General features: G+C 43.1%; 4 protein-coding genes across 7 annotated transcripts; 1 reads left to right on the top strand and 3 right to left on the bottom strand.

Moving 5' to 3' along the window:
* Positions 1–1,702: 1,702 nt before the first annotated feature.
* Positions 1,703–23,831, top strand: DAPP1 (dual adaptor of phosphotyrosine and 3-phosphoinositides 1). Its single transcript, XM_041484270.1, has 9 exons — positions 1,703–1,779; positions 10,318–10,440; positions 13,660–13,793; positions 16,467–16,597; positions 17,886–17,933; positions 18,175–18,237; positions 20,187–20,272; positions 20,780–20,867; positions 21,841–23,831. The coding sequence occupies exons 1-9, from the start codon at positions 1,718–1,720 to the stop codon at positions 21,889–21,891; spliced, it is 786 nt and encodes a 261-aa protein (XP_041340204.1). The 5' UTR covers positions 1,703–1,717; the 3' UTR covers positions 21,892–23,831.
* Positions 23,832–23,986: 155 nt separating this feature from the next.
* Positions 23,987–28,881, bottom strand: LAMTOR3 (late endosomal/lysosomal adaptor, MAPK and MTOR activator 3). The gene is made up of 7 exons (XM_041484271.1): positions 28,794–28,881; positions 28,521–28,574; positions 28,311–28,345; positions 27,645–27,703; positions 26,687–26,820; positions 25,550–25,613; positions 23,987–24,843 (listed from the first exon to the last, which is right to left on the bottom strand). The coding sequence occupies exons 2-7, from the start codon at positions 28,527–28,529 to the stop codon at positions 24,770–24,772; spliced, it is 375 nt and encodes a 124-aa protein (XP_041340205.1). The 5' UTR covers positions 28,530–28,574; positions 28,794–28,881; the 3' UTR covers positions 23,987–24,769.
* A 1,518-nt stretch (positions 28,882–30,399) lies between these two features.
* DNAJB14 (DnaJ heat shock protein family (Hsp40) member B14) lies at positions 30,400–57,778 on the bottom strand. Of its 4 annotated transcripts, XM_041484228.1 has the most exons (8): positions 57,480–57,778; positions 51,654–51,828; positions 42,609–42,754; positions 39,452–39,637; positions 38,987–39,081; positions 38,222–38,331; positions 36,827–36,999; positions 30,400–35,144 (listed from the first exon to the last, which is right to left on the bottom strand). In XM_041484228.1, exons 1-8 carry the CDS (start codon positions 57,610–57,612, stop codon positions 35,020–35,022), a joined length of 1,143 nt encoding a protein of 380 aa, XP_041340162.1. In that variant the 5' UTR covers positions 57,613–57,778; the 3' UTR covers positions 30,400–35,019. The 4 variants fall into 4 exon arrangements, 3 of the variants coding, with proteins under 3 accessions (XP_041340162.1, XP_041340161.1, XP_041340163.1); XM_041484227.1 differs by lacking the exon at positions 36,827–36,999; XR_005956541.1 differs by lacking the exons at positions 30,400–35,144; positions 36,827–36,999; positions 38,222–38,331; positions 38,987–39,081 and adding an exon at positions 41,786–41,894 and having other exon boundaries at positions 39,511–39,637.
* A 1,106-nt stretch (positions 57,779–58,884) lies between these two features.
* Positions 58,885–60,636, bottom strand: LOC121362634 (histone H2A.Z). The gene is given in 4 exon segments (XM_041484292.1): positions 58,885–59,278; positions 59,421–59,550; positions 60,008–60,121; positions 60,511–60,636. Coding segments are annotated over 4 exon segments (432 nt in total). The 3' UTR covers positions 58,885–59,216.
* Positions 60,637–70,466: the final 9,830 nt, after the last annotated feature.

The following is a 70,466-nucleotide window of genomic DNA, read 5'->3' on the forward strand; positions in this document are numbered from 1 at the left end:
TTACTAGAATTTAGTTGTGGCTCTTTGTTGCTTGGAATTCAATTAATTTTTCCTTCTGTGCCTTTTCCTCTGTAACCCAGAAATTTTCATAGGTGCTTTGCTGCCTCTATCAGTAAGACAGACAAGATAACCTGGAATGGGTTCATCACTGCTGGAATCAAACACAGCAGCTTGCAGAACAGGAGAGCAATAATAAATAAGTCTATCCAGCAAATACAAGCAAACAGTGTAGACATCAAAGCATCTATTTAACTAAATGTTGTGGATTTCAGAGTCAGGTTACCAAAGAGAGTATCAGATCACAAGCTTTCAACAAGCAATAGAGGAAGGGGAAAACTCAGAAAAAGGAAAAAAAGTATTTTTCCCCACAAAAAATTTACATTTTTCCCAGTAAGGAAAAAACTCCCAGCTTATTTGCAAAATCTTTATCTACAACTGAATGTCTGCCTGTTGCCATGAACAGGTAAGTACAGAAGCAGAGCACCTTGCAGCCACAATTAGAAACTCAAAGGACAGTCTGGTCTGACACATGGAACCTCTCTGAAGATTTTCCCATTTGGGAGGCTAGAAAAGCTCTTTCAAAAATGATTTCACAAGACCACCAGGATCTGCAGGCTAAAAAATCCTGTTCCAAATGACTCTTAGCTCCACACTGAGCATGCAGTTCATGACTGCTTGTGGGAAAATAAGTATCTGTTCTATCCTCTCTAAATACCAGTTTTTCTGGAAACAGCTGATTTTTAGTCCTGGATACCGGGTGAAAACCCTCAGCATGACTGGAAAGGAGCATTCTGTCATTTCCCTTTTTTTTTTTTTTTTTTTTTTTTTGTGTGTGTGTGTGTGTGTGTGTGTGTGTGTGTGTGTAGTCCTGTCCTTTTTTCAAAAAAGATTAGTAAGGAATCTGCCACACCTACAATAATTACTGTCTATGAAGTATTGGGGAATACAAATAACCTCTAATATTGCCGGGGATTGTTTAAGCATTAGAAAGAACAGACACCAGATAATGCTCAGAAATTTCTCATCCACAAAGCTCAGTGCTCTTGATACTTCCAAAGAGGGAATGAAGCTGTACATTTCTAGCAGTTTACGTTCTTATTCCTGTTTCAGAAAGACAGCGTGACCCCTTCACAGCCCGCACGGAGGATCAGCAGGGAACCAGCGGCTCGGGGCGCCTGGGCAAGCAGCATCCCCCTTCCCTGGCAATCCAGCGGCACGGCCATGGAAAGCTGCGCTCGGAGGGGCAAGCCACAGCCCCCCTGGGCTCTGGGGGCTGGCTGGGGACAGGATTGAACATCTGACACTTACAGAAAAATCCACAAATTTCACCTCCACAGATTTCCTCCTGAGCACTTTGGCGGACACAGAAGAGGCGAGGGGCGTTCACTGATGGAGTGCGGGAGGAAAACGCGCGGACAGCGAAACGCTTTGGAATACCAACTTCTGGGAGGGACAGGTTAAAGCGACGGGAGGTACGAATTATTCAGGCGATAAACCACGGCGCTGGCAGTGTGGGAGGCACACCGGGCACCGCCGGGAGCCGGGGGCTCTGGCCGCTGCTGCCGAGGGCGGGGGTCTCACCTCGGGCCGGGCGCTCCGGGGCGGCGGGGGCCGGGCCGGGAGGGGCCGGGAGGGGCCGGGCCGCGCCCGGGGAGCGGGGGAGGTGCCGGCCCGCACTTCCTCAGCCCCGCCGAGGCGGCGGAGCAGCCGCGGGACCATGGCCCAGCTCCGGGAGCCGCGTCCCGCCGCGCCGCTGGATCGGGAGCTGATGGCGCTCGGGTAAGCGGCGCCACGGGCATCCTGGGTGTCAGCCCTGGGCCTGCCGGGACACCCCAGGGGCTGGCGGGGAGGGAGCTGCTGGGTGTCGGTGGTGAAGGCAGGGATGAGGATGTCTGAGCCAGCCCGCCGAGGCGCTCCGTGCGTGCTGTGCGCCCTCAGAGGCCCAGCGCCTCGTCCCGGGGGCGGGCGTGAGGGGCTGGCACAGGGCAGCGGCAGAAATAAAGAATAGTCAGAAAACCGAGAGCGCAGGCACACGGTTCCAATGTAGCGGGGAGCTGGTGGCAGGGGTGCGCCTTCCCTCGGGGAACCTCTGTGGCCTTGAAGCCATCGCCATGGGATAGAGCCCAGGGTGTGCTGTGCCGCTTCCCTGCTTTTTCAGGGAGCACCAAACCCACACCTGCCCTCAGATCCCTGCCCTCAGATCCCTGCCCTGCCCGTGCCATCCCTTCAGCTGCCTCCCTGTAGCTTGGCCTGGGCTCTGGTCTGGAGAGCTGCTGTCCTTGCCTGGCGGCAGCAGGATTCCCAAAGGTGCCTGGGGCTTCAGGAGGGACAGCGGCGGACAATTCACAGCCACTGCGAGGAGGACATCGTGCTCACCGAAAAGCCAAAGCCCGGGAGCAAAAAGGAAGGCTGAAGGTTGCAACAGACCTTGTTCCCGGTCTTATGCGACTCGCCCATTTTTTCTGCCAGTTAGTTTTGGTTTTTGCAGGAGGAAAGCTTGGGTCACTCTGTCACCGGCAGCATTGCCGTGGGCAGGGAGAAACACGGGCTGGAGGAGCAGAATGGGAGGGCACGGGCAGGGTGGGATCAGTGGCGGCAGTGCAAAGGCGAGGCAGAGCAGAGGAAAGGCCAGTGATCATTCTGACAAAGCAGAAAGGCTCTGGTGTCAGCTCTGCACTCAAAAAGGACTGATGAGAAAAGTACAGGTGTTTTGCTTCCCGAGTGCTTGTGGATTCAGACCAATTCATTGCTTGTTTTTGCAATTTGTTCACTTAATGAACAAACTGGAGTGCAACAAAGTAGCTTGGAAATTCTAGCTCCACACTGGTGCCACTTTCCCATATTTAAAAGAACCTTTTAATGAAATGCCTGGTAACTGAAGCACCTAACAGGTGTGAAATTCAGTAAAGTCACTTTGCAGTGGTACCCAGAGTAGCCATTTTATACTTTTTCTTTACATCTGTAAGATTAGGCTCATCCTAAAACACAGTATACAGGGAAGAAGGAAAGAAAAATTCGTTGCAGCTGTTGTGGGAAGCATGATTCCCAATTACCAGACTTTTACTGATTTCCACAATGTGGTCTGAGTTAATATATGCCAGAAACATGTGCCTATAAACAGCAAGGAGTTCATCCTCATAAATAGTCTTGTAGAAATACAGCTTGATGTGGTACTTAATATGGTATCCGGAAGAAGGAAAGAGTAGGAATTAGAGGGCTACAAATATGCATTTTTAAAGCTGTACCTTCTTTATTTTACCTCCACTTCAATGGAAAACCTAAATTTTTCACCCTTCCACAGAACACTCAGCATCTCCTTCAGGGAAGTGTGTTGAGTTAAATGCATTAAAGTTGAATAAGCAATGCCAGGTAAAGAATCCCTTCAAATGATTAAACAAGGCCCTTTCTTTTCAGCTAGTACTGAAGCCACTTTTCTCCTCCTTTTTTTTGCCTAAAGATGCAAAAGAACTCCTCATGCAGCAGACATTCTTGTAGCATAATCTGAAAGATCTCTTAATGTAAGTGCTTTTTCAGCTGTCACAAGTAAGTGTATCACTCTCCAGACCATGCAATGAAATTTTCAGTCATCACAAGGGTTTTCCATCCTAAACTTAGTCCCCTCCTCTCACAGTGCAGAGTTCCCTTGACAGCTGATGCAGTATCCAGCACAACTGAGACCCAGTTCTGGTGAGGAGCGTGTGTCCAACAGAGACAATGGTCATTCAAATGAGAAGCAGCTTCAACATTCACATATCTTTGGGGTGGAATTTGAAGCAGTTTCTTTTAACGCTTCTGCTTTCTGGTACAAAAATCAAAGAAGTTGGATAAGGTTTAAAGAAGTGTGAAATGGGAAGGACTTTACTCTTAAGAGAAAAGGCTGAGTACTGGGATGTGCTCGTAGTTTACCAGGTTAGCTGCTCAGCAGAATAGAAACTTGTCAGCAATGTAGGGAAAATTCAGATTACTGTCAGCTTCGTTGTGTTGACATGTGTATAGGTGGACCTAATGCTTAACGAAAAGGAAGACCAAATGCAGAACATGTTGTTAAAAACTTGTTGCCTCACCCATTAGCTTTGTCCCTAAATCTACCAAAATGTTTAAAAGGAACCACTGAAGTTCACCAAAAGAGACATAAGCACCTTGGCTTAAAAGGAAAAGGAAGCTGACAATGGGATTCTTCTCTGAAGGCCACTTTGGTTATTGCAGAAGTCAGTCCATTTTCCAGTTGCCTTTGTTGCTGTTAGAGCTGAAGCACAGCCAGAAACTGCAGCGTGGAGCTCCTGTGGCTGAGCACGTACTGCGCGGGGCTGGGGAATCCCGCTGCGCGGCTCTTTGCGCAAGAGGCGAGAATGTGGAGTATCCCGTCATCCCAGTAACTGCAGGCGCGTCTGGAAGCACAGTTTGCATCCCAGTACAGCATAGTCTGGGTGACACTGTTTGTCTGTTGAAAGTGAAAGGCGCAGGGCAAGAGGAAACAAATTTTTGTATCTTTGTCACGCCTTGCAGCAGAACTTTTATGCCCTTTCAGGTCTGACAGCACCATGACAGATGATATTTGTAAGGCTGGTCAATACATTCCATACTTAGTTTTAGTGACAGAAGATAAATTAAGCCACAGGCCTAAATCAGGTGATAATAAAATTGTGAAACTGAGGAACATGTTTCACTGGAAGAGGGTAAATGGTCATAAGAATTTTTTCATCTCTGTTTTCTAATTTAAGGAAGATAAAAATTAAAGTGACTAGAAAGTGGGCCAAATAATGGGTGAAAATCAGAATGAATGCAGATGAAAGAAGGGGGAGAGAAGATGGAAGTGAAAAGCAGAAGCTGAACTAGTGAAAGTCTACAGTTAGAAGACAAACCTTAAGACTGGATACAATGATGTTATTTCCTCTTATTTCTATTTTAAAATTATTTCCCCCCCATATAATGGCCTCCTTGTATTCCAGCAAAGTACTTTACACAGCTTTGTGAATTTCAGTGTAACACCTTGAAAGGATGTCCTACAAATACCAACCAGTTTCGTTGCCTGACACTGTAACTTCTGTCTTAGCATTCTTGCCCTTTTGGAGATTCTCTAGAGCTCTGTCAACTCATGCACCATTGAAAACATGACCAAAACTCCACTTTTAGTGATGTGAGGTGCAGAAAACCCTTTTGCAATTTTCATTTGATGGGCAATGCTTCTAGGGTGTGATATTAGGAAAAAAAAAAAATTAAAAATCCCAGACTACTAAACTTGACAGATAAGAGCTGGAAGTTGCTGAAATACAGAGTGCCAAAAACAGAGAGCTAGTGTGTCAGTTTTACAGTCATTTTTGGAGCACAGGCATGTGAAGAGCATTGCATCCAGCCAGAGGAGATAAGTCAGTGCTTTCCCATGCACTTCATCGAGCAGAACTGTGGACTACTGCTTCAACCTAAGAGAGGGAATACATCTTTGAGGATGGAATATTGTTTCAAGGTGTAAGCAAATTCAACTCCTCGTGGTAGAAGATATATTTAATTAAAAACAAACAAACAAAATGATAAAACACAAAACTTGCCAATGTCTACCACCACAAAAAAACCCCCCACAAACAAACAACAAAAAATCCAGTCAACCAACTGAGGGTAAATAACTGCTGTGAGCACTATGGGAGTGAAGTCCTACTGGGAGCACATGTGGCCCATCTTCCCTGTAATCTGGGTCGTTGCTACCTTTCAGAGGTGGACAAGAGATGACTTAGACTTGCTGTGTTCCTGCTTGGCTCCTGCAGCTCAGAGAGCCGAGTGCCTTCCACCCACCCCATGGCACCAGCACTATTGCCCCTGCTGCAGCAGGGGAGGGAGCTTCTGGGAAGAGAGCACAGCTCTCCCAGCGGCACACCAAGAATCTCCTTCTTGCTTCACAGAAAGAACTTAAAACTGCCTGACTTTTTCATAAAAGCAAGCCAAACATGCACAAGGTTTCTAGTTCTGTCCAGGCTACACCTGTCTGAGAACATCTGATAAGGACACAAAAACCAAGTGTGACCTCTGCCTACTGCATTTATCTGGTAGCTCGGCATACTGCAGAGTTATCACTCCAAACACGCCGAATAGCAGCCAGAACTTCCAGCTGTGCTCTCTTCTGGTGCTACTGTCTTTCATTTTTGTGAGGAAGAAAAGCAAGTGTTCCTACTGGATGTTACACAGTTTGCACATAAAAATGGCTCAGAAGAGAATTATGCAAGTCACTCAGCATTCACCCTTTCACGGATGAGTGTTTGTGTTGCTTGTGTATTCTGTTATTGTTAAAGTTTATCCACCTGATGCCAGCTACAAGTTTATTCAGCAGCTCCTATTTCACAGGCAGATTTTTTTGCAAAATATCCATGTGATTTATTTGAAAACAGCATTATCAGAAATTACAGATGCCATACCTAAGGGTACTCATCTTCAGGGGACACAGAAATGAAGTTTCATTGACATTTTTCATTGGAACAGCTTGGGTTGCTAAAGAATGAATGAACATTTTGAGGATGATGTTCTAACCTGAAGAGGGAGTTTCCCACCGCAGACTTTGCTCTAGGTTATTCCTGATCTTCACCATGGTGTAGGTAGCTCTAGTTGCTGCATTAACTACAAAGAGATGTTCCCAAGAAGAGATTTTAATGTGAGTGCATCCTGTTCTGGAGTTGTGATGACTGGCACAGCTGCAGGAGCATAGCTGGCCAGCACAGTCACAGCTTGCACTACAGCAGCCACCAGCTCAATCCACGGGGAAACACCGCTGGTGACTGGAGGGGCAGATCTTCAGGGCAAGGCTGTGTGCTCTGATGAGTTTGGGCATTCTGGGGCACTGGGTGTCTCATCTCCTTCCTCTAAAAGCCAACAGTGAAGTCCTTCCTCTGTGCCATCACCGATGCACTGGTACCTAAAGAACAGGCTGATGTCTGAAAATGGTTTCTTTTTCAAAGGGTAGCAAAAGTGATCTCACTGGCTGTGCTTGTCCATCCTAAGACATGCCTTCACTGGCCATTCCAAAGAGCAGGAAGGATGGCATGGCCATTCAACCACACTGACAACACAAGCATGCTTACATGGATGGGATAAAGAGATTTAATGTCAATTAGGACGAGGTTAAGGTAATAAGAATGGATAAATGACAGCAGCTGTAAACTCTGAGCATGAGATTGCTAGTCAGATTGTAGAAAGGGAACCCCAAAAAGTTGACCACACTTTTTTTTTTTTAATAGAAGAAATGAAATAATTAGAAAAGAGAAACCTCCCAGAAGTATGTATACATACTGGGAGGGTGTACAAGGCCAAGGACAGCCAGAAGTGAGCTTGAAGCAAGGAAGGAATTTCATCTGTCTTTCTTCTTGGGTTTCTCAGAGAAATCTCAGTCAAGAACCTGAGGCAATTTTTACACTACTGATGGTTTGCAGTCTGAAAGGTGTCAAAGTACTCTGGACTTGTTTTGTAGTGAATACAAGACTCTATAAAGATGAGTTTTGGAGGGACCTTCAGAAACATTCTGATTATCCAACATTATCCACTATGTTCAAAACAGAAGACTTAAGACAATTCAGCTTTATGAAGGACTTTCTAGGGGCTTCAGTGAGATGGGTGTTTGTAAAGCATTTTAATTTCCTTAATGTCTCATTTTAAGATGGCATGAAAGTAGATACAGTATTGTGTTTTGTATCAACAATTTCCTGCCCCAGGTGTAATTCAGAAGACAATCTAAACTTCAGCTGAAGGTGGACTGCCTTTTACAGTTTTGCCAAATAAGCCATAACTCCCATCTTGATTTGCCTGCCAATTTCAAAGAACTGCTTAAAAGTCTTTTCCTGAGACAGATAAATAGAAGGATTTTCCCTCTGAAAAACACTTAAATTTACCTGAAGTATACCTAGTAGTGCCTAACCACGGGACTGTTTGGGTTTATTTTTAGTCCTGGTGATTTCTATGTGTACTGTCAGCTCAGGCTTGATTGTGAGAGCAGACTGCATAGGTGTGTATTTGTTTACCTTCCTGGTGGTCTGTGATGCAAATTCTAAATTTTCTTCAGCATTTTAATATTTTACCTGTGTTTATGCAATTGAAACAAAGTTTTTGTGACCATTTTCACAGTGGAATATCAAAGTAACCTGATCAAACCATCTATCATGGTCAGGAAGAGAAAAAACCCCAAACTACGTGTAACAGTCCCTTTGACACCAAGATCTGCATTACTGTCTCCCATCCACTTCTATTTTTTTGAGCTGAACAAGAGGAACATAGTAACATTTCAGGGATTTTTGTCTGAGACAGCATATTTAGGCAAGAAACTGGTACAGCCTTGTCAGCAAAGTTTTAGAAGTGCACTTTCAAACAACATTATTTTCCCAATTAAGGGTTTTGTTGTTGGTTTCTGGCTGGCTTATCTATTTTTTTTTTTTTTTTTTTTTTTTTTTTTTTTTTTTTTTTTTGTGTAGTAGTAACATTTCATTAGCCACAGGTCTTTTATGTGTAAAGAGTGTGGATTTAAACACAGCATTTCTTAAACTTCATTGACTTCTCTTTCAAAAGTTTAGTGAAAGAGTTTTTTTGGGAAATAAGGTAACAACACAGTTGTTGCGAGCAACCTCAAACTAAATCTGCCTCCTTCATGACAATGACCACTCACAGATTTTCTCAACATGTGCTTCTTTTGCACAGAAGTGAGCCAAACAGTGTTACAAAATCCCCCCCAAAACACAGTGCTGCACTCTCAGCTGCAGGTCTGCCCATGCTGGTTCCATCCTCCCCACATCGGGAATGATCTGACCTTTGCCTGTTCCTTACTTGGGCAGTTAATCCCAAAGCGGATTTTGGCTAACAGGTGTTCCAGAGGATGACACTTTGACTCTTTAAATATTCATTATTTTATTCTACAGTGTAGATGGACCATATTCTAGAGCCAAAACAGCAATGCCCTGCCTGTATTGAGTTTCACATGGATCTTCTCTTCCTCTGGGTTAACAGTCTGGAGTCTCTCATAAAGCAATTCATCAGCCAGCTGGCCTTTCAAATAGGCAGCCGTCCAAATTCAGAGTTAAAGCTTTGTGTGAGGTGCCAAGTTTGGTGGAAACTTGGGATGAACAGCTAAGGAGAGAGAGGATACAATTACACCTGGTTTCATTTCGAAGACTGCGGCGATACAAGTTGTGGAAAGTGCTGCCCTGGCATTTCTGCTTTCAGTGAAACTGTGTTTCTCTGGCTGAAGCAGTGACCGGCTTTGCTCCCAATGCTACAGGCATTTAAAAGGGAGGGAAAGGTGACCTAGCACCACTCCACATACAGAAGGTTGCTCCCAGCAGAGCTTTGGGTGTAGTATCCCTCCCTCTTTCTGCTCCAGAGCCTTGTGTGTGTGTGTGTGCATGGCTGTGGTAATTATCATGTGCCTTGCAGGATTTCAGCTCCAACCTTTTACAGCTCCAGCTTTTTGTGTTCAGTCTCAGGCTCATTTCTAGTGAGATCCCTGTCTCTTGTAAAAAATTGGGTGTTTCCATTGTGGAACATTCTGAATGGAAACAAACCCATAAACTACACTTCCTGGACTTCTTTGCAGAGTTTTTTTTTTTTGTTTGTTTGGTTTTTTTTTTTTGTTTTTTTGTTTTTTTTTTTTCCTTTAAAGTCCTTGCAAAACTTGTTCATAAAAATGAAGTTAATTTTCACTGAAGATAAACTGAAACCATGTTTAGATGTTTATGTTTTCCTTTGTTGCTCAGATCATACCTGGCCAAGAGAAAACAATAGCAAGCTATCTTAATTTCCACTGAAACTTTGTCAGTTAATTTTGATCCCTTTAGTTCTAAGCTTAGGAAGCATGTTTAATTGAAGATCTTGGCAGTGAAGATGCATTGAGGGAAATTCAAAGTTTATGAGGAGTTTCAGCGCTGCCTGTTTGCCCAGAAGAGGATGTGTACCAAAGAACACACATATGTCAGGAAGTGCAGCTTCTGAAAATAGACAAAGGAGTCTGTATAACCCCCAAAACTGCTCTCACCTTGTCAGCACAGACCTGGCTAATTTGTTGCTCATGCAAGCAGAATTAGCAGTGTTTTTAGATCCAGCAAAACAGTCAGCTGTTCGTGCACAGCTTTGTGTTAACAAGAAATAGTTTTTTGACCGTGTCAAAAGGTTTTGCAGGCCACTGCAAGGGACACAGGTCTGTGTAAACTGTGAGTGCCTGTGAGGAGGGTGGTGACTCAAAATTGTAGAGGAAGGACTGCAACTAGCACTGCTTTTTCTAACCCTGCTCCAAAAAGCAGCATCAGCCAGTCAAGAGCGGAGTGAAGGATGCTTTAACCCCTTGTGTCTCCCCAGGTGGTACCATGACAACCTCACCCGGCACGCAGCGGAAGCGCTGCTGCTCTCCAACGGGCAGGACGGGAGCTATCTTTTGAGGAAGAGTAATGAAAGGGAAGATTTGTACTCCCTCTCTGTAAGGTAGGCTATGGACAGGGTGAACTAATCTAATGCTGCACTTACTTCCATGTTTGAATGTCCCATGCATTACAGGTATTTTTGGGTTTTTTCCCCTAGGGCTTAAACTATTTTGAATTATATTTCTATTGGTGTAATCCTACTGAATGACATTTTGCTAGAGGAAAAGAAAAATGATTGGATTTGACAACTGCTCTCATTTTTCCAAATTATTGATTAATCTTATTTGTTGGAGACATAATTCTTTAGAATGGCTGTAAATTTTCAGTCTGCATGATAAAAAATCTGCATGTCAGTTAAAAGAGCTTAAGAAACAGCTGGTGGGAGTAGAAAGGTTTTATGATGAGGACAGTAGCAAAGATTTAACGGGCGCTAATCTTACTAGTTTCTGAATCCCTGTATAGGAACGACCGCCTCTGAAGGATGATCCAGTGTTTGGCTGGTTTTACTCCTCCGTTCTGTGCTAAGGTTCAGTCTTAGCCAGGTCTCCGTGACTAAATTGAAAAGCACCTTGTGAGTGATCAGTGCCAGGGCCTTGAAGTCAATTACAGCAATCTAGGACACAACTGTTCAGGATACACCCAATGCAGAGCAGAGGAAGCCGGGCATGGTTACTTCACTATGGAATCACATTTAAGAATCTCCCAGAAGGAGAGAAGCCACAACATTTTAGTGAGGAAACCGAAGGACACGTGCATTAGACACATAAGGTAGTTCCTGCACATTTGCTGGGTGGAGGTAACCAGCCCTAAAAATATTTTTAACCTTTGACAACTGTGTGATAAAAGCAGCCTCTAGACCAAAATTTTAAACTGGTGCATGCAAGGTCATTCCTGCTGCAAACTGAGTCTCTGGACAATTTGTGACCACAACTCAGCTGAATCACAGTAACTTTCTAAAGTCACTTTGATCTGTGTAATGCTGCTGGTTATTTCCACCCCTGGCAGGAGCACAGCATATGCCCTTGAGATTGTGGCTTTCTGCATATTCAGTACCAGGAGCTGTTACAATTTGGAAAAATAGTTGCTTGGGAACTGAGGAAAGTCTGATTTGCACATACCCTGTTCCTCAGGAAAGGCAACAATGAGGTGTTTCACCCATTTCTGACAGAAGATCGAGGAGCAAATGTGCCTATACACACACTGTTGAAATTATTACCACTATAGGCAGCCATTTATACACAGGGTGCCCAACACATCTGAAGATGCTGTTACGAAATGAGTATTCAGAGTAGCAATGACTGAATTTAGTGCAAGTGTCTCCAAAAAGAATAGTGGCATTTATAAGCAATAGCTTTCCTTAAAAAAAAAAAAAAAAAAAAAAAAAGTAATTTTAAGTCGATCATTGTTTTTCTGGTTAATATTTTTTTACTTTAAGTTGTTAAGCATTATTTGAGATAACAACCTCAGCCAATTAAAAAATTATATATGGATCTTGAAGGTAGTTTTAAAGGGCATTCAGGAAACAACTTCTTGTAATAACCCAAAATTTAAATAGTTCTTTTAATAGGAAACAGAAGTGTTAGTTAATGAAAATAAATTTGCTGCTTGGACAGATTCTAGCCTTGGAAGACCTACAAAAGTCTATTTTGGGCCCATTCCAATCTCTTGTTCAGCTCTTCATGTAGTGAGAATTACTTACTGCATTACCATATGAACTGAATAGCCCAGTCTGAAGTTTGGGTTTTTATTCTGTTCTGTTAGTTTCTGTTGTTTCTGGTGGTACATCTCCTTTGAATACTGATTTTCATTTTAAAATATTTTACAATTTTTCTACTGGTTAATGTTATGTTTTCTTGCAGTTTTTTTGACTAATATGAAAACTTAATTGTAGAATAAGTAATTCAATTTTGTTCTGATACATTTCTGTAGAAAGGATAACTTCAGCAATTCTAGCTGTTATTTTCCTTCTGTCTTAAAACATCTTTTGTAGCTTTTACTTCATTTTCTGCCTCAGCCTCACAAGGAACTTTGGTCATGATTATAGCTTGGGGTTTTTCAAGGAAAAAATGCTTAGCCATCCCTTGAGGTTTTTATTGACAGCTGTAGGAAGAGAGGTCCCATATTGCCTGAAATCTCCTCCCCCAGCTACATTAGCCAGTTTGAAAAGGAAGGAGGAAGCAGAGTACAATTTGCTCTCATTGCAACACTGTCTTGAGAAATTAAACAAAAAGATGGAAACCCCTGTAACTGCAGCAGAGTCGCAGCAGCTCTTCCCTGGCACTGAGCATTTGCACCTGGCTTTTGTGCCCCAGCTGACTGTAGCACAAAACATGTGGGAGGCCCATAGAAGCCTTCTTCTTCTGTCTTCTGCAGTAACATAGATACTGTTCAAAGATACATGTTTAAATACCAGTTTGAAACCATTATCCTCTTTGGAAGTGGCAATAAACAGTGAAAGAGATGCTCTAATTAATTTTCGTCACAGCACTTTTCCAGTATATTTACTGTGTAAGTTTTTCCTCAGACAGTTTGTTTTGGGTGGTAGTAACATTAAAGAAAGTAACTTTTTCACTGGAGAAATATTTGCAATAAGTGCTTCACTGTCTTTTGAAGTCAAAATAATTGCCTACCCAGGAAGTGAGACCTTGCACACTTCTCTAAACGCCATCAGGTTTCATAAACAAAAGCTGTTACTTCCCTTACAGGACAGGACCCTGGTTCATGTTTGTCAGTGCCCATCCTAGTGGAACCAATCATCCAAATACAGAGACAAAGCAAACAAATTCTAAAGCCCTCGGTATTTAAAATCAGGTTATTAAACCCCTGTTTGGGTGCAAAACAGAGACAGGCCATTTTTCCAGGGGAAACAGAAGACATTTTCAGTGAGATTGGGATGCTGCTTGAAAAGCAAGACACATACTGAGTATACCCCTCAAGGCTGAAGTCCAGTAAGTGAAAGGATTTCATCCTATTTAGGCAGAAGGCTTGAAATCTCTTCTGTGGGTCTTTCTGTTGATGCAAGAGTTAAATGAACCAACTTGGCCTTTCTAGGCTTTCATCATCTCATATCTGTAAGTCAGCAATTAAAATCTGATTTTCAGCTCTGTTGAAAATCACAACACAGTGAGGGACAGTGATGGCAGTACTATTACTACTAAGACAGTGATTGGCAGCCCATGTTCTGGGTCCCTGTAGTGTGCTATTTAATGCTATTTAAGGATTATATGTGCCAAATGCCTTTGGCATTTACTTCTTGACAAATTTTCCTCTTTTGTTTTAGGGGAAAAGATTCTGTGAAACACTTCCATGTAGAGCACACAGGAACTTCATTCAAGTTTGGATTTAATGAATTTTCTAGCTTGAAGGAATTGGTCATGCATTTTGCAAACCAGCCTTTAATTGGAAGTGAAACAGGTAAGGAGAGCCATATTGTGTGTATGAACACATTTGTAGCCATGCTTCACAAAGATCTAACCAAAAAGAGCTTCTGTTGTGCTAGCAAATAGATCTTCTGCTAAAGTGTTCATAAATTCACATTTGTATTTGTATCTAAGCAAATTTCACTTAAAAAAATCTTTCAAGTTCTTTGAAGATAAACGACACATAAGCTTATTGGGCTTTTGCTAACCAGGGCTATGAGCTCCTTTCAATTTCTCAGAGGAAGAAGGATTTCAAAATTAGAAAATTAGAGGATTAGAACATTCTCAAAACCAGCAAAACCAAAGCACAGTGTTAGTGAGGAAATATTCACCTATGAAGCTGAAATCCCCCAATAAGAATAAATGGAAAAATGACTTGAAATGGTTTCATCTCACTATTCTTTGTCCAAGGAAGGAGCCTACAGTGTTATGCTCTTCTTTCCTGTAGGGAATGTGTTTTTAACCAGCTCTCCTGTTCTGCCTGCAGTGCCATCACCATGCTGATGCCATCTGCCATCACAGTGATTTTTCTTGCTTTTAAGAGGAGAGAGAAAAGCACAAGTTTCTCTAACAACCAATGTGCTGACTGAATTAAAGGGTCAAAATATTAAACTTGATTCCTACAAGTGAATTGAACACCATCAGGCTAGAATCCTTGGAGAAACAAACTGGATATTATCATGGCAATGTCAGTTTTATGTTTAGCTTCAAGTGTAAGAATTGAAGACATGTCAGTACAAGTTAATGCCAAAAACTTCAGTATCCTCAGTGGCAAGTGTATGCAAATAACTCAGGGCAGTACTAATTATGTATTCAAGAGCCCAGTTAAATGATAGTTGGCACATGCAATAACTGTAACATGTCACACACTAAATTTGCACCAGTACTCTGCTAACCCAAACATTAAATTCAAGGGCTCCTTTGCCAATTTCTTTCCCCAAGGAAAATGCAGTTGTACACTCAACATGGCACTTGTATCTTTCAAAACACTCTCTTTTAAAATTGCTTTCAAGAGTGGTTCAAACACAGAGCTCCCACATGTATGCTCTGTGCCAGTTATTTTTCCTGGGAAATCAGGCATGCACCCACAGGCCTATCTCTGTAAAGATTTCGGATGACAAAACTTGTATTTCCCCATTCCTTCCTCCTTCACTGCATGTATTACAGACACTAATAAGCAAGACATTGGTTTTATCTGATCTCTGTGGATGAGATCTACACTTGCCACCTTAAGGTTTCCTAATCAGATTCTACCGGCTCTGTGAAACCTCTAAGTCAAATGTGCTACAAAATTTTTAAAAAAAAAAAAATTGAATATCATATAAGGAAACCTTCCACCTTACCATACCATGGAAAACAGTAAAGGGGAAGAGAGAGCTAACACTCAGGCAATATTCCTTCAGATACAGGTGTCATATTTCTCCTGGGTCATAACCATGTTTTGTCAAAACTGAGGTAGTGGCTCATCACAGTCAACTCCAATCCAAGCATCAGCAGATGCAGACATGGCAGAATAATCTTGCTACAGTGCAACTTTTGTTAGATGCTGTGTATAATTATCAGATTATTCTGTACAATTGTCTTTGTGGAGGCAAAAAAAAAAAAAAAAAAAGTCCACAGAGGACTTATTAGAAAACAAATACTGTATAAAATGTTATATTAGTCCTTCCATTTCTGCAAGGGAGCTTTTTATCCATGGTGTACAGATGATGATACCCTGATTCTATGCAACAGCTCAGGAGTAGTTTCTCTGGAATGGTGATGGAGCTGTTCTCCATTTTATTTTAAATGGTAAAACATAATTTTTCTGCAAGGCCAGATAGAAATAAACCAATGCTGACTTTCCACCTACAGGAAGTTGAATAGATCACATTTGCATACACCCCCTGTGCCTGCAAACAGATTTCAGCTGGTTACTTCAGATACAATTTTTCCACTTCTCTTTTTAGCCCTTCCCATTACAGAATACTTTTCAATTACTCATACATCTGTAGGTTTCAAGTTCAAGTTGTTACCAGTTCTAGCATCCCTCCTCTTTAAGAGCTGCAATAGCAGCATAAAATGCAGATGGAGCAGCATTTGGTATGCTGTGACATTATTTTTAAAGAATGGAGTTAGAGGGCGGAGCAGATACTATTTCAAGGATGTTCTTCACTGTTTTGAAAAGTACAATACATTCACTATTGAGAATGCAGTTTTTCTTTTCAGGGAACATGCAATAAACACAACCGCCTTACATGGAGAAAAAGAATGGCTATAGTGAAAGGTTTAGCTGGGAAGAGCTGTGGTAAAAACAGTTGAGGGCGATGGTGATGTGGGTTTACTGTTAGGAAGCCTGTAGCCAGAGCTCTGACAGATTAGGTGATTTAAGCACCAGCTAGTGGCATGTTGGCAAACCCAATGACTCTTGTGGCCTCCTATCTGTTTTAGCATCCTGCCTACCCTCCAAGCCAGGCTCTTGGGCAGGAAAGCAATTTAATAAGTCAAGAGATTTCATGCAAGCATTTGCAAGGGTAAAGGTTTTGAAAAGGTACCATCTATTTACAGTTTTCACAGCTGCCTTTTTAATTTTAGGGAAAAGATGAAATTAACCAGAGATGTAGCTACTGACAAGTTATTTTCTAAGCTGGACTTGCCAGATGAGTTACTCCTGCTCTTTTCTCTCCAGGAACTTTAATTGTATTGAAGCATCCCTACCCACGGCAAGTGGAGGAGCCTTCCATTTATGAGTCTGTCCGAGTGCACACTGCAATGCAGACGGGAAGGACAGAAAGTGACCTTGTCCCAAATGCTCCCTCAGTAAGTTGTGCTCTGCTGGGAGGGGTGCTCCTGGCCTGAGTCTAGCATGGCTGTTGGAGTGAGCTATGGAGTAGGACTGGTTATTAATCCCTTTACGGGTTTGTAAACACAGGAAGTCTCTGCCAAACAAGGCAAAACAAATACAGACTTGCTCAGTACAGGCCCATGGCAAACAAAGGCTTTTATAATTGTTGTCACTTCAATGCTGTCCCTGGAAAAACATTGTCTGCAGCTGACCTGGGTGAGTCTGACTATCCAAACAAAGAATATGTGAAAGATTTTCATTCTCATGTTATCTTTTAGAATAATTTATCATTATTAAAATTATCGTTAATTTAAAAAAAATGCATACACACACAAAATTATTAGGGCCAACTGTTCTCACTTGAACAGCAATTAGAGTCTCTAAATCCCTGTAACTCATGTCTAGGTGAGACAGGTGGTTTCTCCAGAACAGTTTGCTCTGAACAGAGAGGAAGCTATTTTAATTACATACAGTATTTTGGGGGGGAAAGAGGAAGAGTTATGTTAATGTGGGTTAATGAAGTTGCAAAAAGAACCACTTCTGATGTGTCTCACAACCAACCCTTCATCACCAAGTTACACTTAACCTCCAAAGAACCTTGATTTCCACACACCACCAATAAAAAGGTAATATTTTTTCAAGAACAAGCGGTAAGTTGGCAAGATTTTGATTTTCAGAGGTCTCACAGCCAGGTCCCTACAGAGAATTTCAGTATCTAAGAAGTCATAAGGTCCAAGTGTCACTCATGATGCCTGAGAAACAGTTCAAACCCAATTTTTCAAAGCACATTGAACATAACAGGTTTTTCCTGTCAAGCATGAGCCTGGTTGAGAGAAGGGAACAGCTCAGTAAAACAACACTTTCCCCTGGCTGCATTTGAGGAGCCTTTTCTGGGGATAATTCCACTGCCAGTGGAACCCCATGTGCTCCTGGTCACAACACCTACAGGGGCAGCCATCCAGCCCTGATAAATGAAGCTGCAGCTTCATTTATAGCTGTAGCTGCAGCTTCATTTCGCTGTGTTTGGCTGGGAAGGGGCAGGGCAGAGCTCCCTGAGGGAGCACAGCCTGGGGGCTGCCTCCAGGGCCAGCACAGCTCCATGTTCACCCCAACGTGGCTGGACCTGCCCAGGGGGAGCATGGAAGTGAGGAGTGGGGAGCTTCCCAAAGAACTGAGCCATCTTCCCGATGTAGGCAAAGAGGGGGACATGGGACACAGAAGCAGAGCTCAGCCTCTAACCCCAATCCCTTTCTTACTTCACAGCTTGGTACCAAAGAAGGATATTTGGTAAAACAAGGCAAAATAGTCAAGGTAAGGAAAACTCTTATTTGTTGCTTCCACTCTGATTACCCACATAAGCTAAAACCAACATGGAGCTGAAATTGCTCCACCTGTATGTATTTCCCTGCAGAGAGGAACAATTTGTATTTTGAGCAATAACAAAGCACAACTGTAAACCAGGGCAAGCCAGCAGCTTTGAAAGTTTTTCTTTCCTAAGAAGTTTTAGACTAAACTCTCCCAAGACAGTTACCACTTGTTCTTGATCTTTCAGAGCTGGAAAACAAGGTGGTTTACACTGCATAGGAATGAACTGAAGTACTTCAAAGACCAGACAGTAAGTAGCAAACACCAATTCTACCTTTTAAACATCTACACAGGCAGCTGCAGCCTCCTTGTGTCTCTGGCTTCTCACATCTGTATCACAGCTTTCCAAGCTAAAGCTTCCCAAACTGTCAGAGGGGTCAAACCTGTCAGGTAAAGTCAGTTTTGCTGATGACTTCAACAAGAGAAAGCAAGTTTTCAGCTGGAAAATGTTTACTGTACTCTGCCAGTCTTAGCTACTGGATAGAGTTTACAGGAATTTTTTACACAGAATCATGGAATAGTTTGGGTTGGAGGGGATCTCAAAGATCTTCTTCTTCCAAGCTCTCCACCACAGGCAGAGACACCTTCCACTAGATCAGGCTGTCCCAAGCCCTGCCCAACCTGGCCTAGAATACCTTTTTGTTTTGCTTTGTTAAGTGGATTTTAAGCTACCAGCACAACACAATCTTTATTTGTAGTTTAGACACAGCCTGACAGAGTGTGCTGCTAAAATAGTTCTAAAAATACTAGTGTTATCCTTTGCATTCTTGGATTTCATCCTTCTATTTCAAGTGGACTCACAGCACACGTGGAAAACCATTAATTTAAAAATTTCTTCTGACAAAGATTAATCTGCGGCATCCTTACAGTTACTGCTCCATTCTATCTTGGTCTGAGTAAAGATAAGGAACACATCTGGAGTTTCTTTGCCCTAACAATGCCTTTGTTTGAGGTTCCTTCATGAACACAGCCAAACTGTTCACCTCTGCCAAGCCCTTTTTCAAGCCTCTAACAGATTTTTACACAGAGCAGACGCAAGAGCCTTCTCTCACCAAACATTACCATTTCTAAACAGTTACATTTTTGCAGGGCTTTCCATCAGTTTTCATTTCATTTCAAGACAATTTGAATTAAGTTTTCAGGACAGCATTTCAAAGAGCAGCACTCCATTAGTGACTTGCCAGGCAAGAAGAACTCCTGTGTTTGTCAGGACTACGACCTCCTTCCAGGCAGCAGCTCCAGTGTCTCCTGGCACTCCTGTTGTTGCTGTGGGGCTGAGGGACCTACATGTGAGCAGTCTGCAGCTGACCCTGGGACAGCATTTGGTATCTCACCACAGCCCAAGGGGCTTTCTTCTAATGTAGGGTATTGCTAACAGCCACTGAGGCAGCAAAAATATTAAGGGAAGATGAGAAAGCAACAGATACCTCCACACACCTGATGGAGGACCATGGAAACAGCTAAGGGTGCTTGGGCAGAAAGCAATAAAGCTGCCTCCTCTGAGGCCTTAACAGTGTGAGGCTGAAACAAGTGGAGGAAGATCTCTCACGCCTAGGGAGTGTGAAACTCCTAAGAGACGTGGGTTGCTGTTATACACAACCTAGGTCCCTGCACCTGAGCTTGTCCAAAGAAACTTTTATACACATATATATATTTGTGTGTGTGTTTGTGCACACATGCTTCTCAGGCAGCCAGACCTATCAGTCCTGCTGCAAGCACTACTTTGGCTTTGCTTCTACATTTCTCCTTACCCAGCTTCGTCCTTTTAAGGCACTTAGGAATTAATTAAATCTCCAACAGCTGGCTAGACTGATAAGACCTTTATCTTATATATGCTTTTTCTCTGTAAACCTTAGCTGAAAGTGGTACCAGGTTTGCTGCTGTGTCAGTCACATTACATGGCATCAGCCAAAACCTCAGCACACTCCATGTAGCTCAAACATTCCTGCAGCAGAGATCTCCTCTGTTGCTTGTCCAGATGTGAACTGTCCTGTGTTTTTCATATTAAATTCACTTTGCATCACACCACTGATGTTCTTATGCTTGCTAGTTTGTGCTTATGGTGTTACAGCCATTGTAACTATGCCTGGAAAAACCTGTGGAGGTGCCTGTAAATGTCTAGATGCACTGAAGATGAACTGAGATAACTTTATCTTCTGTTTTCATGTATCCACATTTTAAAAACATTTTCTCTTCAAGGCTACGGAACCAATTCGAGCACTTGACTTAACTGAATGCTCAGCTGTGCAATTTGACTATTCCCAGGAAAGAGTCAATTGTTTCTGGTAGGTTGCAGGATTTTCTCCATGTTGCTGGAACAAGGGGAATTATAAACAATGTGTGCGTCTGAAAGGCCCTTTGGTGGTTGTGACCCTTCTCATCCTCTAACTCACAAGTCTGTTTCTGTCAGACAATCTCTGTCTGGCTTTGCCAAATTACTCCTGGCAAAAAGTGGGCCCATGTGTAGTGGGCATTTCTAATTCTGTAAGCACCTATAATCATCACCTAGACTCATGGGTCTTGGGGTCAGACACTGATACAGGTCACATGGTAACCTCTTCTGTCCCCAAATGTGAGTCCTTTATCCTTAGAAAGGTCCTTGTCCTTAAGGACCCTGGGCTGCAAATGGCTGTCACCCATTCTTGGTTACCCTCCCTCCTGGTGGCTGAAGGGGAGCATAGCCTCCCTGTCCTGCTCTGTCTCAGCAGCTGTTGGCACCGGCCAGCTGGGCTCAGTTTTGGGGAGAGCTGCCAGTTGTTCTAGCAACTTAAGAAAGCTTTGTTTACTTACAGTTTAGTGTTCCCACTAAGGACATACTACCTGTGTGCCAAAACTGGGATAGAAGCTGACGAGTGGATTAAAATCCTGCGGTGGAAACTGGTAAGGTGATGTGTGCTGCTGCAGGGCACCCCAGCAGCAGCACTGCTGCTGCCAGCGCAGCCCCAGGGCTGGGCACACAAGTGCTACAGCTCTCGGCTCCTCCCGCAAGGCAGTGCTTGCTCTGGCTGCCAGGCTGGATTGGAATGGGCAGTTTTCACATAATCACAGAATCAGTTAGGTTGGAAAGGACCTCCGAGGTCGTCAGGTCCAACCTTTGATCAGTCACAACCTTGTCAACTAGACCGTGGCACTGAGTGCCACAGCCACACCCTGTCTTTTCTTAAACACCTTCAGGGATGGTGACTCCTCCACCTTCCTGGGCAGCCCATTCCAATGTCTAACAACCCCTTCTGTGAAGAAATTCCTCCTAATGTCCAGGCTAAACCTCCCCTGGCACAGACTGAGGCTCTGTCCTCTCATCCTGTCACTGGTTGCCTGGGAGAAGAGACCAACCCCCAGCGGCTACCCTCTCCTTTCAGGGAGTGATAAGGTCACCCCAGAACCTCCTTTTCCCCAGGCTAAACATCCCCAGCTCCATCAGCTGCTCCTCACTTACGATCTAGTCCCTTCCCCTCCACTGCCCTTTTCTGGAATCAGGCACCTTCCTGAACTGGGGTGCCCAAAACTGGACACAACAGTCGAGGTGTGGCCTCATCAGTGCCATGCACAGGGGCACGATACATCTGCCTGGAAACCCACTTCAGCATTTCTGGGATGCACCTTTACAGGCATGCTCATTGGTAAGAAAAAATTACTTCCATCTCTAAGGATGTCATTATATGTACTTGGTAAACAATATGGATCATCCACCAGCCCAGACCACATGTCCTGGGTCATGATGGCAGAAATGAGGAGACAGTGTAAAGGCTTGAAAGCACTACTTCCTAAAAAGATACCAGGAATTGGGTGGGTTGTGGTCACCCACACCCCCACGCAGGCAGACAAGCAGTAATGGGCTGTCCTTCTGTTCCAGTCACAGATACGGAAGCAGCTGGAGGAGCGCGGTGCCGCCCTCAGCTCCTAGCTGTGTGCCAGCGCTCCCGCTCCACTGGCAGCAGCTGCCTCTCTCCACGGGGAAGGCATTCCTTACCAGAGGGCAGCCTCACGTCTCCAGCGCTGTCTGTGCCCCTTCACAGAGGCCACCCAGCTCTGCACACACGGGATCCTGCGGCTCTGGGTGCTCTGCGGCTGCCGAGTTGTGCAGGGCACGGCTGCAGAACCAGAGTGTGGGTTTGATATGTGTGGCGTATGCCTGCAACGCACTGAATTCAAACACTGCCACCTAATCACAGAAGTGGTCACTGTTCAAAACTTTTGGGGTTATTCAGAGCACTCATTAATTTATTGCAAGCTGCATCACAAGTAAGCATCAGTATCATGTTCTGTAACCTTGAACCTTTTATTTAAAACAGGTCCTTTCTGGAAACATTAAATATCTTTTTATTACCTGTTTAGGCTTTAAACCTGAAGAAAAATGACAGAATTACATTTTGTAAATAGCATCTATATTGTAATCCAGAGAGTAGTATTTCAAGGCCCTTTTCAAAGTGACAGATGTCCGACACCTAGTTCAGGTCAAACAAATTTTAATATGGTTTAGCTTTATACCACAGGGATGACTACAAGGGAATGTTTGTTTCAATCAGCACCTGTAGGTAATGGTGAGCAGCACCATGTAAGCACACTTGTATACAAACCATGGTTTTGAGAAACAGTAGCTGCTTCCTGGCACTCATAGGACACACATTTAACAGCGTTGTGGCTCACTAGAGAGACAAGTGGAACCCCATGATGTTGGTGCTGTACTCTAAATAGGTGTTATATTTTGGAAGCAGTTTGACGCACTGGAGAGGCTCAAGACCAGACTGACCCAGCTGCAAGATCCCCTGAGCAATTCTGTGCCTCCTCGAGGGCTGGGAAAAGAGGGGGGACCCTCTCTCCCGGCATAACAATCAAATTTATGCTGAAACAGCACCTGCCAACCTCTCCTGCTATGCCACACTGCAGTCTGTGTTTGGTATTGCTCATGCAGAAGGGGTTTGCCTTTGCTGGGAGAAGAGTGCAGAAGAGGAAGGCAAAAGCACATTGGAAGAAGAAAATCTAGATTTGGACATATAAATAGCATTTTATTTCAACTTAGAAATTAAAAGTATTTGTAAATATTTTTATATAGACTGTTTTCTGAATAAAATGTCATTATAAAACTACCACAGGTCCTTTATATTCCTGTACTGTATTGTTAAAGCTTTGTGCTCCTTTTTCCCTTAATGAAGCTTTAAGAAACTGGCATCTCCCATTTAGTTAAAAACCTTTGCTGAGTTTCTGTGAGAGAGAGGCAGCATAAGGGGAAGAGAGAGATGATACTCTCTAGCACATCACTGTCCTGTGAACATGGCTTGGAAATGGAGCTTGTGGGGAAACCACAAACATAGCCTTCCCTTTTTCACAGCAGCAGGCTGCTTCACAAAACACTGGAAACAAGCTCAGCACATGGTGTCACAAACTGAAGCCAGTGAAAGAAATGGCACTTGGGTGGCCCTGGGAGCCGTCACAGACAGATGGGCTGAGCAGAAGCAAACAGCAAGGGGAGGCCTTTGCTGGAGCACAAACACATTTTGCCAGAAACACACACACCTTCCAGCTGCTTCTGTAAGACCGGCAACCAAAGTCCCATTCCAGCTTATTTCAAATGGAAAATGGTTGACTGACAATCTTTTTGAGCCAGGAACTCGCAGCTGTCATTTCCAGCACCACTGTTCCCCCACCCTGCCTGCTGCACCACAGGTTGATGAGGTGTGAACACGGGGCCACGGCGTGCCCGGGCTCAGAGCTGCCCAGAGCTGCCCCCCAGGCCGGCAGTGCTTGGCAGGTGTCATAAGGGGACGTGCGAGGGAGCAAGAGGGGGGCTAAGAGCCCAGGCTTGACCCCCAGCAACAGATCTCTGCACTGCCCTGGGACTTGGTATCCTTACTGCCCAACTGAGAGACACACTAGTTAGTTTTCAGTGTATAAATTCATGGATTTTGGACATTTACAAACAATTAAGAGACCTGCTCTCTCTAGAGACAAGCAGATGTGCTGTGGGGTATTACAGTGCAACAGAAGAGTGGACCAGGCTCTGTCATTTAAAAATACTGTATTTTATTTATATTTATTTACTTAAGAAAACCTAAGGGTAAATAAGCTGAGAGTGTCACCAGTGATGAACCCACACAAAGACTATGAGACATGAGATCTTCACAACCATATTACACAAAAAAACCCCATGAAGAAGTGAGACATTGTTTGGGTGCTTTTAGCTAGGCATCATGAAAACCCCTACAGCAATAGCTTCCATAGAAACAGCTTTCTTCCTAGTGGAAGCAGGATGCAGCCAGCATCCAGATTAGTAGCACTCCCTTGCCAAAGTGCACCCCGTGTAAGCAGGCTGGGATCCCGACCGATTGTACCGACACATCAGCGCTAACATTCCTGCTCTCACAATGCCTCCAACCACGTCTCTGCTCACTCCCCCACCTGATGTGCCTTCCCACACGCAGTGGTGGCCAGCGTGAGGACAGACACACCCTGCCATGTGCCTGGTGCCCTGTAAAGAGATCCGGGGGTCGCTCCTTTGAGCCAAGGGCATCGCGCCGACCTGGCTCAGCCGGCTGAGCTAAACTCCATGGGAGCTATTTTGGTGGGCTCTCCAGTACTGCACAATACAAGAAGCACGGCCTAAAGTAACATCCACCTACAACACACTAGTAGATCATTTCAGATTCAGTACTATGTACAATTTACTCTTAGTACACTAAGGAGCTGTGGTATTTCTTCGGAGACGTGTTATTTGACTGATGATTATTGAATCTTTCTGTCCACTGGGCTGCAGAGGAATGCTGCACTCTGGCTATACCATTGGGTTAAGAAACTTCAACAACCTGCCTCAGTTCTTCAAACAGTGGCGTGAGCTCCTTCTCCAAACTTACAATCAGCCCTGGAAAGAGAGAAGAGACAGAATATTTCCTCAAAGAACATCACCAAGAAGCCTCCCTCCAAAGCCCACAGCTCCCTCCCCGTCCCAAGTCACAGGCAGTGTTTTTCAAAGCCTGAAATGTTTCATGTGAGCTACTCACTCTCCTGTGAACTGGGGGCAGCACCCCCTGGCAGGGTGTCTACAGTCCCTGGCACTAAAAGAGGCACCCAGTGCAGCACAACTCTCCCCCACTACTGCCTTGCCACTTCCATCGCTACTGTGGCCCAAGAAGCTGTACCGGAACTAAATCCCTTCTGCTCACATTCATTAGCCATGTCCTCAGCAGCAAGGACAGGGCCTGGCTGAAGGACTTCCCCACCCCACAGAACTCAAGACAAATCTGCACGTGTTCCTGTAGAATGTTAACTTGACTGATAGAAAGAGACCCAACAGCTGCCTTGTACAGCACAGTACTGCCCATGCAGCGTGGGCAGGGTTAATCACAGGAGAAATATGCTTGTAGAAGAGTAACAACTCCAGCAAGCCACCTAAATCTGTCAATTTTCACTCACACCTTTTCCTTCTCACCTTTCACAATACGCTGACAAAATTCACAGCAGGAACAAAGTTAAAACAGCTTGAAGTGAACTCAGGGAATTTATTTTCAATTATTAAAATACCTGGGCCTTAAAATACTGCAATCTTTAAAACAAATGTGTAGACATACCTGTATTGGCATTGCTGCTTGCAATGAAACTCACTACCAAAGGTAAGCGATTGAACTGCACCACCTGCAAGAAGAGAGAAGTGCTCAGCCAGCAGCTAACACACCGTGGATGTCAGGGCTCTGATAAATTCTTTCCACATAAACTCCTTCTGCAACAAGCAGCCTCCTCAGTTTAAAGGACAAGCAGGAGCAAGAGCCACAGAGGTGACTTTTCAGTGTACCTGTTTCTTAAGATTTGTGGTTATAAGCACCAACAGAACTCACACTACAGTACAGGGAGCTGCAGATGGAAAACCTGGCATTTCCCTCCACATTCTGCAGCGTGCTGTCCACCAGAAGCCTACCCCAGCTGCAGACCCTGCAGATTACACTGTGGAGAACACACCCTCCATAGGAAACAGGAGGGCAGGCAGGTTTACTGTTCTAAAACACTGTTCCCTGTGCAGGACTATCTGTTCTTCCATTAACAGGGAAATGGAACTGTGGGCACTACAGTAAGCTAGTAGCACCAAGAGAGTCAAAGCAACGTACTGATGTGGGCAAACTAACTCACCCACCCACCTAATTTCCAAACCAAGCTTGACACACTGTAGGCTAAACAGCTGGTCAGTTTACTGCAGCCGTAATTAAAAGCTCTCAGGACCACTAGAACTCATGAAAGAGCAGAAATGTAGTAGATGATGGACTATTGGACACAAATAATCAATTTATTTGTGAAACATGTGAGTGGTATTTCAAAGCATCCTTACCTCAAAGCCATACTGGCAGCAAGATTAGCTATGAAGTACGCTGCATCTGCTTTAATTAATGTTAGGTGTCACTAATTATAAACATGGTTTATAAAAGAGTACATAAACCCTTCATAAAAGATTCGCAGGACCATATGAGCAACACCTCCTGCAAATTCAGAACTACTACACTTTCCCATTGTCAACAAGTAAATCTCAAGTTTTGAGAAACAGAAGTTTAAGAAATACCGTGAAAGTTTGTCTTAGCCATTTAAGCTGTGTAAGAAATAAACCAAAATTACTTCAATAGCAGCCTAGTGAAAATCAAGCAGAGCTTAAACAACTTTCTTTCTCTTCCTCAGTGTAATGCAGGAACAGCTCAAGGACAGGGCACACTGAGGTGACTCACCTGGTAGGTATTGTAATAGCAGATGATACTTTTGTTTTTGGAGAGTCCTAACTTACTGCCCTGATCTGTGGCAAGGGCAAAGGTGGACAAAAAGCCAGGTCGCAGTGCGTGCTCTGGAGCATTATCATTGGCAACTAGAACAAAACAAGAAAATCCTTATCTTTACATGGTGTCTCTGACTGCATCCCAAACCCTCATGCAGCTCAGCGCTCTGCCAAAGGCAGAGAAACATGTAACACATCTGAGGTGCTCCCACAGGAACACCAGACCGTTTTCACGAGCTGTGAAATAATTTAATGCTCTCTGTATGATCAAAGCTCATTATACCACCATCCTTCCTAGCACACCTAAGAAATATTTAATCCTTTTCCTTTAGGATGCCTTTGCTGACGTCCCTTTGGTTCCATGTGCCATTGCACCCATTCCAGCCTTTGAACCGATTACTGGCACACAGTGACTTGACTGCAGACAGGTGACGATGTGCAAGTCCTGCTGGGTGTTTGAATACTCCGGGCACCGAACAAAATAAATCTGCAATACTTGAATCTTTGTATCCTTAAACTACTGTACTCACAAGCCAAAAACATCTGAAACAAGGACTGCAGAACATAAAAACTACAGTACCAAAAAGGCCAACAAAACACTGCCGAGCTCTCTCTACTACTTAGTGTCAATCAGCCTGTGAGGGACTTGAAGATCCAAGGACCTTACTGCACTCCAACCCCTGTCATGGAGAAAAACTTCCATGGACTACAATTACTGAAGGCACAAACAAAAGGATATATTTAAAGAGAAACATAATCAACTACTGAACTTTAATTATTTAAAGTCCAATTTAATTCTACCACTTGGGATATTCGGGTATTTGGCATAACCAGGAGGACTTTTCTGTACTTCTCCACCCCCTGCTGTTCAATCAGGATTTCAGCTGCAGAGCACAGCGAGAAGCTGAAGTTACCTTTGATAACAGGCACACCATCTCTATCTGAGACTACAATAGCATGAAGACCTTCAACACTGAAAAAGGAGGAAGAGACACCATTTTAAAAACACAGTAGCAAAGGGTTTTTTGTGTGAACAAATGTGCAAGAAATGGGAAAAATTGAAAAAAAAAAAAACCTGATGCCTTCATTAATTAATATTTATTCTGTTTAGTACAGGTCTGGTGGCCCCAATAATAAGGAGGACATGGATCTGCTGGAGCAGGTCCAGAGGAAGCCGTGAAGCTGATAAGAGGGCTGGAGCACTTCCCCTGCAAAGACAGGCTGAGGGAGTTGGGGCTGTTCAGCCGGGAGAAGGGAAGGTTGGGTGGAGACCTCACAGCAACCTTCTGCTGTCTGAAGGGGCTTTACAGGGAAGCTGGAGAGGGACTGCAGTGGCAGGACAAGGAGTAATGGGTACAAATTGAAACCCAGGAAATTCAGGTTAGATATTAGAAAGAAATAGGAATACTAGAAGAAATAGGAATACTGGAATCCCGTTGCCCAGGGCGGCTGCGGATACCCCCCACCCTGGAGCTACTCATGGCCAGGCTGACGGGGCTCTGAAGGGGAAGTGTCCCTGCCCGAGGCAGCGGGCTGGCGCCGCACGGCCCCGCCGCCCGCCCCGCACGGCCCCGCGTTACCTCGGCAGCTTCTTGTACAGGAACCGCTTCAGGTCCTGCGGGCAGAGACGGGCGCCGCGTTACTCGCGGCCGCTCGGAGCGGGCGGGGCACCTCCGGAGCTCCCGACCCGCCCGGCCCGGCCCGACCTCGGCATCCCCGACCCCACCCCCGCCAGCAGCCACCGCCCGCGTCCCGCCCGCGTCCCGCCCGCCCCGCGGAGCCGCACTCACGTCGGCCATGGCTGGGGCCCGCCCGGTGCTGCCGCCGCCGCCACCTCCGCGGGCCTGCGAGACAAGACGAGAGCCGCCCCGTCACCGCCTCCGAGGAGGGCAGCGGCCGGAGCGAGGGCGCGCTCCGTCTCCGAGGCCCGGCCGGCCGCCACCCCCCTTCCCGCTGCCGTGGTACAGCCGCTCCCAGCCGCGCCGGGAGGGGCGCTCGGTTGGGCCCGACCACCGCGCTTCGGGAGGGGGGTGCGGAGGCGCTCCCCGCCCGCCCCGCCGTACCTGTCGGCGCCCCCGGCGCGCCCCGCACGGCTCCGCCGCCGCTTCCCCTCGGAGCCGCTGTCACATGAGCCGCGGCACCGCCCTCCCCGCCCCGGAACCGCTTCCCCGCCGCCTCCGCCCCGCGCCGCCCCGGCAGTAAAACAAAGCAAAACCAAAACAAACCGTAGCATTCAGTTAAAGAATATCAACAAGCCAGGGCAAACGTCTTTTTCTGCCGAGTAGTTACTGCCACTCTTGCACTGTTGCCTATTTCCCCTACTCTCGGATCTAGTCCATCAAACCATGGACCTGCAGGCTAATTTAACAGCTGACGTGAAAAAATATATAGAGTAATTTAGTAGATGCCTACAGTGTAACAATGGTAACTGCATATCTTTAAAGTCTTCTATCAGAATGCAGGACCCTCGTGGTAGATATAAAAAAGCCCCAAGCTTGCTCAGCACATATCAATGCTTTTTCTCTAAAGAAAAAAAAAGAGCTACTACAGGCCAAGCACAGAATCACAGAATAAATTCAGTTGGAAAAGACGTCCCAGATCATCGAGTCTGAACTACGACTGAACACCACCATGTTAATCAGACCATGGCCCTGAGTGCCACATCCAGTCTTTCCTCAAACACCTCCAGCAGCAGTGATTCCACCACCTTACAGGGCAGTCCATTTCACTACTAGTCACCTTTTCTGTGAAGAATTTCTTGCTAATGTCCAACCTGAATCTCTCCTGGCACAGCCTGAGATAATGTCCTCTCATCCTGTCACTGGTCACTTGTGAGAGGAGGCTGACATCCCCCTGCCAGGGTGTTGCAGAGCAGTGAGGTGCCCCCCGAGCTGAACACCCCCAGCTCCCTCAGCCACTCCTCACAGGACTTGTGCTCCAGACCCTTCCCCAGCTCCGCTGCCCTTCTCTGGGCACGCTCCAGCACCTCAATGTCCTCCCTGTAGTGAGGGGCCCAGGACAGGACACAGCTCTCAAGGTGTGGCCTCACCAGTGCCCAGTACAGGGGACAATCACTGCTCCTGCTGGCCACACCATTGCTGATCCAGGCCAGGATGCCCTTGGCCTTCTTGGCCCCCTGGGCTCGCCCTGGCTCACGTTCAGCTGCTGTCACCAGCACCCCCAGGTCCTTTTCCACCGGGCAGCTTCCCAGCCACTCTGTCCCTGCCTGTGGCACTGCCTGGGGCTGCTGTGACCCAAGGCAGGACTCAGCACTTGGCCCTGTTGAACCTCATTCTGTTGGTCTTAGCCCATTGATCCAGCCAGTCCAGATCCCCTGCAGAGACTTCCTGCTTTCCAGCAGATCAACACTGCCACCCAACTTTGTGTTGTCCATGAATTTAGGGGCAGTGCACTTAATCCCCTTATCCAGATCATCAGTAAAGATACTGAACAGGACTGGGCCCAATACTGAGCCCACGGGACACCACCAGTGACTAGAGCATTGTTGATACCTGAAGATTTTGCTTGGATGCCAGTATCAAATTAAAATTTTTAACAGTGTAAATTAATTAGCTTGCTAATGTTTCTGAACATATAGGTCCAGTGAAGTTTCCAAAAAGTCTGAAACAGAGATAAGCCACTTTTTGCAAGTAACAGAGGAAAAGGTCATTCAAAAGAACAAATTTATTTGAATACTGAGAATCCATACCTCCTTCTTAGTCCAAGCCATGCACACACAGCAATTTGATAAGGACTTGGTCATATTAGAGATACTTAAAAGAGAACCCCGTAAAATCATTGTGTGACCTTCTGGTAGTATTTTGAAAATGCTACCTGGGACAACCTTGGTCTTCTAATTTATTAAAATATTCCCTACTATACACAAAATGTTTAAAAACATTGCAATTTTTTTTTTATTTGCAGCCATGATGCTCAGTAATAAATTTTACTTATTTCCCTATCACATTTTGAATAAAAGCTATGCAAATGCATCTATGAGATGGCTCCTGTATTGCTATTAATGGGAATTTATTCTCCCATCCCAATAAGTCTTTCTATACATGGAATAAACCAGTACTGAAGGGAGAAGTGTATTCTGCATGAAGGATAACATCATAACTAAACAGTGTATTTTAATATTACTTCTAAAAATGTGGAGAAGCCCAATACTCAAATTCCTGCCAGACTGAGCAGTATGGGAAGTATAGTTTATGATGGTGTCCTGCTTTCAGCTGGGATAGGGGAGCTACTTTTCTTCCTAGCAGCTGGTACCGTGCAGTGCTTTGGATTCGGTATGAGAATAATGCTGGTAACACACTGATACTTTGGCTGTTGCTGAGCAGTGCTTACCCTAAATCCAGATTTTTCCAGTTTCCCACACTCTGGCAGTGAGCAGGTGCACAAGAAGCAGGGAGGGAGCACGGCCAGGACAGCAAACCTGAATGTGCCAAAGGGCAATTCCATCCCATGGAGCATCTCACGGTCAGTGTATGAACTGGGGGCTTGGTCAGGAGCTGCTGACTGCTCGTCAGGGACAGGCTGGGCACGGGTCAGAGTGTGGTGAGCAATTGTGTTGTGCATCACTTCTGTTTCTTGGGGCTTATTCCTCTCTCCCTTTTCCTTGCTATTGATCACTGAGATCTGTTTTTGTTTGTGATTAAACCGCTGTCATCTCAGCCACAGGTTTTGCCTGCGTTTGTTTCCCCTCCCCGTGGCGCTGTGGGCGTGGGCGAGCTGGCTGCACGGCGCTTGGCTCATGGCCGAGGCCAAACCACAACAAATGGCCTATTTCTTTCCTATATTTACATTATACATAAGTTATAGCTTCAGGAATTTATTTAATATTACCTGCTTTTTAAAAAACAAAATGCTTTTACTATTGCACTTTCCTTCTATTTGACAGAGCTACAAGAAGTCAGAATAACAACTGCTTAAGGGTGAATGAAATTTATGAACAAACAACCTTAAAAATATTCTTGCCCTCCCATTTAAATCCATTTACAGCATTTATTACAAAATTATATTAAAAATATTTATTATTTAAAGCTGTCTCTGCTGTCTATTTAAATGCATCTGTTACATTTTCAGTGCTGTAATGTTCTACCATTTCTCGGAAACTTGTAAAAGAAAAAAAGACCGTTTAAAAAAAGGCAAAAAATTCCAATTTAGACTTGTTTTACCCAGAGAACTTGGGAAATGTTCATCAGATGTGAACACTGAACTCACTTGTGACTCAGGATGCTCCATAAATAGAACACATATTGATGTTATATTTCAGCAGATGCAAATCACCTCCTTTTTTCATTAGGCTATGTCAGAGTCATGCCAAGATTCTTCTCTTTTTGCAGGGCTTTTCTGCCTGCCCTTTTGAAGGATAAAACCAAGAATCCATGCTCGTGCTATCTTTAACTCTAGATTAAATGGAAGGTAATGACTAAATAAAAACAGTAAGGAGCAGGTAGCTAAAATGTTGAGGGATTTTTAGTCAGGCTGTTCAAAACCAGTTTTGTTTTCCCCTTTTCTTTCCAATATCTTATTTTAATGGGAACTTTGCCTTCTGAAGAAAGGTCATCTGAAAAGATTTAAGTACTCCACCCTCTCCAATTTGCATTTTGCTCATGAGAAAATTAATTCTGATCTTTCCAGAAGATTCCCTCAACAAATCCAGAGAAGATATTGACATTTATAAAGGAAAAAACCCTTCAGACTTGAGGAAAAAAACCAACATCATGAGGAGAAAAACACCCACTTGAAATATTAAAAGAATGTTTGCAGGCCATATTTAGAGCAGCTTAATCTTCATGCCACAGGAAATCACAGCATCCTTTTGCACATTACTACATATTTCAAAGTGTGCAACTATTTAATCTGTTAAATGCTAAGCAGCATACTTCCACCAGTATAAACATATTATTTCCTTTTCAGAAAGTGCTAATTGCAATAGGTAGTCAAATGAAATGTTGCAGTCTAGGTCTCACTTTTAACCTTCTGGGATGTCTGTGTTGCCATAGGGCACAGCCAGCACATCATTCCAGTTTGCAGAGGAACTGGCAGCAATGGAACCAAGCTGACACAGCTCAGCATCCATCCCTTTCCCCACTTCTCACCTGCACCAGAAGTGGCTGCAGGGCAGACACAGCCCATAAGATTATTATAGGCAGCTTTGCTGAGACCATCTGTTCACTCTGACTTCACAGTTCCAATATTTGATAAATGTGTTATATATCCTTTTTCCTGTTAACTAAAAGATCACTTGCAAGCTCAGACCCATTTGTAAACAGGAAGGCCCAGGTACCTGTTAAAGCCTCTGGAACAACTTTCTTCATTTAAGAAGACACAGGAGTACCAGGATGTACTTTGATAGTTTGTTTTCATTAATATAATTACAATACATTCTGGACAGTTACAAAATCTGGGGAATCTGGTTTTCTCCATAGTTTTTGATTGCATATTTCAAACAACTGGATGCCTTTCCATTACATCTGAACCCTTTGACTATAGTCTTAGCAAGGACATTCAGTACAGCAACCCTTTTTTTTGTTGTTTCAGCAACTTTTAGTTCTGTTTTGTGCCGAAGGCTCTTATGTCCACCTTGAATGCTGGTTTAGCTGCTAAGTTAAAAGCCTGCAGCCAGTTTCATGTTACACCAATTCAAGAGAAGACATTTCCACAGGGACAATTTGGAAAAGGGATATATGCAAAATGTTTTCTGGGTCACTTGGAATAATAGCATTTAATGTATTTCTAAAGTCATATCCTGCTGTAGATCAGAAGGAATTGCAATGAAGTCAGATAAAGTATTTAAATTTTCAGTTTAGGAGAAATATTTGGCTCCACACAAACTGATAGCATTGTTCAAAGATAGCAGTTTTCTCAACCAAAATATATTTCCCATAATACAAGCTATCTGGCATTCTCAAATACAAGAAACATTCCCTTGCGTAACACTGTTAAAATGTAAAAAAACATCAGCTACTGAACCTAAAAACATTTTCAACACACTTTGATAAACTTTAAGTACATTGTACTTAGCTGCTTCAGAACACCTCTTTGCATCAGCAGGTGTGGCTACATATAGTTTCCATTTCCATTTCTGAGTTACATGATCTTCCATGTAGGAGCCAAACAGTAGGCTTGCTCATTTCTACAAAGTCAGTCCAGCTACACTCTGGTCCCAAAAAACACATACCCTACCTCTTCTGACAAGTGGTAGGGCTCTGACCATAGGAGCACACTGCAAAGCAGCAAAGCATTTAAACAGTTGGCAAAGGGGTTGGAAGGCACATAGCTTGTCCTTAGCAAAATCTCCCTGTTCCACTTGCGGTGCCATTGAGGAATCAGGATTGGGATGTAGCTTGAAATAAAAAAGTAGTAAGAAAATGGAAGCCTGCCAGGAAAAAAAAAATAGGTTGCCTTTTTATTTTAGTGTTAAGATTTTAGTGTTGCATGTTTTCCTCCACCTTTCCAGTGAAAATTAAGGAAGCTATGGATGCATGTTAACCATACGTATGGACTTACTACTACTGGAATACCAAATGGCAGAGCTGCTGTAAACTGTTGCAAGTACTAAAAGCAATGTTTGTAATGGTCTGTACAGCATTTGCAAATATTTGCTTTGAAAAGAGATTAGTGTAGTTCTTATTTTTCTCAGCATTGCTTAGAAATGCTAAAAAACTACAACAGCTAAACTGCTACTCTACACCAGATCAATTAACCCCAACAGATATTTAGGAATATATGCCATTATATTTAAAAATACCAAGTTCCTCTAAGTGGTAAACCTAGAAGATTTTACATAGAGATAAAATATTAAAAATTATTGTTTCAACTCCACACACTTGACATCTGAATAGGAGTGATGTAATCATACTATTTATTCCATCAGTGAGACAAAATGTAGTATGGAACTAAATTTCTGAGATTTTTAAATAGAAAGTCATTTAACTCATATATACACAAAGAGTTCTTTCCACAGATATTTACATGGCAAATATGTTAGAGGAGAACCACTATGACTAAGTCTCTACAAGTATAGCATCCTTTCTGAGCTATTCTCTCTGCTGAAAGAATTCACAGAAGCTTTGAAGTAAAATCTAAACAATTAAAGTTACCTATATTTCACAGTAGGTAAAGAAGCCGTTAAATGATATTTCAGCATAAGGTTTCTGGAAACAGCTACACAGTAGAGTTTTACATCCACCCTCTTTTCCAGCATCCATGGTGAAACTAAATCTCTTCTCAGTTCCAGGAGAGATAACAGCATAGGTAAGATGTGTGTGTAACTGTAGCTCATCCTCCTCGGTAGAGGCTGGTCAGCCGTTCTAGCTCTTTGCAGTTCTCCATGGACATGGACTCTGCTTTCTTTCGGAGGCGGTCGTCTCGATATACTTTTGCTGCATAAAGTAAGTCTGTTTCTTTAAGGAGAAAAGAGAAAAGATTTTTTTGGTTACAAACTGAATACTTGGCACATGACAGAGCTGTAAGAAACACCTCAGGTTTTAATCCTTGCCCTTTTTTCCTTCTCTCTGTTCTAACTTCCCTCAGACACCACCGAAACAGCACTGCTACAGTTTTCCTTTGCTGGATCTTTGTAACAATTCCATCTTTTTGAGCAGATAAAGCTGTATCAGCCTTCCAGCTCCCTCAGAGTTCATACAGCAGTATCTGATTAACAAGAAAAAAACACACCCTACAAAAATCTCCGACAACAAAATAACAAAAAATCCCCTACTACTTCTGTCAGACCTCATGAAACATTACAAATACAGGCCACTCTCAGTGATCCTGCATTGTTTGATACCTCTAGCATCTTGTCTGTGCCCCAAAAAATCCAATCTTAATGTTATACCCTTTACTTCAACTGATGCTGATTGAGACTGTCAGTGTTCAGAGTTATTAATAATTAAGAGCTCTCTGTATTATACTGGTGCTCAACAGCTTGACATTGCTGAGCACTGTCATTCTGTAAAATCTTTTTTGTCACTTCAACTCAAAATGCAAGACATTCTTAAACGTCAATTAACCCTGGATAGATTTTAACTGTCAAAGAGATTTAACACACAACAGGTATTTTAAATCCATAAAACCACAAAATCAGCTGTTTCTATAATCAGAAAAAAAACCCCCAAAACCAAAAACATTAGGAGCTTCTTAAAATCAGTTTAGGTAGTTTTCACAACCTGATAAATTACAAGTACCAAACAACTGGACTGCAGAGACCAAAGCTGGGCAGGAACATGTGATCTGACTCAGAGAATTGCATTCTATTTGCTTCTGGTCAGTTTAGTGACAGTTCATGAATGAATTATTTTTCCAGTTAGCTGTGACTGAAGCTCACCACCTGAAAAGTTAAAACCATCTGGTTTCAACACTGATGTAATTTTAGCAGTGCTCTTCCCACAGAGCTCACAAAATGGTCACAGATAACAGAATAACTGGTTAGAATTGATGCTGCTTTAGAAAAGGCTGGTGGTGCTCTTCAGTAATCTTATGCTTTAACACTGAATTCTAGGTTTCTGAAAAGAAGTAACTCATTTTATAATACTAGACTGGAGAAACAGATGGCAAACTAAAACCCCTTGTTTTACAGGATGTGCTGCCTGTCCTTGGTTGCCTGGAAAAGCAGTGTTTGTATGTACTGTGGTCCAAGGCAGATTATTTTTTCATCTCTCTGGAAACACCTATGTAAGCTTCTGGTTTATTTATTTACTTGTATAAAAGCACGTAGGGAAATGAGCTATTGCCATGATAAAGTAATGTGGAAGACATGAGAATTCTGTGAAATCACAGTGAGTTAAGGACAAAAGCTTTGTCATTATCAATTCAGTGTAGTCTTTCATTTTCTGAGAAATGGTCACAGCTAATAAAGCAGCAGGTTAAAATTGCTGATAATCTGCAAATGGTTGTTAGATCACTGAGTAAAATTCAAAAACTAAGTGACACTGGGGACAGTTTTAAAGTGACAAACAGCAGGAGACCTTACCCTTACTTTTGCATTGAGATATTGTAATACTACAAGCACTTCCTTCTTGTCTCAGGCAATTTATTTTTATAGTAGTACATGATTTCATGAAATGACACATATTACCAAACTTACTTTGTTGCCTCTCCTTCCAACAGTTATTACGAATGTTGGATACATAATCTTCTTCCACACTCTTTTCCACTTTCTGTAATGACACTCCTTTGTATTCATTTCTAAAGTCCTTATTGACATAATAAATGACACCCAAATTTTCTGTCTGCATTTTTATGGTCTGCCCTGTACTTCTGCAAAATAGGAGGCAGGGGAAAGAAAGACTAAACATTAATTTGATTATTGTTTTTACACCACAAATAGACTTAAAAAAAATATTGCCATTACAGAACAATATCAGCACATTCCTAAATTTGCCATTTTGAGACAAATAATGACAAGAATGGCTCTATAATCTGCTAGAGAATAAAATTATTGCATTTACCAAAACATTAAACTTCTGCTGCTTAAACACTTGATCTCAAAAAAAATCCACTTTACTAAGACACTTATTTCACACCTCTTTAGCCAAATATAAGTTTTAATAATAGAAAATTACATTCAAACTCAACAGAAACAGGTCACTATTCTGTAGCAACCCAGTACAGCATCCCCATTCCGAAATGCTTGCTGCTAGCCCTGATAAAGTCATTTTCCTGCTGGCATTTTGTAGATTAAAAATCAAAGACCAGATGCAAACATTTTGGCAGAAAAGCTTTTCTAAGCATTACAACAGCTTAGCTGCAGAAGGGAAGAACATCCTACTCCAGAAACAGAGAACTTTGAAAAATAGGAGAAAAGAAACCTTTCTGTTGTGGGGCTCTGCAAGGAACTAAGGACCTTTAAAACCAGTGTGGTGAGTGGGCTATTTCTACCACTTACCACCTTTCTACCAACTGCACACTTGAACCAAGTTACTTATTTCTCACATGAAAAAAAAAAAAAGGTTTAAATATCCTACTGTATGAAACAGGTAAGTTTCACAAGTAGAATTCTTCACAAGAAAAAGATGATTTTACCATCACCTAGAATGAAGCAAAGAACAGACAAGCTTCCCAGCTGTCATTATATTTAACACCTAAATAAGGATGAGAAAGTTGCTTTCAAATTCTTCACCTTCTACAAACACAGATTACCCCCCAAAGAGTAACAAGCTTTAGCAGATTTCAGGTTTTGGTTAACTGTGTTGGAGATGCAAACACCTTTGCAATTTGCCATGTTGCATGGACCCACTGCCTTGTACTAGACCTCCTGAACTTCAGGTACTGCTGAACCTCTTCTCCATTACATTCTCACAGCATGTTCTTCACACCTCAATTGTTTGTTCTGCTTCATCTACACCTTCCCTCCCTTTTCTTCACTGTGGGAAATCAAAGATCAACTAATGGAAGACTCTCTACAATGCTTCTAAGTGGGAGAGGGTGGTTACATCACCTTCCCCTCTGCTTTAAGGTGATGTAATTAAGCATTACTTACGATCTTGGGTATAAGGCGTAAGGAGGGTTAGATACCATCAACTGGCTCAACAAGGAGACAAAGATCAACACAATAATAGGCATCAGCTGAATGACCATAGAGAAACCTCCCTAAGGAACAAAACAGAGTCAGGTATTTCATAAACCATCAAGCAAACAGGTAAATTCTGACAATACTTAATGCTAACTGTGACTTTTTGCTTTAAGCCTCAAAAGCTGCTAGGAAAACAGTAACTGCAAACACTGTGATATTACCTGAACTTTCAAATGCATACACAATATTCACACAGTGCTCAAGCTGCAGGAGTTCATGGCTTAGCACGTACACACAAGCAAGTACCAAATAAAAGCTGCATTCAGCTACACTGTATGCCATAATTTGGTCTCATCTATACAGGGATTTGTGGTTATACAGGACTAGAGACAATTCATGTAGGTGAATACTGGGCTGTAAGTTCCATTCTTACCTCAGCCCAAGTAAATTTTTCCATGCATACAAGGATTAGTGGCCACAATTACTGGCATATATAGGTTAATAATACCAGTCACCAGTAAGAGACTGACATACAACATCAGGTTTACAAAACCAGGCTAATTACCTTCTCAAATTTGCATGCCTATTTACCAGTCGGTAAGCGAACCACCCACTGAAGTTTAAAATACCCAACTGGCAGGTACAAGTCCTCCTCTACAGTACAGAGCTCCTGTACAATCACAATACTGAAAGCAAATTTTGTAGTTTAAAGCCAACGGTGCTTAAACTTACATCACCCCTCTCTTCCTCCCTCTCGTGCCCACTCTGACGGTGCTGGTTTGGATGGCTGTAGCCAGCACGACCATTAGAAAATGAGTGTACACTACCTGAGGAAGGAACATCCACATTTAAATCATGTACAAAAATACTATTTAGAGGTCAGTACAGAAGCAACATAAAGCACTTTACATTACTCCACAATAGCTCATAAAATTACATTAAGGTATCTTAAAAAGTTTCTTAAAGTAAGTATTGCTTTCAAAGTTGCTTAAAGTAAGTATTTTAAGCTGTATGATAGTAATCCCAAAGAACTGACATTTTTGGGATTTAGCAACACTTGAGGGAAAAATAAACTACGCAGATTGTAGAGTTGGGGTTCAAGGCTGTCTGGAATTATTCTACTATTTTATAATGTCATGAACTCTAATGCCACTCTGGGCAGTACATCTTGACAATTATGCTGATGTATACGAATACCTGTTGGAAAGGCCCCTCCAAAAAACATGTTGAACAGATCCTCTGGAGTAATATCTGCCTCACAACCTCTATGGAAGTTGAATCTGCCATTGCTAGGGTGATTGCAAGTTTGCTCTTCACTGCCTGTAAGGTCATACTGCTTTCGTTTCTCGGGATTACTCAGCACAGCATACGCATTTCCAATTTCTAAAGCAAGGAATAAAACACAACTCCCATAAATGCATGATAAAAGCTGTTCCAGCATGAAAATGCAATTTCAAAGTAAAAAATAGGCAGCAAAAAGATGCAATTTACTATATGTTACAAAACAGCTACAGTAGAACAAGGTCCAGAAACATCTCCACTTTTCTTCGAATAGCTTCCACTAAGTTTCCCACCACCGCTATTCAAAGGCCTTTTATCCTTTGCAGAAGGCAGGAGAGCTTTGTTTCCTTTTCTAGGGGAACACCTACCCTTGTGGAAATGTTCTCTCTCACTGCAGTTACAAAAAAAGCATCAAGCATTACAATGAGACTCTGAAGCTGCAGTTTGCTCTAGCAGCCTAGCTTAAAAAACCATCATGGACTCAGCAGGTTTTCTTTGGTTTCATTTGGTGAGTGGTCATTTCTTGGCTCAACTTCATTGTATACAAGAGTGTGAATGTATTTTTCTTCATGCTTCTGAAGGTATTTATGGATTACATTAATAACACAAAGTTTTGCATGATGTAACCTGAGGAGTAGAGCATGCAGGTGTGACAGGAATGTGTGTGTTCCTCAAGTGGAAAATATGACCTCAGTGTTTGGAGGGCCTGTCCTGGATTCTTGTCCCTGTTTATGCCATGGTATCACAAATGAACAGCTGCCTTTTCGGCAGCAGAAAGGAAAAAACCTCACTTAGGTAAGCACGGAAAATATCAGCAAGAAAACCCACATATACTGCGGACTTCAGAAGCTTTTTTCTTGCTGTGCACAGACATAATGATCTTGCAGATTGATGGAAAGTATGCGCTGCCACTTGATGAACACTCTTCGCTCAGTCGTATCTTCATTAAACCCTTTCTGCCTTCCTCTTTACTCTCTCCTCCAGGCCTCTCCAACAAAAGAGTTCTTTTGCAGCCAACCAACCCAAGGCACAGGGATTATGATTTTCAGTGTTGAAAAGCCATCAGTCATCAGAAGTTCGTGAAAGGTGCAACACTATAACCTCAACACAGGCAAATAAGACTGTGGCTTTATAATTAATTTTTAAATGTTATCCAATCTAAGCAAAAGTTAATGAGTTTTAGCTACATGTATTTTAGGATGCCCTTAGGAAAAAAAATGAAGCAATTCCTTTAAGTGAAGGGAAAAACCCAAAGGAATGAAGCCTGGTATTTTGCACTGAAGCATGATACAAATATGATACATCAAATATTGCTCTGTTGCTCAGTACAAGGATAAAACTGGTAGTGAAAATTTAGATTTTCCCAAGAATTAAAAACTAAGAGAGATAAATCAGGTGACTGCACATAAACTGAAGTTACTTTATGTGACCATACTGTCACAATATGCCTGTTTGTTACTTGCTCTTGATTTTCTGGTGGTAATTCACAACAGATTTGATTCCAATATAATTTGCTTTTCAAAAAGGACATAAAAACGAAAAAAAAAGCCACTGTTCAAAAGTTTCAAAGATAAGATTTTTGATTACATGGATAAAAGATGGCAGAAGTTATTACATTTGCACAGACTTTTTGATTTAAAATTCACTTCAGTGAGACTGCTCAGTACAACAGACGAGTAGTACTAGGTAGGTCAAGATCTAAGTAAGTACATTACTTATCACGAAATGCAATTCTGTTTTATAATGTGACCTTTCCTTAAAATAAAGCATTATTATGAAATAAAAACTACTGTTATGAACTCCTTTTCTCATGTCAAAAACTGATCAGATATCTTTAAAGGAAAACTAAGCCATAAATTTACTCAGCCATACAAAAAGATTACGATAATTTAAATGCAAGAAAATTAAATAATTTTTGGTCAATGAGATTCCCCTACAAAATTTTTTGTTCATTTACTCATCTATTTAAAAACCAGAAAGTGAAATTCAGGTGAAGAAATTGGACTTGTAGAAAGTGCTCATGTTAAATAAAATATTAACAAGTCGATTTTTAACATTTTAAATATGATTTGAAGTGCTATTAACAAGGAAGAACTATTTTATTCCCACTGCCTGAGACGATTTTATAGGAATAGTACCTTTTAGATAAAAACATCACATAGCTGTATTAAATGAATCAATAGCAATCAACTTTCCTGCTCTGCTGTATCTACTTTTCACCTGGAATTGTTAATATATTATTATAATTACCTCTTAAAGTCTGTATCAGAAGTCTTGCTCAGGACTTTTTTTTTCTGTTTTTCCCTCCCCAATTTAAGTGTTTTATCCGAATGATTTTTTCAAATGTCTGCATGTAAACCTCACACAGGAAAAAAATAAAAAATGTACCATGATCAGATTGTTTATGCATTATCATTTCTTACAGATTCACATTTTTCTTCATCTGAGATGAAGCTGTAGTTTTCTTTAAAAAGCTTTTTTTAATAACTTCCCTTGTGTAGGGCTAAGCTGGGCAGCCTTAAATAAGGTCAAATCAGACTGTAAATTTTACCTCAAAAATGGTCAAAGGCAACTACTAGTAAGGCCACGATTGAACTCAGGTGTTTTTAGGCAGAAAAAATAGTAAAACTGCAAACATACAAGAAATTCTAAGGAAGAGGCAACTTAGTGTGGCACATGGTTCAGTAAAAACTGCATTTTGCTATCAAGGATTGCTTTCTTTTATTTCTAGCTCAAGTACAGTAAAGATCCAAGGCAATAAAATTCAATGAATACATTAAGTCAACAACAGTAAAAAAGTGCAATTGGGTTTCACAGGTCAAGCATTTGTTCCCTGTACTGAACATTACAGTCAATTTTCTGAAACCAAGCCCTACTGCCAAAGTCCATGTTATTTATCTATACTTCTAATATAACAAAGGTAAAATATTTTCTTGAATAAAAATGTCAGTTCAACAAGAGCTAAAAAACACATTTACATTTGTAAAAATACAAGTGATCGATGCAGATAAATATGTTTTATGTGGATGAAGTTTAATCATAAAAGAAATATAAAGTAAAAATGGTGTTTTACTTTTAAAAGCCTCTGTTGCTCCAGGTGCATGGTTTTTGTCTGGGTGGAATTTCAAAGCAAGTTTTCTATAAGCCTTCTTTAGGTCTTCTTCACCTGCATCCTTTGACACTCCAAGGACTTCGTAATAATTTTTACATTTCTTTATACTGCAAAAGAAAATGATGTAAAATGTTGCAAGCAGAAAGATGTAAAAGTAGTGGATTAACACACAGCTGTGAGTGAGGTCATATACTACACTGGTGCACTATATTACATCTTTTGCTTTCAATATAAATTATTTTTAAAATATCCACTCTAGAAACAAAGAATGTAATTTTTTTCATAATAAACTCAGAATTGTGCTTATTATGTACATTTCTTTTACTTCTACTACCACAGTTGTAAGAAAGGGTTTCAGTTTGCAACTACTGTAGCATTTCCTCATCCACAATTACATTAATATTGCTGTTGATAATGCATAAAAAGAAGGTTCCAAATTTACTTTGCACAACTAGTAGGTAGGAAAATGTGTTTTGACTGTAAACAGCAAATGCACTTCAGTATGAAGGATATAAAACAAAGCAAACAATACCTCCCTTTCTCCAAACAAAAGTCAAATCATACCATCACTCAAGCATTCCCTTTTCAGGGAATAAAACATGTGAGAATACTTCTGCTGCTGGGAATGCACCTGGATCTTAACAATCTTTCTGTAAGTGTTTATGTAAATTCAAAGTCACACTATCAGCTCCAGCAATTACATATTTAGCTTATCTCATATAACCAAGTGTAGCATTTTTTAAAACTCAAACCTCAGAAATATTCTTTACGTAGGCTGTCTAACCCAGACAGGAAAAGCAAAATCTGGAAATGATGTAATGATTTAGTATACTTCACAATACCCCAGAAGAAAGAAAGAGCACTTAGAGGAAAAGTGAGAACATTAATTCTTGTGGGCAGGAAGAACTGATCAAACTAGGAAATACAGCTTAACAATCAAACCAAGTTACTTGGGTAAGAATTCAGAAAGAAAAGGCTGAATCCCAAACTTGCACTGCAGAAATGAGGCACACTGACACGGGATGCATGCCAAAAGAAATGGGCTGTTCTGAGCAAGAAATAGAAATTACATCCATAAATACTTTAAAAGCTTCACGTGAGTCTCTTCACTTGGCTGTAATTTTATCTACATTCTCCTACATGCACAAATGTCTACGTAAATTTGGGTTTAATGTTTCCAAGTCTATACACAGAGCAGCCATGTGGAAAACAAGGGGGCAAGCCAGCCTCTGGCATTCCCATGAAAGAAGTATGGGTATCCTGTAATTAAGGGAATGTGAGTATCACAAGTACAACCACACCGTCATGTGTGGTCCACCCTACTTCACAGATTGATGAAATCAAGTTTCATTTGAGGGATCCTTTTTCCTGCATTCAAATACAGAAGCTTTTATAGAAGCCTTGGTGTAATGCTCACAAGAGCACTGAAATGAATGTATGCAGGCAGCTGCCAACACAAACATCCTGTGAAATAAATATAGCTCATTATATTGAAGTAACATTTAATAAGCTCCAATTAGGAAGCTGATAGAGCTAACTAAAAAGAACACGGTGAATCCATCAAGAAAGGATGGAAAGAAAATGCATTAAATTATACTCTTGAGTACTGGAAACTTTTTTGGTAATCTGCACAAGCAGAAAGAAGTGTGGTAGTGTACAGATCCTTTAATCCATAGACTCAATGCCAGGATGACTTATGTACTGTACCAAGAACGGGTGGCTTTATTCAAATGTGTAACCATATCAAATTAAGCTTTTATTTCATGGAATTGCTACCTCAGTATCCAATCTAAGTTGTCTTCAACAACTGCTTCTGAGCTCTCTGTTTGTGGGCCAGACTCTTCAGAACTTTGGTTGATATAAAATTACATAGCAAGCCATCAATGTTTAGCGAAGTTGTTATTGTTTTAGCATTAAAACTCTGGTGTTCAACATCCATTCATGTGTTTTTAAGCACTGTGCATCAACAACTCTCTCCCTGAACAGCATATTGTCATTTTTCATGGAAAAAAACCTAACATGGAAGTTTATTTACTTGCAATATACATTCATTCCACAACTCTAGGATGCCAAAAGGAGAAATACTGGGGAAAAAAAAAAAGAGGAATGCAACAGATGCCAACCTGTACTTCTAACTCCCCAAAACCCACTTGAGAGCTCTCTCCTGCTCACAACCAGTGGATGTTCCACAGTGGATGACCCTCAAAGGAGAAGCAGCAACGGTGGGTATCTACCAAAAGATCTACAGGATTAATGCAATCACCTCCATGCAACAGCTATCCTGAACCTGGCCCACAACTGAGGTATTTTTATTACTGAGAAACATGTTCAGCCGAGGTATAACACGTTTCTGTTTTTTCTTTGCAAGTCTTTCTTAGTGGTAAATGAAAAATTCTACAAACACAAATGTGGAACATGCATATATGTATGGAAATTTTGCAGTTCAGCAGGACTTTGGATTAGGCTGATCAAGCTTTAAAGCTAAAAAACATTAAATTATCTTACAAATTCACAGGGGGCAAACCCCATACCCAAGCCTGGAATTTTCAGCAGTGACCTTGTGCTATGAAGCCCTTGCCACACTCTGCCATTAGCCAACAGTTTTACACCACTGCTTGGCCACCACAAGGAAAAACCACCTGGACTGTAAGTCACCAGCATCTGATTAATGCAGCTTCCTCCTGGGAGGGAGTCAGTGACTTTTGCCAGGAGATTCCTGACACAGCACAATTCAGGGCAATCATAACAGGGTAACACTTCCGTTTTTCCCCCCTCAGCTGAGTTCATGTGAATTTTGCACCAAAACTTGCACTGGGGATGATGGGACAAGCAAAGATGATTAGCAGGTGCTTTCCAGTTAAACAGTCACCAGTGTTTGTGATCTACTCCTGAGAAGAAAAACTTTAATGCACCACAAATGGAACCTGGTAAGTCAGTTTATCACAGGACAAACTGTGGGGTCACCAGGACTCAGCTCACACAGGGCTGTGCAGCCACAAGGCTTCTCTAACTGAGTGCACTGCTGGGTGCACACTCAGATGCCCCATCCCTCCTCATCCTTTAAGAGATACCCCAAGTCTTCTTCCCCCAAAACTCCACTCTCCTGATGAGAAATTTCTCTCCAGCTGCTGGAAGCTGTTGGAAGCCATGGCCAACTTGATTCTTGCCCCTCAGAAGATGCAGAGATTTCTGGACATAGTCCTCACCTTTTACTTTAGTACACTGACCTCTGACAATCCCCACTCAGCCAGAAACCCTCACCTGCACCACTGAATTATCCTGTGGAGATTTGTCATGGGAAGGCAGGTGGATAGAAGGATGCATTCCTTTCTCACTTTTCTCCTACTACAGGGCACAAAACTCAGCCAGTAAATGCAGGGAAAAATTAAGGGTAAAACCAGTGGAGGTTCTAGAAAAGCCCCATCACTGATGTTATTGCTGGCTTTTAACTGCACCTAAAACCCCTGCAACACTCTCAGTATAAACAACTTCCTGAATGCTGCATTGCAAATTATTGTTTGTTTGATCTTGCTGCCCTTAAGGCACTGCAGTTCCTACTGCTAGTTTTCTTGCACACATAAACTCCACGCAGACATTTATTTTTAAAATGCTAATGTACACACCACTTGCTTACCCATTCTGTATTGAACAGGTTATTTTTGTTGTTCTTTATTTCTGGCTTATTTGAAGTGTGGTGTTTTCACTGATACTTTGCTTGGGGTTTTGTTTTTTTTGTGAATTGCTTTTCTTGTACTTTTCATTTCAGGTTGGATCACTTCTGTATCTGAATTACTATCATACTATTTCTGTTAATTCTCTCCTTGTTGAATTGTTAGTCCCCTGCCAACACCTTGGCACTGTTCTTCTGATTAACAGATTTGCTGGCTGTTCCTGAAATAACACCTGACTTTTACAAAATAGACTTCTCAAACTGCAGGAGAGCAAGTGATGGCCTACATTTACCCCCAGTCTGTTGACAGAGGTATCTCATCACGACTTGCAAAGCTCCGCTATCCCAGCCTGCAGCTGACAAGGCACCCGCAGAACTGGTCAGCCAGCTTCAAACTGCAGCACCAACAACTCTGCTGGATGCTGGGCTCCTCTCCATGCTCTGATGGCTGACAGCAGAGGAAGCCCTTCAGGTCCTGAAACGTCTCTTCTCACCTGCAGAAACCCTAGGGCTGCCACCACTGGCTCTCCTGTGACTACAAAATGATGTGATCCTAATGCTGTGCTTGTCAGATCACTTTTCAAATCTACAATTCAGATTAGGTCAGCACTGCCAGCTTTTATCAGATTAACAAAACCTATCAGAGACGCTTGCCTTACTGTATCAAATACCTGCAGCAATGCACAATCATGAAATTTGGAGTCTGATGAGGTATTTCAAAGGGTCTTCAAAGCCTCATAGGAACTGCCCAAAAGACAAATACTTCAACCAGAAGTATGTCAAGGGAGCCACAATTATTTCTCCCAATGGTAATCTGAACTAAGCAGCACAGTGAGTAGCAATGTGAATGTTAGTAACAAAGAATCCAGCAAGAGGAAGCTATACTGACTTCTGATCCTAGAGTTGAGCAGAAAAACACAGTAAAATGCAGACCAAAATCTATACAGGTCAAATTTCCAATTATGCCAGAGAGCTTGATGCAAATGGTATGTTGCAGCTGAGCTGGGAATGTACCAGTCACAGTTTGGGTGGCAAACATGGCCTGAAAGAAGTGCTCTAGATTGGGAAGAGAAGGTCACAGCATTGTCAAGGAACTCGAGCTGGTACCAGCATATCCCTAGTTTCTGAAACAAATGCAGAACTCTCAGACTTCTGTTGCACTGATAAATTCAACAACACATTAGGGTGCTTGTCTTACTACCTTGCTCTTGGATGCACCTGATCAGTTTGTTTCTACTGTGTGTATTATATGAAATAGTCAAGGCTGTGTTTACATCAGCATACTTTTCTCCAGATTTTATTTAAGATTTTATTTTAGTTCTGACCTTTCTGACAAAGTCTGTCATGTCTTCTCTGCCACTTTTCTGTGACAAGCTCTATGACTATGATTTCCACCTTTATTTCTCAACCATTCAACTCGATATTTCAACAATTCATGGCAGCTCCACAGCCTAATTAAAGGCAAGCCCTGATTTCTTTGCTTTGGTGGTTTGGTTTTTTTTCACACATATTGATTGCTCTTATTAATCCACTTCCAGTTAATTATCTTCTCGACACCAAGCTAGAAAAGAACCAATATCACTCTTTTTGCTGGATTTGCAAAAGTGTCAGCAGAATGCCTGGAAAAAGTCAGTCACACAACTTATATTCCTAGTTTGATCCATGAAATATGTAGAGGCAATTTTTTTGTTCACTACGTGAATTCAAATCAAGCTACAGATTATTCCTGACCACTCCTAAATGACACTTAATACTGCCTTGCAAGGTTTCTACAGAACTCATGCCTCTATTTGTTTGGTTTGGTTCTATCACAAAGATCCAAATACAAAATTTGATTCTTGTGCTTTCTTCCAAGAAGCAGGCACTGGCAAGGCAGGAAAAGCAGTATTCTGTTGACCACAGTTTTCACAAGACAACAGTGCAAATTTAGCATACTGCTAGTCATGTCAGTTTTCTTTCAGATGTCAAAAGGGTAACATGGAATACATGCTATGGCTTATTGACTAAAAAAAAAAAAGACCAAAGAGGTCAAACACCATGTGCATCTTAAGATCATTTAAAGAGAGCCTGTATAAAACATACAGTAGGAAAATGCTTCATTTTTTGTCGTGCATGTGGTTCTCACACATTAGTCTTAAGCTGAAATTGCTTGTGTAGCTTTCAGTTGACTGGAGACTTCTAGGGCACTTGCTCTAAGAAGGCATTATGTCTACTGTGGGTCCTAGCATATTTCTGCTAGCCTCCTGTCAATATCTCCCACATGCAGGTCACCTAAGGGTGTTAAGACAACTTGATCCAGTTCTCAGTGACAAGGTAAGGATCATTAAGAAAAGGATGCTTGTACTACAGATGGGATTTTCAAAGCATTTCCACTAAAAGCAACAAAGTGCTGCGGTATCTCTCAACCTTCAAACTGTCACAGTGAAGTAGCGAGCACAGCTCCCACAAAGAGCAGCATTACCCAGCACTTATGCAATCAAAGGAAATATGTTACATCTTACGCTTCTCCCTGTTGAGCAGCTTGCAAGCTCACGTAATACTCCACAGAACTGTTATGGTAACTTGCTAGTGATCAGTGTCCCCTGTGTATGTGGAAAAAATGAAGCCAGCACAGAGATGCTTGTTTGTACTTGTAGCTACTCACACTACTAGAGTAACCTTGATGAAAATTAATGCAGCAAAATTAGTTACATTGCTCCAAGCATGTCCTCACTATGCTTCTTAAATCTGCTGTCACAAGCAAATTCAAGATAGCTATACAATTCCAGGAACTTTAATCAGTGATCCAAGCCAGGGAGCTCAGAGTCAGTCGCCCTGACAGCTCAGTAAAGCTTACAACAAAGGCATTGGAAATGGCATGGAAGTGCAGCTGAAAGCAGAAGCGCTTTCCCTATGTCTACATTCGGTTACTGAACCAAAAACTCCTAAAGGGAAGAACATTTGAGGATAATGACTTTTTGAATCATGCACATGCAAACCACTCTATTTGTCTGATGTCCATACCGAGTGTCAGAATTTATTGAAGTTTGGAGGTTTTGCTACCTTGCTGTCCATAAACTTCTTCCCTTACAGAAAAAAGACAACAACTGGGCATGAAACACTGTTTAAAACCACCTCTTTTCACACACTATTTCTTTAACCAATTCAAACATCTGAAAACCATTCCACTGCGGTACAGCAGAAGCATATGGTGGCGACAAACTCTATTCTCTAAAGAATATCCTCCCCAAAGGGGCATGTTTCATTTAATTGGAAAAATCTGGGGCCTGACTGAAGCAATATCATATGCTGTCTGTCATGTTTCCAACTAGAAAGCTCATTCTCACTGTGGTTTAAACATGAACTTTCTCTCAGTTATCATCACTGAATGAGTTGTATTTTTCCATTTAGTTTTAGGCCATTGCTTGTATTTAATTCTGCTCTCCTTGGCAAGGCACACACATTTTTTAATTCTTTATCACAAATTTTTTAAGTGGTTTATGTCACTAAATAATAACATGACAAACATTTCAAAACTTGCTCTGTTGATCACTGCACATCTAAACAAAAAGATCCATCTCTCTCTAAAGGTTCATGAACTGCTGTATTAAAAGATGGCAGCGTTCCCCAAGTGAAGGTGAAGATATTGTTCTAACACATGATTTTAAGTGGTATGTTAAACAAACAAACATGGGCTGTTCTGCAAGGTATTACAATCACTTATTTTGCAAAGATCTTGGTATGTTTTAAAACTCCATATTCAACATTCGATATTCTTGAAGCAATGTTGCATCAAGATTATTCTCAATGTGCAATTCTTGAACACCCCTAACTCCGCTCCTGATCTCAAGAAACTGGATTAAGTTCATATAGCATCTAACAAATCCCTTCAATAAAGCAATACCCAATACCACAAAAGCCTACCAGAGAAAAAAAGCTAGCTCCACAACACCATTTCAGTCAAACAAAGCAGGCAACATACCTTCTGCTAAAACAAACAAACAGACTGATCTTGCAGGGAGCCTGATGTTGAAGCAGACTGCAGCTCAGAATGGCACGTCACAGGTGAGTGACTACTGGCACCAAGACAGCCCTGCTTGCAGCAGCTTTCTGGGAGAATGTGACATGCCTTATTTTGACCTAAGCCACACTTACAGAGGACTTCTTTCTGGATATTTTGTCTCACACACGTGTGTCCAAACACACATTCTACATTCATTTTAACAAAAATATACAGGCTTATCTGTGTTTTACTTTAGATGTATCACAAAGGCAATAACATTAATTAAGCAGAGATGATGGCAAATGAAAAGCACTAGTAAATAACGCCAAGAGGATAATCATGTGAGAGCTGCTGCTGTCTACCTGCCTGAATGCAGAGCTTCTGTATCAACTAATAAAAAAGTACTTCTTGCCTCACTGTTAGCACAGCTGAACAGATTACTGAAATTCAAGAAGATCCCAAGATCATACCAACAGTAACATACATTTCACAGATGCACATAAACCCCCCACCCCCCCCCAAATTTCTCTTATGCACAACATCCAATATACACAAACTAGGAGACAGGGATCTCCTGATTTTCCTTCAAGCTCCCTTGAAAATATTTGGGCTAGGCTTATCTGAAAATACTGGGGTTTGAGCTGTGCAATTTCCTTGCTATATCCATATTTCTTTAGCAGAAACCCAGGCACATATGAAACAATATTTTTCTTGCTCCTACAGCCAGCAAGAATGCAATAATAACACGACTTAAGAATTACTTGCCTCAAAAGGGCATTTTTATTGACCTTTGTTTCTTTTCACACATCCTTTCCTGATGTCACCTCCTCTTAATACTATCAAGCTGCACTAAGCAGAGTTTATACTGCAACACAGATGATGTATTCCAGTGCTTCTCAGACACCTTTACATTCAAACCAAATTAATTTTAACATTTGTCGAAGTCCAGTCTTAAGACCAGTACAGCAATATTAGCTTGAAAATAAACTTTACGAATGACCATGTATCTTTAGTATAAAAATATTGAATAGAAACACTGTCCTGCAAATTGTACAACAGAATTTTTATAACTTTTTCCATTTACCATGAGATCGTTTCAATAACTATTTTGAATATTATTTTTCCATAAAGCAGCCTTAATAGTTTGAAGAAAGGAGCAGCATCTTTCTTGCAGAAAGTGATAGTGTCTCATTTGGTGTTTAAAACCAGCAAAACTCTTCCTTCCAGTCAAAGTTCAGTACCAGTAACCCCTCTGAGCTAACCTCAAACTTCCTGTGGCTCCTTTAGACGACAGAGTTGAAAGGGTAAGTAGATAATACACAGAATGAAAAGCAGTGACATATTTAAGCCATACCTTAATACTCCTTCCATTTGGTCTTTGTTGTAGCCTTTTCCACTTTCACCTGCAGCAGATGCATTGCTCTCCTTCGTGCTATTGGGTTTACTTTGATCACTGTTACTGGCTGGTTTTCGGCAGTAAGCGCCTCCCCCAGCAGCACTTCCATTCTTCGTAATAGCTTCCAACAAAACTATAAAAACAACAGTATATCATAGTATCATTACAGGTACTAGTGAGTGAGTCAGGGCTCTCAGGTATCTAAGATGAGAGCACCACATAACAAGACTTGCTGCTACATCCTCCTTCCTTATTGATCACCACTTTGCGTCACAAATGGTTCTGCAGCCAGTCTAACAATTCCTTTTTGTGGCAAAACTACGGAAAAGTGTTTCAAAATTAGTGAATGGCCTCCTCCCATCCATCTCTGCCAAGGTAATGTAACACTGGAGAGAATTTGTCCAGGTGCTTCATTTCTAGATGTTTTTTAGAGGCACTAAACCTGTGCCTTGGGGTAAAAACATCTGAACACCTGAATAAGCAACTGCAAATTGAAGAGGAACTAACCTTACACTCTATAGAAAGTACAAAGTATGCCACACAGACACCAAGCCCATCTCCAGCACATTTCAGTTCCTACAGTACATACCTATCTGTAACCTGAGTCATGACTGCCACAAACTGATGCTCTATTCCTTCCAGGCAATATCAGCTGAAATTCAAACCACTATTAAAGTGCCACAACCAGCCAAGGACCAGCCAAGAACAACCAACTCAAGACCTGAATCTTGAAAACCAGTTGGCTTCTGCTAGTTCTTGAAATCCTCCTTCATTCCATATTCCAGCAGATCTCAAATTTAGCAGTTTTAATAAACATTATACACAAAGTCTGGTTTTTCTTTCTGTATGTAAGCCTGTATTTTGGGGGTACCTGTCTTAGCAATGAATCAGAAACAATACCATTCTAACATAAGGGACTGCACACAAAGTATAATACAGATCAAAGATTATTAAATAGTCCACCTTTCCTGAAAACAGATTCCTTCAGAGCAACATGGCAAACTACATAGGCTAAATTTGTTTCATAAATAAAATTAGTTACTATCTGCATTAAAAATGCACTAACAAAACCTGCTAAGGAAAAATGTCCTCTGCGCTGTGAAAGCATAGCACTTTCTTCTAGAAAGCCAGTGGGAAGAATCCTTAAGAATTTTCTCTTAAATTTAAAAAAAAAAAAATTCTCCTCTGCTTAGCATGGTCTTTCTTAGAGCAGCAGAAAACTGGGATCCTGATACACATCATAGCTTGTGTACCACAGGAAGAATTGAAAGTGGAGCTTTGTTGAAAAGGAGAGCCACTTCTTAAAAGCTCCCCAGTATTTACTTTTCCATTCACTTATTGGCGAATAGCTACACTCAGCCTGAAGACAGTGAGCTGACTTCAGAGCCAGTCCTGCCCTCCGCCTGCCTCAGCAAGACTCATGGATTGATCAGATCAGCTCTTTACAGCAGATAGAAGGAAACAACTAAGCTTTAGATGTCTAGTTGTAACTGAGGGCATGCTCTCACTACAAATGAAATCTGGAGCTTGAAAACAGGACAGCTACAGCTGCATTATGGATTATAACTGAAGGACACATTCAATATTTGTAATACTTTATTCTAATATCCTCCATTGTGGCACATGAAGTTCTCAGGTAAATGAAGTAATAACAACTCCAACAAGGTGACCACGTCTGCAGATTAAGAACTAATCAAGAGCAGAGCTTTGAACAGACAGTGCCCTGGGAATGAAGGATTTCAGTCTGCATGTGCTCCAAAGAAGTGCTACCAGAAAACAAAACAAAAAAATAATTATTTTTCCATCCAGTGAGTATGACATTTAACATTGGCATCACACAGAGTCCTACTGAACACGTGGCCTTCTTGAAACAATGCTTACTCAAAGTTTTGCAGTTCCTCCTTTTATACTGGTATTGCTCTAGAAATTTCTCATCCCTGCACCAATATTTATGCAGAACCTGTGGGAGCAGAAATGGCAGAAATGCAGGCATGGCGATGGTTTGCATTTTCAACATCCAGTGTTTCTTCACAGCAAGCTCTGTGGCTCTTAAGTCTCTTAATGAATAGGTTTGGTTGCAGTATACTTTAAATATCACTATTTTCTAAACCCCTCCTCGGACCTCATAATGGAGCTGCATTGCTGAGAATACAATGCAGGATGCTTAAAAAAATAGAATTCAAATATATCAGTGTGAACTTCTTAAAATAGCAGGACACAGCGTACACAAACATGCTATTGTCCTACACTGAAAAAGAAAACCACACAAAGGGTATGGGGCCATTGTTTCCTTCAAACAGAAGATACAGTTTAGATATTCAGAAAGTTCTCTGACTCTTCCATGAACTGCTGGTGGTAAAACCAGCTGTTAGATTATTCTACTAACACTGCACTTAAGAAAACTTTCACTGTGCATCTAGTATTTCAAAACAGGGCATATGGGGAACCAAAGACTTATTTTGTTAGCAGGTAAGACAACGAATCTTATCTCTGAGTGTGCCTGAAGCCTCTCTTGTGTGTACTATTACCTGCTGTTGAATGAAAGATCCTTGGACTGCATTTGATTCCATTATGCATTGAACATGACTCCCCTCCCCACCTACTTTCACTAATGGAAGAATTCTATTTAGTTCAGAACTTCTCTTAATGCAACAGTCTAAAAACTAAACTGACATGCTCCCAAAAAACTTGTTTTTAAAGGCAGCATCAGAAATGGGGCAAGAAAATCTTAAGAAGCACTAAAAAAACAAGTTTTCCTTAACATTGTTTTCTGCCTTCAAACAGAATGGCTCCTAAGTTTGAAAGGGACATCTTGTCCTTTGTTACCTTTAAGCTCACTCTAAAAAATCTTTTCCAGACAAGCGATTAGGTTCTGTTCAGTTGCAAGATGAATCATTAGCAAAAACCAAAATCAAAAAAATTTTTGAACAGCTGAAACATAAAACAATTTTCTAGCAAAGAATGACGTCAACGTGGACACTGCTACTATGAAGTCATTAGCTCAGAATCATTAAACAAGCACTGACCTTACATTTCACACTAGTAAAGCCTTAAAATAGCACTGCTGCAGTCAGCGTATTTCAGGCAGAAGCTTTGTTTAGCAAAACTAAACTTCACTGATGACTGAACCAGTGCTGAATGCCCTTTAAATGTAAATGTTGCCAAAAGCAGATCACACATAGTATTGTTTCAGAGACAATAGTTAAAACCTATTCTCTGCCCTTTTGTCATCCACTACAACACCAGGAGGAGGAGGAGGAAGCTCCCACCAGTAAAAGATTCAGCACTACCATTCTCATTGCTTTTATGACTGACAACTTCGTTTGTGAAATGGTGGGCAATTGTTCTCAAAACAATACTAAAGGTACAGCATACGAATAATCTGCAACTGCAGGGAGAAATTTGTTCAACCACCTTCTAACTCACACTCCAGAGAAAAGTAAGTGAGCAGACAGACAACTGGGGCTGCACCACATTGTCCTAGCACCATAAAAACCCAACACATTATGACTGTAAAATGAGAATTTGTGTTAGAACTAAATGAGCTCACAAAACCTTAACTGCTTCTTTCCCTCTGGTATGTGCTATGACACATTTCTGATTATCTGAATTACGAATTACAGGTTGGATTTTTTTCTTCAAGTGGATCCCCAACTAAAAGATGCCAATGAGAGCAATTTAATTTGTTCTTAGTGTAAAATGCCAGTTGTAATTTATTGCAGCCCTTCCAGAACCTGTCCTGAAAAAAAGACAGTCTGTGTCCTTGCACTTTACTGCACTTTTAAGAGGGCCATTTAAGTACCTCAGACTTTAAAACCAAAATAAATCCAATGAGCTGGTGTTGTTTCGGGAGGAAATGAAATGAGTTTGAAAGATTTAACCACCTCCACAGAGGTTCAGATAGAAAACTGAAGCACAGAGATATTAAATGTTTAGAGTCCCCTAATTTCTAAGTACCTAGTTCAAATCAGGCCTAGGGCCTGAACTTTTTCAGTGGTATTAGGGCATGTGCATTCTCTTTAGCTTCAGATGGAGGTTTAACTGCCCACCAGTTCCACAAATCAGGCCCTTGTTTCAAGCTGAATACCTGAAAAACGAAGCACAAACAATTAGCTGGTCACTAATGGAAACAGCGTGAACTGACTTATTTAACATCACGTAGAAATTCTGTGAAGCTTTAAATATAAGAAGACACAATTCCCCAGATTACAGCCCACTACCACAAGGCCAAATTCTTTTCCCCAGCTCTGTACCTCATTTGTGATTGACTTTGCTAATTTCCACAGTGAATAAAACAAGTGTCCTACAGACAATAGCCTAATTAGCCATCTATTTCTTGCACTGAATACTTTATAATGGTGGTTATGTAGTGGCAGTCCTACTTAAAAAAAAAAAAAAAAAAACAAAAAAAACCAACCCAAATGTTCAAAACAAGTCAGATTTTTTTCCTGAAAGCTACTTTAAACTCTTATCTTTGAGATATAAGATACAAGCTGTGTGAAGCAGATGAAGATATCTGCTCTCCTTGGTGAAAGAAGCTGAACTGAAATCCTCTGCCTTCCTGCTCCTGACCAACACAGATTCCAAAAACCTCCAAATATTTTCATGCATGTCATGTTCTCAAGCCACAGAAATTTAGGGGAATATGGCTACATCCATACTGTCTTGCAGGAGAAAAAACCAAACTCTTGAAAAATTAAACACTAATTAAAAAGGAAAAGCACCAGTGAAATCTTCAATTATTGTTTGCATATAAGAAGAAGTCAGGAGATAAGAGGCCCAAAAATTCACTGCATCTCCTCACAGCAACTTCCAGTCAAGATCTGGCCTCGGACTTCCACTGCAGAAATGGCAAATGCCTTTAAGTGGTACAGGGCACTGAAGTTGTTCCTACTCCTTGCACAGCACAGACCACGTAAGTGAGAACCAGAGGAACGCAACAAGTCCCTGCTGCATCCAACGGTGCTTTGAGCTGACTTCTGGCACTGTGTGACAGAAAGGCTCCAAGACAGATAACAGTCCTACATACACTGAAACCCTACTACTGTTCCTTTGAGACAATTATTTTTAACACTCTTCACTAAAAGGTTGCTAAGTATTTTTCCAGTTTTTAGTATGGAATAGTCAGAAGAGCTAATTAAGTCTGGGGGGTGCAACATATTCCATTTTCTCTAGGAAAGGTAAACCCGTGTGCAATTCCTACGTGGCTGCTGTACAACCAAAAGGGAACCAAACGCAAGAAAACCCAAACCACAAGTATATTAGCGAATGAAGACACGGTCCACTCTGGAGCTGCAGCTCTCATTGCAAGCTGTTAGAGAGGGGTGATTCACAGTGACAGAAAAGCAGCCAACCCAGCCTGTCTCGGCCTGGGGCCTGAGATGTCCTGATGTTAATCGGGGCTAAGCCTCGTCTGTATGGCTGCGCTTTTCCTGATGGCTGTAGGGAGGAGGGGGATGCAGGCGAGGAGCTGGGTGGGCGCTGGGAGATCCCGCTGGGAAGGGGGAGGTGCGCCCACTCCTGCGCAGCGCCTGACGCCAGAGCCATGCCCTGGCGGGGGAAGGCACTGCCCTGAGCGCCGCTCCCGGGCACACACTCCGGCCCCTCTCCCAGCCGAGCCGCGCCCCCAGCGCCCCGGGCTGCCTTTGGGCCGGGTCCCGCTCGCCTCAGCCCGCACGGCCCCCGGGCAGGCCCCGCGCCCGCCCTCCTGCGGGCCCCGCGGTCCCTCCGGGCTCGCCCCGACGGAACCGGGCCGCGGGCAGCGGGGAGGGGGCCGGGCTTCACCTCGGGCCGTCTCGGTCGGGTAGAGCTTCTGCGCCTTTCCCAGGAAGCGGAGGGCGCGGTCGCGGTTCCCGGCCTCCAGCGCCTCCCGCGCGATCCCGATGCACTTCTCGGCCTCGTCCCGGTTCCCCTCCATGGGCTTCTCCTTCCGCCGCCTCCGCCCGCCGCAGCGCAGAGAGAAGGGGCCCGAAGCCAGAGCGGAGGCGGGCGGCGCGGGGCGTCAGGCGGGGCTGCGCTCACTCCGCAGGGCTCATCCCGCCGCTGCCCCGGCGCTGCCGCAGCCCCAGCGCGGCGCTCGCACCGGCGCCGCGCATGCGCCGCCCCGCCCGCCCGGCTCCGCCGCGTCCCGGCCCGGAGCGCTGGAAGGGCCGGGAGCGCGGGGATCGGCACAGCCGGGAGCGCAGCCGCCCTCCCGGCCGCGATGGAAAAGTACCGAGCGCGCTGCCGCAGCACTGTGGCCCCGCACGGAAGTGAGGGCAGCCCGCGCGGTGCCGTGCCCGGCTGTGCCTTTCGGTGCTCATTAGCACCTCGCTAATTAGCGCCATCAGTCTCGGCCCGGCGAGGAGTGCTGGCCCAGGGAAGCAGCGCAGGGGATGCGCTAGCACAGGGCTCAGCAGCAGCTCGGATCTGGGTCAGCGCCTGCCAGCTACAGTGCTGCGGCACAGACTGCTGCCTCCCGGGCTGAGCGGAACGCCAGAGCCTGCTCTCAGCAGAAGCAAAGCTATTTGCGGTATTCCACTGCTGACTGCAGCTCTGCAAGGCAGGGAGCTTGCTACCCGCAGCTGCACACAGTAACCATTCCTCTCTGCCCTAACAAAAAGGTTTTCCCTTACCACAACAGGCAGCGTTTTGCTATATGAAATGAACCAGCAGAGTGGAGGACAGCTGAAGGTGTGCCCAAACCCCCCTGTAATCCACCACCACTGTGGATTCTACTGCATGGCACACCGTAAAGGCTGCTGCACTACAGTCCCTGCTTTCGTGGATGCCTGTCCAAAGCTTTTGCAAGCTGAAACAATAAGAGAGGCCAGGCCCTAACATGAAATTATGCGAAGCATGGAATTTAAACATCCTTTCAGTTTATTTTACCATCCTCCATGACAGATCCTCTCCCTCTATGAAGGCTAACACGGAGCAAAACTGGCCTTAAACATCAGCTTTTTATGTGCCCTGCTAAAGACAACTTCAGCACATGGCACAGCAGGTTCAATTAGGAAGTGTATCTTTACAGGACAAAGCCCTGTGCCCTTTCAGTACGTGGTATTTACTGGCTGCAGTACTCTTAGGCTGTATTTCAAGACGCCCCAAGCCCAGCAGGAAAGGTTGTGAGTTACATGCTCTTGGAACAACTTCAAGAGCTGCACAGTGGAGACTGGAGATTTTCCAGTTAATGAAAGAGACAAATCAGTCTTGACATAACATTTATTGAGTATTTGCACTCTAGTAGATGAAAAGTCTGTACAAAACCAAACATTACCTTTACTTAAACCAATCTAAAAACAGTCAGCTCAATTACAACCCACTACAAACACAATAGCTTCTTTGAAGCCATGGTAACACTTAAATATGGTTAAGACTTCAACGCAGAAATTTGGTTTGTTAGAAAGCTCAAGGGAGCTTTAGCTTCTCAAAGTTAAAAAAAGGCAAAATTGTGTTTCACAGATACAGTCCACTGGAATCACCAACACTGGACAAATTAAGTACTTCGAGTCCTGAGATAACAAGGAATCCTGGTATCCTTTAGACAGTCTTCTGTTGTCCTTTCTTGCCAATGAGGGACTTGTGGATATGTGGTATTACACCTAAAAAAGAACAACAGTTAATACCATGCTATTTCTCTTCAACAATTCCTAAACTTCATGCTACAAATAAAATGACAACCCGAATGAACTTCAAGTCTGTGACAGCCACCCAAGCACCCATAAACAGCAAGCACTGACATACCACCACCAGCAATTGTTGCCTTGATCAGAGAATCCAGCTCCTCATCTCCTCTAATGGCAAGCTGCAGGTGACGGGGAGTGATACGTTTCACCTTCAAGTCTTTGGATGCATTTCCCGCCAGCTCAAGGACCTGGGACAACACCATTTTTCAACAGTTACACAATCAAGTGAGAGCAACAGCACAGTCTTAGCTGTTCAATTCTCTGTTCCAAATACAGTGTCACTGGTAGTGACACCAAGACAGCAAACAATGTCTCTTTTCAAGGGTTCCCTCCTCTGGCGCTCTGCATTTAGTTTCCCCATTGACAGAGTAAGTGTTCTACAGCAGATAGGACATGCTGTAATGGCCCATTTTAAAAGTTATTTTAAAATAACACACTGCATTTTTCCTACAAGGCACACTGCAGGATTTACATGAAATGCAGGAGTTATATTTCCTGGTCTTTTGCTCTTTGGGACACTTTGGAAGTGTCTCAAAGCACACAAAGAGTTCACAGCCCAGTCCAAACTATCAAATACAGCAGGCACTGGTTGTTGGGCCTTTTGGGGGTTGACCAACTTGCTTGCACCTCTTGCAGGCATTTTACCTCGGCTGTCAGGTACTCCAGGATTGCAGCACTATACACAGCAGCTGTAGCTCCGACACGCCCATGGCTGGTTGTCCTAGACTTCAGGTGCCTATGGATGCGGCCAACGGGGAACTGGAAAATAAGGGAAGTATGACCAGGCTGCGACAACAGAAAGGCTCTGCACAAAACCGCATTGTAGGCAGCAGAATCCGGGTGGCAGAAGCACGGGCTGCATTTCAGAACATGAGAATCCAGCTAACACACTGAATGCCAAACTCACATCAGGCACTTTCATGATTCCCAGCACAAGCTGTAGCAGTGGCCCCAAGGGAATTACCTTCCTCCCAGCACAGATATGCAAAGGTCTAGAACCGGCACACCGGCCGGGTGCGCTGATGTCTGGTTTACGATCCTTACATCGTTCCAGACAACAGAGTGTGAAGGTTTCACACTGCACAAACAAACCAACAGATGGAAGACCAGCCTGACTTTCACTCCCCCACACCTCAGCCCCTGCTCACCTGCAATCCAGCCCGTTGGGAACGGGACACTGCTTTGGTCTTGGTCTTCCCAGAGTCCTTCCCAGCTTTCCCACCAGCCTAGCAATGCCAACAGAAGAGCAGACGCTGACGTCCCCCAGCGCGCATGCGCCTGGTGCCCTCCAGCCCCCCCCTTCCCGCACAGAGCCACCCGCGCGGCTGCGAGGCGCGTGCGCGCCGCCCGCCGCACCGCGCGGCACAGTTTTAGCTCTGTAATCTTAAACAAAAATAGGTAATTTTTTATTCATAACAAATCCCACACGCACAAAAGGAGCCAAAGGGAGCATTTACCACCTCCATGTTCCTAATGATATTTATAATGATATTTGTACTGAAAGCCTATCCCCAAGTGTGTCACCTTTGAAGGCCATAGTGGTGAAGAGTTTTGCATCATTTACCCAGCCCTCGTGCCTGTGCTTTTTTATACTGTGAAGTTTTTCTGGTGCTTCTCATTGTTGATGATGTGTGGGCAGTGCAGCGCTGTCTGTGCTGGGCAGGCTGTGCCTGAGCTGTTTCTGCTGCAGTCCATCGCACACAGCCCAGCGTTCAGGCTGCTGCTGCCTTTGCTGGACCACTTCCCGCCTGCCCTGGGAAGCTGGATGGCTTTGCTGGTGCCCTGCATGGCCGGCTTGGGGCAGCTCCTGCTGAGAGGCTGTCAGCCGTGCAGTGGGAGCTGCTGGATAAAGGTTACTCTGCCTTGGAGACAGAGTGGTACCTGAAGGACCTTCAACCACCCACCTGTGTTCTCAGGGCTTTAGGAGAATCGGGGTGCAGTGTTGCTTTCTTTTCTACTCTGCCGACTACTTGGTATTATTTCCAATTGCCTCAAAAATATAAACAGGTTCTCTATAGTGGGTACTACTTCTTCCCCCTCAGTAAGTACTGGGCTACGAACATGATAATGTTTGGACTTCCTTGAATTCATTTTTTGCAGGATTTTAGTTTCTGCAGAAGTGGTGGAGATCATCTTTAGTGGGCTGATGAAGCATTCCCAGAAAGCTCTTTGTACCACAGCCTTCAGAACTTTACAGTTTTTGGATCCTGCATAAGCTTAAGTGGGAGATACATGTCAAGGTGCTCAGCTCTGCTGTGCTGAGCTGAGCACAGCAGAGCTGAGCTGTGGTATTCCCAGGATACAAATCTGGATATCTGTGGAACTTCAACAGCCAGGCAGCAGAGAGCATTTGAGAAATTAATTTTTTTAGGTGACAGCTAAGCAGTTCAGTTTTTAGTACACAGTTTTTAGTCAGAGGTTTTAGTACGCTGAAATTTGAACCAACTCCCCTTAGGTGAGTAATATAGGTCATATGGGTTTTTTTTTTGACACTACTTAAATTATTTAGGCTCTAGTTTTTGTGGTGAGATGAATTCCTGTATGACTTGTATTTGCCCCCAGGGTTCTTTCCCTTTGCAGAGGGCTTCCCATGTTCCCTTTTCCAGGATCTCTATCAAATAACAGGGTTCTGCTCTGCTGGGTCTCCCTGCTGGCTGCTGTATTTGGTTCAGGAAAATCCCACCCTCTGTGGCTGCACTGCTGCATTGTTTGTAGTGATGAATGGATTCAATTGTTCAGCTTAACAGATATATCTATTAATCTGTTATCTCTAAACAGCTTCACACTTTGTAGGAATGAGATGTGGTGTGAGATACGTGGTGAAGGGGCACGGTGACCTGCCGTAGGGGTGATAGGTTATCTTATCTATAGGTTGTAGGTGATTCTCATCGCTGCAATCCAGCTGGAAGAGGGAGGTGTCACAGTCCTCAGGTGTCACAGTCCTGTTCTCACAGTCCTGTTCTGCCCTTGCCCGAGACATACAGCCTTTGTGATCTCTCTTTTTGTAACTCTCAATATTCCTGATTTAGGTATAAAATGTCTACCCCTCCTCTTTGTGATAGCAGCTAACAGAATATTTGACTACATTCTCACTTCCACTTCTCCAAAAAATGTGATTTGGTATTTGAAATCCTCTGTGGCAGAATGTGAGAATACAACCACTTTGCAGACAAGTCAAAGGGTTTACTCCTCTTTTCTTCCCCAAAGCTGGGATGCCTCTTTGGTAAGATTTGCACCTCTAGAACATATCAGGAAACAGTTGTACATAGTACTACTATATATTTATACTTTGCTCATCTAGTGAATCCATCACTGCCAATCTACAATCTGTTGTTCCAATAAACTGCACTTTTGGTAAGTCTGTGTTCATGCAAGTTCTTCTGAACCCAACCAGACTTACAGTGTCTCATTGGTAAGCTGCACTATTTCTGAATTTCTGATTGTGAATGAGACCCACAGTATTGGTGCCTCTGGGATCTTAATGAATGCAACTGAACTTACAGTGCTGAATTGGTTGTAATAAAAAATGTATACCTAGCTGCACCCAGACCCTCTGAGGGCCAACTGGAAAGCAGGAGGGTTTATTTTCTGATTAATTTCTATACTTGTAACAAAATACAAGTCTCTGTAATAGTTGTGCAGATAACACTTGCATACTGATTTCAGAAAGACTTGAACTACCCCTATACCCACACTGTTGTTCATGGTACACCCTTGTATTTGCTATTAATAGTGTCACAATGACTAGTCTGTATCGATTTTTATCTTGTTCTTGTTTAGCCAGCTCTGAAAGGAAACTACAGTTAGTTAGGCAAGGTGAAATGACAGTCTGTGAGAGCTGGTGACAGCCAGAACTCCTTGACCTCATCCTTCCCACTGTCTTACACAGAAACTTACCCCTCAACACTCTTTTTGCGGTTTGCTTTGGTCCTCCGGCTTCCTCCTATCTGAGCTCTGTTCAATATAGTAATTGAAGCTGTATTTACATGGTATTTTGTGTTGGCTACGAAGTCATTTGCAAGCACTTACTCCAATTGTGTTCAAGTTGGGGAGCTCTGGATGAATCTAATTTGCCTTGTGACACCTATGTCCCGAGGGCATTGTAATCAAATAGGCTTTTGCCAGCTCTAGAAGATTCGTTATACCAGTTTCTTTGCCTAAGAAAACAACGTGGAAAACATGAAAAAAAAAAAAAAAAAAAAAAAAACAAACAAAACAGGGAAGAAAATGGTATTTTCCTGAAGATGGCTTTTTTGCAGGTTTTCAAACAAAATGCTCCCTTGCAGGAGCTGGAAATGGTTCTACACAACTTTCTGTGAAAATGAAAGGAAAAAAGAAATGCTGCCTGCCCTCTGGAAGTCTGGAGAGAAAATTCACTGGGCGGCTTAACTCTTTCCTTGCCGAAATCATTGCAAGTGGAAAGGATCCAGCTCTTCTTAGGTGGTAGGAGGCAGCTACTACAGCTATCTTTTCTTCCTCATGGTGTAAGTTGGGTTTTGTAGAGAAGTAACTGAAGATCACAACTGGAATGAGATCCTGTACCACACCTAATTTGTGACACAGACAGCCTAGCCCTCACTGAATAGCACATAATTAATAATATCACGTTCTCATTTTTAGTCATCTGCAACAAAGAACTGCAAGCTCCAGGGCCTGTTTTCTACTGAGAACTTGCCAGACTCACAGAGTGAGTCAAGGTGTCAGCACAAAACTGGATTCTGTACTTTTCAGCATGGCCCTGGCAGTGGGGGACCCTCACCACCAAGAAGACCAGATGGAGTGGAGAAACGAGATGTTGTCGGGACCCCCAGAAGGGTGATACCTTTCTACCTAGCCCCTGTCACTCCCTCCTTTCCTTCCTCCCTCTTTATTAAATAAAACATATCTATGTTTGGCACCAACATCTAACCTTTTGGTTTTAATCACGTTTTTTGGGTATATTTCAAACCTTTCTGCATTTGATCTGCTTTTATTGCCAAGACCTAGTCTCCTCTGCTCTTCTGTGTTTAAACCAGACTGTAATTTTTCTCTGTAGTTTAAAATCAAAAAACAGCAGTAGAAAGTGGCACTGCCCTAAGGATGCCATTTTCGCCCTCGTGGCAGCAGCAGCGGCAGCAGCAGGAGCAATCATAACTCCAGGCCAACACCAGAACCCTCACAGGAGGACACGAGCACCCCAGAAAGGCAGGGATGGCACCTACAGGCTGCAGTGACAGGCAGGGGGTGGGGGCTGAGGTTACACACCGGGGTTTGGGGTTACAGCACACAGCAGCAGGTCTGGGTACAGACAGGGCAGAGAGCTGGGGACCAGGATAGGGCCCAGGGTCAGCGTACAGGCTCCAGAGCCAGGGGTCAAAAGCCAGGGGCCAAGGATAAAGGGTAAGGGTCAAGGATCAAAGGTGAAGGGTCATAGGTCAGAGGTCAAGGGGGAAAATATAATTGTTACTGACATACCTTTACAAACAACAGCAAGATTAACTCAGGAGTTCACTTCTGCCAAAATTTGTAATTATAGCTAAGGACATCTCATTCCCAAGAACAGTAACTCCCAGAGAGGTTGGCTTTGGTGGTTTTTTTTTTTTTTTTTTTTTTTTTTTTTTTTTTTTTTTTTTTGTTTTTTTTTGTTTTTTTTTAATTTATCTTTAAATTGCCCCTAAAGAAGAAAAAAAAAAAGGCAAGTAGGTAAGTAGACTCCTCACCTTGTTTAATCTCTTCTTTACTGTTTGCTGCAGTGAAGGGCCTTTTGTGATGGACTTGTTTTGGAAATTTCCAAGTCTCCTTAATGCAGACATTTGTACTTGGAAGCATTTGATCTTGCAGTATGACTATTACTGCCCAATTAAATTTGATATACTGTGAAAATGAGTCACACTTTGGCCAGGGCTATAAAGATGAATCTCTTCAACTGCAAAGGGGCTGTGACTGACCAAATGAAATTGTCCCAATGGTGGCAGTATAACATAAGAAATAAAATATGAAAATATAAAGGGTTTCTTCTTCACTAAGGCTTTTTAGGCTGAGTCATCATCACCAAAGTGGTATCCTTGTTCTCTGGGGGTGGGGCCATTAAAACCAAAGCACAGCACTTATCTTGCTGAAAAACTGGAAAAGAAAAACATTTTATTTTTTGTGGTCAGGACACCAGGCAAGGTCAGCATTTCACACGAGATGGACCTTGCCTGGCTGCCATCTGGTTAAGATCCTCTGCTAAGTCTTCAGAGCAGGAAAGATAACATGCTTTAGAGATCTTGTATTAAAAAGGGGGTTTTTTTCTTTGTTGTGAAAACAAAACAAAATTTAGCATGTGAAATTCACTGGGTGAAGTTACTGCAGATGAATAGAGGCATAATTGCACAGCTATAAAATGATTGACTTTAACAAGTGAGCTCTTTTGTAGCTTAAAAAACCCCTCCCATCCTGTCAAATTTGGGGGGGGGGGTTGGCATTGTATGTTCTGATAACTTTTAATTGCACATCATTGCATCTTTTCTAATTTTCTCACCTTGGCCTGGGCCTGCGTGGTCTTGCATTTGTCCCATATCCATGCATGTAAAAAGCAGAAAAAAAATGTAAACAACGATTTACTGGTAAGGCCTTGCAACACCTGGCAGCAGTCTGAAAGAAGAGAAATATTCAGCACAGGGAGAGTTAAACATTGGTGGTTTGAAAGGCTTTCGTCAGGGCCAACTTTCTGTGACTCTTCAAGGGGATGTGTATCCATCCCTCTTATCTTAGTGAAGCAGCTGGGCTACTGCTGCTGTAAATCAGGAGCAAAACCAAGGGCCGGTGATGGGTAAGAGTTATGGCAGGGCAGTGGTGGTGCCTGCTGAGAGGGAGAGAGCAGCTTAAAACGAGGTGCTTGGACTTCCTGCGGGAGGGAGAGATGGGGGACATGAAGCCTGCAGCGCGGTGGCGACGGCAGGGAAGGGGCAGAGCTGATACCTGTGGGGCAAATCCTCCTCTGGGAGGTGGGAACCCCCACCCCCCGAGCTTGGCATGGAGCAGCTGGGAGGTAAGTGTGGGGATGCGCTCAGGGTGGGAGTGCTGGCAGCAGGTGTTATGTCCCACCCTGCCTCTGAAAGCCGCTGGTGCCAGAGTGGGTCAAAGCCACGGGAGCTGCTTGCTTACAGCAGCTTCTCCAAAGTGCAAGGCTTGCAGTGCCTTTCTCAGCTTGGGGAGCAGAGGCTTTTGCTAGCACACAGTAATGTGGCATCTTCACATGCAGTGATTATGGGTGGGATTTTTAGGCATTCCTCTCGGTCATCATTTTGGTCCTGTTCACCTGGCTTTGGCACATGGGTGGTATATAGGAACTGGGTTGCATAAATACATATGCACAGTCTGATTTGTTTCCCCCACTGCCTGCTTCCCCAGCAGAGCCCCAACAACAGCATTGGGCTTCCCCATGCTTTAGAGCTGCCCCAAGGATGCAGGGTTCCAAGCATGCAAAGTAGTTTCTGATGAGTCACCGCAGAAAAGGGTGAGAAGTGCCACCCAAGACTACAAAGGTTGTTTCAGAGCAGATCTACTTCACAGCTCTGCATGCAATGCAACAGGCTCCCCATTTGAAGTAGACTAATATTTGTTGCCCAGCTGGGGTCCCTGAGGAGCTCTTGGTGCCTGTAGTCCCTGCTGCTGGCTGTGAGGGCAAAGGGCTGCAGAAGGAAGAAGCCCAGGGGACTTGCATCTCCTTCCTTCATCCCTTCTCCAGGCAGACCTTACTTCAAAGCAACCCCCCATCCACCAGCAGCTGTGTTTCCCTCCTCTCTTGGTCTTGGAGACACTTAAAATAACACAATATTTACCTGAATTCAGATGTAACCACAGTGGAGGACAAAGGAGCATTTTTGCTAATGTGTCTGCTTGTGTAGGACTAGATGTAGATGCTTGTAGATGCATTTTCAGATGGTGGGCAGCCAAGCAACAGCTGTGGTACCATCTTCTGGAGCTGGGATCAGTGCACTCCAGCACTTTGTGCCTGCCTTTTGTCATGCATAGGTCTCCTTTCTTCTCGCTGTTTAGGAAAAGAAAACAGAAAAAAACTCCCACACAAATACAAAACCCCCCAAATAAACAATTGAGCAAATCAGATTAGGGATGCTCAGTGATTGATTTCTAATGGAGCTCCCTGTGAAATGTGAACTTGCCATACATGTCAGTGCCTACACAACTGCATGAAGCTGAAGGCCTCCCCTCAAAAAACATCTTGGGACAAAAAGTGAACATCCAGAGGTTCCAACACCACCTGCCTCAGAAGACCCGGGCACAGCATCTCTGCAGTAGCGAGGGTGGAGGCTGCCAGCAGGGCATGGCTGATCACTATGGACATTGTTGTGGAAAGGTGGTGTCCCACAGAGAGCATATATGCCAGGATGTATCCCCATGGCACTGGTGCATGGTCACAGAGGTTTCCCCTGTGACCTTGCTTCTGACCATATCCTTTCCCCTTTCATCTTTGTGGTTATTTGTTTGCTGTTACATGTATTGGATGTTCCAGACTTGCAATAGGAGCAGCTCCTCCAAAATGCTACATTTTCTACTCCTTTCCTGAGGCTTCAGGCAACCTGTCATGGAGCACAAAGGACACACCGCAGCTGTGAGCACCTTGCAGGTCACAGATCTGCATCTACAAAAGCACTGCCATTGCCTCTTTGCAGTTTGGTGCACTCTGTCTCCTGCAGCCACATAAAGTGTTCCCTGAGGTGTTCCAGCCACTGCAAAAGTGACAAACCAGCACAGTAAAAGCCCACAGGCGCTGTGTGAAGCCAGGGTCTTACTCATCAGCTTTTGCACTGCTTCAGGAATGCTGTCCTTCCCTTCATCACAGATCTGTACTCAGTTTTGCCCAAGCTGGACCTTTAACATCAGCTACATCTCCAGCAAGAAGCACTTTTTGCCAGGAGTATCATTTCCTCCTCTTAAATAAGATCAAAAGCTTTCAACAATAACCAGTTTGACCTATGACTTGCATTTCCTCTTGGACTTGCCACTGGCTTACAGGGATTTACATACCCATCAGCACTTTCAGAACAGCATCACACAGGCTGGATGGGGGAATATGTGTGTGTCCAAGTTTCCTACATCTCTAAACTTATCAGTCAGAAAATCAAATGTTGTGGCACTTGCATGTCATTATTGCTTACCTATTTTATCATTTAGCCTAATTAGCTAACTAGGCTCATTTAATCCTCAGCATTCACTAATCCCAATTATAGATGGGCCCAAACCAGGACCTGGGTCCCAATTAGGAGATAACAAGCTCTTGGCAATCTCCTGCCTCCAGCAATCCCTGCAGCTGATAGTGATGTGTGAGAGTGCAGGAGCCCCCATGAAACAGCAAGGAATTGCAGACCCACATAATCTCTGTGCTCAAGCTTTAAAGACAACTGAACAGCAGATCAGGATCTAAATGCATAATTTTGCTTTGCAGTGGTCTGCATGTATCTTGAGCACTACACCCTCTCCTCCTGCCCCACCAAAAAAGTGAAAGCGAGTTGGTTTTTGTACATGTCTGTGTCAGTTGCATCAAACCATCCATGGTGGCCAGAAGAGCCCCTGACTATTAAAACTCTTTTATCTCATCATCCTTTGCAGCTGCTTCTTGTCCCCTTGGTTCATTCTGAACGTGACATCATGACAAATGCACACACATGCTGTAGCCACTATGCACAGGTAGCTGAAGTAAGAAATTATGCCCAGATTAAAAAGTGAGCTTATTCTGCAACAGCTGTGGTCAAATGGACAGACCTTGGGGCTTGATTCTGACTTGGCTGTTAAAAAGGGCTACTTGTGTCTGCTGTGCTTCCTCACACACAAGGGAGGGACACTGGCGTGCAGAGCACCTGCAGGCACTTCAGCACGTCCCCATGAACACCAGCTCCAAGAGTCCATCACTGTTTCACCAAAGCTACAGAGCTGAAGGATGAGGTATTAGTGGATACCACCAGCTCCTGCAGATCCCACACCATCAACATGGTTTCTTTCAGCACAGAGCAGCACAGAGAGACTGATCAGCACTCACCCCCTCGATGTTTTCAAAAAGCCATGTCTTCCACTCAGGACTGTACCTGGTCCATCTTCCCCAGCAGTAGGGAAGGGTTTTACCTTTTGCAGGACTGGCACCACTGGTGAGACAGGCTGCATTCCCCTCCAGGGAGGCAAAGGGCTTCTGGTAACCAGTGCAGGCAGGAGGCTCCACGTGGGCCTCCTACAGCATTTTCCTAAGTATGTTCTTCTTCCCCCAGCCAGGAACATCTGACTCTGCCAAGATGTGGATGCATAAGTTGCCAGCTCCTCTCACTGGAAGCTAATAGCTAGCTCACTGAACAAAGAAAATCCAATTTGGCAAAAAAAGCAAACAGTCTTATTCTGGTCTCTCATATTTTTTTCCCTGCTGGTGCAGTTCATCAGACTTTTCACTGATTTATACCTTGGATGCAAGAAGAGTTTCATACTCAAGGTTATTCTCCTGTCAGGTGTAGGCATGTCCTTGCTATAACACAGAATTAAAGGGTTTATGAGCTGTGGATGTTCAAAGGGAATGAGACATGGAGCTCTTGGAGCAGGTCCAGTGCAGGGCAATGAAGATTATTAAGGGAGGATGACAGGCTGAGGGAGCTGGGCCTGTTCAGCCTCAAGAAGAGACAACTGAGAGGGGAAGTAATCAACATTTATAAGTATCTGAAGGAAGGATGTCAAGAGGACGGAGCCAGACACTTGTCACTGGTGCCACGCAATAGGCCAAAAGGCAATGGGCACAAACTGATGCACAGGAACTCCCACCTGAACACGAGGAAGAATTTTACTGTGCAGGTGACTGAGCATTGGAACAGATTGCCCAGAGCGGGCATGGAGTTTCCCTCCCTGGAAATATCCAAGAACTGCCTGGATGCAATCCTGTGCCATGTGCTCTAGGCTGACCCTGCTTGAGCAGGGAGGTTGGACCAGATGAGCCACTGTGGTCCCTCCCAGCCTGACCCATTTTGTGGTTATGTGAGTGTTCACATCTGTATGACAATTATGTGGGCAGTGGTGGGCCACAGGTTCCCAGGTGCCTGGAGAATGAGGCTCCTTCTGGTAAGTGTCTTTGATGAATTGTTTCTAA

The sequence above is a fragment of the Pyrgilauda ruficollis genome, unplaced genomic scaffold (genome assembly GCF_017590135.1).
Source record: "Pyrgilauda ruficollis isolate IOZ18807 unplaced genomic scaffold, ASM1759013v1 scaffold65, whole genome shotgun sequence".
NCBI classification, from domain to species: Eukaryota; Metazoa; Chordata; class Aves; order Passeriformes; family Passeridae; genus Pyrgilauda; species Pyrgilauda ruficollis.

What these genes read in the sequence shown, in the direction of transcription:
- DAPP1 (XM_041484270.1), top strand. Translation starts at nt 1,718, where the DNA reads ATGGCCCAGCTCCGGGAGCCGCGTCCCGCCGCGCCGCTGGATCGGGAG. An exon ending in AACAAGGCAAAATAGTCAAG is followed by an intron (nt 17,934 to 18,174) that starts GTAAGGAAAACT and finishes TTGATCTTTCAG; the next exon opens with AGCTGGAAAACAAGGTGGTT. An exon ending in AAATCCTGCGGTGGAAACTG is followed by an intron (nt 20,868 to 21,840) that starts GTAAGGTGATGT and finishes CTTCTGTTCCAG; the next exon opens with TCACAGATACGGAAGCAGCT.
- LAMTOR3 (XM_041484271.1), bottom strand. An exon ending in CTGTACAAGAAGCTGCCGAG is followed by an intron (nt 27,704 to 28,310) that starts GTAACGCGGGGC and finishes CTCCTTTTTCAG; the next exon opens with TGTTGAAGGTCTTCATGCTA. An exon ending in AAGCAGCAATGCCAATACAG is followed by an intron (nt 24,844 to 25,549) that starts GTATGTCTACAC and finishes CTCTCTTTCCAG; the next exon opens with GGCTGATTGTAAGTTTGGAG.
- DNAJB14 (XM_041484227.1), bottom strand. Translation starts at nt 57,612, where the DNA reads ATGGAGGGGAACCGGGACGAGGCCGAGAAGTGCATCGGGATCGCGCGG. An exon ending in CCCGACCGAGACGGCCCGAG is followed by an intron (nt 51,829 to 57,479) that starts GTGAAGCCCGGC and finishes TTGTTTTTATAG; the next exon opens with TTTTGTTGGAAGCTATTACG. An exon ending in AGCAACAGAGGCTTTTAAAA is followed by an intron (nt 39,638 to 42,608) that starts GTAAAACACCAT and finishes TCCTTGCTTTAG; the next exon opens with AAATTGGAAATGCGTATGCT.